The 72,089-nt window shown below is 39.3% G+C and overlaps 1 protein-coding gene across 1 annotated transcript; it reads right to left on the bottom strand.

Annotated features, from left to right (window-relative positions):
* Window positions 1–14,933: 14,933 nt before the first annotated feature.
* On the bottom strand, window positions 14,934–58,364 carry LOC126471094 (glutamic acid-rich protein-like). Its single transcript, XM_050099167.1, has 3 exons — window positions 58,256–58,364; window positions 15,523–15,974; window positions 14,934–15,005 (listed from the first exon to the last, which is right to left on the bottom strand). The coding sequence occupies exons 1-3, from the start codon at window positions 58,362–58,364 to the stop codon at window positions 14,934–14,936; spliced, it is 633 nt and encodes a 210-aa protein (XP_049955124.1).
* Window positions 58,365–72,089: the final 13,725 nt, after the last annotated feature.

The following is a 72,089-nucleotide window of genomic DNA, read 5'->3' as shown; positions in this document are numbered from 1 at the left end:
ACTAGCATTGTGAAGCCTAATGCAGGATTTGCTCAGGTGACTGTTAACATAGGGGGGTTATGTAGGGATTTTACTAAAGACGATCAGGTAGTGATTGTGGTTGGGGCTGGTAATAGCGTTGATAGGGATGGGGAGTATGACATAGATAATGACCTGGAAAAGATAGCCACTCAGACTGGCAACACGAATGTACATTTCGTGGGACTGTTTCAGCATCACGATCGGCCTCATCTTAATACAGCCGTCAGGCGTAATAACGTGAGACTTGGGGGTGCACTGATGACAGAAGGCAGAATAAGGCAAATGGTGTCGGTGGAATCTATCAGCAGGACGGGTTTCACTAGACATGGCCTGCACCTCAACAGGTATGGAAAGGGGAGGTTGGCAAAGCTTATAGGTGACAGCATAGGTGGGGGTGGTGGGATCACTCATGGGAAAATTCCTGTAGTTGTGAGTGTTAGAGCTGTACTTTTTTTAGACTGAAGTCAGCTGATAGGTATTCCTGCTTAAGGGAAGTCTCCCTAACAAAGAAACCACTTTCGACAAAGCTTAGGTATCCGATTAATGAGGGAATTAGTATATTTGATCAAAATATACAAGGCATTAGAGATAAAGTTAGTGAACTGCTTATAGATGTTGACTCTGAAATTATTGGTATATCTGAACAGTTCTTAAATAAGGATATAATTCAGAGGCTTCCTTTACCAGGATACAGGTTGGTTGGCAGCTTTTCTGGGAGCCCGTTGTGGTGTGGGGGAGTAGCCATGTATGTGAAAAACGGCATCCCATTTGAGTCAATTGATGTTTCAAAGTACTGCACTGAAAAGGTGTTTGAATGTTGTGCAGGTGTGATTAAATTTAGCGGAGCTCAACTTCTAACTGTTGTTATTTATAGATCCCCAGACTCCTATTTCACAACATTTTTGCTAAAGCTAGAGGAGGTTCTTGGTTCACTGTATAGGAAATACAAAAAGTTAGTTATATGTGGTGACTTCAATATTAATTGTATAAGTGATTGTGCAGGGGAAATGGTGCTGGTAGACCTCCTTAATTCATATGATCGTATGCAAACCGTATTCTTTCCAACGAGAGTGCAAGGGAACAGTAGAACAACCATAGACAATATTTTTGTACGTTCCTCATTACTAGAAGGGCATTCTGTTAGCAAAAAGGTGAATGGCCTTTCAGATCATGATGCACAAATTTTAACTCTAAAAGATTTTTGTGCTGCAACACATGTTAAATATAGTTTTCAACTTTTTAGGAAAGCTGATCCAGTTGCTGTAGAGACCTTTGTAAACCTTATCAAGGAACAAGAGTGGCAAGATGTTTATAGTGCTGATACAGTAGACGATGCAGATAGAATAGCTAAGCCTCAGGAGAAAATTAAAAAAACCATACGGTCAGTAGTAAAGGAAGTGGCTGGTCTGCAGAGACAGGTCGAGGATATAGAATCAGTGCGTAGTGGGAATGTCCGTGTTACTGGTAAGTCGCATATATGTACAGTATTTAATAATAACTTTCTGAATACAGCAGGTGAACTAAATAGAAACCTAGTCCCAACAGGGAATCATATAGCGCTCTTAGAAAAAAGTGTTCCGAGACTGTTACCTCAAATGCTCCTCCATGATACTGACAAGAGAGAGATTGAGTTAATAATTAAATCACTAAAGACCAAGAACTCTCATGGATATGACGAGGTATCTAGCAAAATACTGAAGTATTGTTCTATGTATGTTAGCCTAGTACTTAGCCATATCTGTAACTTTTCCTTTAGGAGTGGTCAGTTTCCTGACTGATTAAAGTACTCGGTAGTGAAGCCACTTTATAAAAATGGAGACAGGGATAATGTTGACAATTATAGACCTATTTCTATGCCATCGGTGTTTGCTAAAGTTATAGAGATGGTTGTATATACAAGGTTACTGGAGCATTTAAATTCACATAATTTGCTGTCAAATGTACAGTTTGGTTTTAGAAATGGTTATATAAATGATATGCCTTCTAGTATTACATGTGATTCAAAAATGTTTCTGTTTGCTGATGACACCAGTTTGGTAGTGAAGCTTCTTATGTGTAATATTGAAACAGTAACAAGTAATGTAGTTTATGAAATAAGTTCGTGGCTTGTGGAAAATAATTTGATGCTAAATCACAGTAAGACTCAGTTTTTACAGTTTCTAACTCACAATTCAACAAGAACCGATATTTTGATCAGACAGAATGGGTATATTATACGCGGGACGGAACAGTTCAAGTTCCTAGGCGTTTGGATAGATAGTAAGTTGTCGTGGAAAGCCCATGTTCATGATCTTGCTCAGAAACTAAATGCTGCTTTATTTACCATTACAACAGTATCTGAAATAAGTGATAGGTCAACACGAAAAGTAATCTACTTCGCATATTTTCATACGCTTATGTCGTACTGTATTATCTGTTGGGGTAATTTTTCTGATTCAAAAAGGGTATTTTTGGCTCAAAAACGGGCTGCTCGAGTTATGTGTGGTGTAAGTTCGAGGACCTCTTGTTGACCCCAATTCAATAGTCTGGGAATTCTGACATTGCCCTCAGAGTACATATTTCCTTTAATGTCGTTTGTTGTTAGCAATATTAGCTTATTCCCAAGAGTTAGCAGCTTTCACTCAGTTAATACTAGACAGAAATCAAATCTGCTTGTGGAATGCACTTCCTTGACCCTTGTGCAGAAAGGAGTGAAGTATTCTGCTGCATCCATTGTCAATAAGCTAGCACAAGAACTCAAAAATCTTGCAGTAGCCCAAACACTTTTAAGTCTAAACTGAAGAGTCTCCTCATGGCTCACTCCTTCTATTCTGTCGAGGAGCTCCTGGAAGAGCTGAAAAATAAAGCAAATTCCAGTGTTACATTGTTGATTTTCTTTATTTAAACTTGCGAATTGTCGCCTGAATATGTTTCTTATATTTCATTTTATCTGTTTCTGCTATAGTGTTATAATTTCATGTATTGACTCGTTTCATGACCATGGAGACTTCTCCTTAATTTGGTCCCACAGAACAATAAATAAATAAATAAATAAAAATAAATTGATATTGTAACAACCCACCCGTCACTTATCTGGTTTTGGTGTGTGTTCACCCCAGCTAATTGACAAACAGATCAACAGAGAGTGCAAAACTGCCGCAATATCGGATAACGCAAAAAAAGTAATAAGGCCATGTGACTCCTGATTTAACTGTGGTGGCACTGTTGACATTAATTGATTCAGAATTGATCACTTTTAATTAAAAATGGGTGCACATTGATGTTATATTAAGCTGTTGAACACCAGATGCAAATGTAGAACATAAAATTAATAAAGAAAGTGACTTGGGATTTCAACTACTTGACTGAAAAGAGATGCAGTCGATTAGCACAAATTTATTTTAACTCCCGACCTTCAATCATCACATTACAAGTCTCCTATCAGGCAGTGGTAATAAACTGCGTTTATGTGGAGTAAAGCGCGATAAATGAAAATTAATTCCTATCAACTGACCCAGGCGTAATGCAAAGTGCGAGAAGAATTCCCCAATACACGGCCCATGAAACCCTAGTGGAAACTTTGCCAACGTGATCCAACAAATTAATCAGTCGGAGCTGGTGCAATATCACCGAATTCAGCGTGGTGGGGCGGCGTTGTGGCGTCGTTGTGAGGAAGTCGGCCGGCCTCGTGGTGGTGTAAGGCTGCACTCGTATTCTCTCCTAGCTATGTTGCTCAGTACATAGCTGAACCAAAACTTTCTATCTCCAAGCTCAATCGTTCCATTTGCTAAGTCCTAAACTGCAGAGAAGCTCACTCTTTCTCAGGCAAGCTGAATAAAGAACGCCACGTCTGCAGTCTAGGCAAGCTGGGAACGGAAGACCTCTACAGGGACTTCTCCCAGTCCACTCTTCCCCTCGGTTTCCTCTCCAGCAAAATCATCTTACGCCAATTGCAGCGCAAGTCGCGTTAATTATGCATTGCTTCCCAGCGCTGACCTATGCCTGCTCTGGGAAGTGAACAAATTCCCACAAAATTTCCCTTCCTCTCAACTTTTGCTATTTAGCTCCTCCCAGGCCACCCATCCAGGTTAGCGTCAGCACAAAACACCAATTTTTCTGGAATTCTGACTCCCAGGAGAGTTCTTCAAATTCCTTGGTCCTATGTTCCCATCAGAGGCTGGCATATTTCATTCTGTCGTTCTTCACCTGATTTGCTTCAGACTCTGCGGACTGTGAATTCAGCGTGAAGTTGCTATAGTCATGAACACGCATATTTTGGCCTCTGTTGACCGCTCCACCGCAGCTTTCGCGGCTTACTCGCATGTTTCACTGAAAATGGGACGACGGACATTTATCAACAGGTGTACAAGTTCTCTGTCTGCTTCCTGGTGCACCAGCATGGGGTCAACCGCCCACTCGCTGTTATTCATCTTAAGGCAGCTGGAGGGTGCGCACTGTTACCGCTTCCTAGAGCTAGAGCCGCCTAAGCTGCCTGTTGTCACTCCCCTTCGCCGCTCCCCAGCCGGCCACGGTCAACTCTGTATACTTCCCTGGTGGGATAAACTAGCCTCCAGTAAATCGACGCGTTTCCACAGAGTTTTCATGTCGTGTGAATTACTTTAAAACCATCACCCGACATTGATTATTCCAATATGTCCATACTATACCTTCTACAAGATGCATTGTGCCTTGTCAGTCATTTTTGTTCAGCCCTACTGTTCGCTCAACGTGAGTTAGGTGATCTTTAATGACTTCATGTAAGGGGCACAGTTCTTGCCATCTTACATAGCCCCTCTCTTCAAATCAATTTTGTAGTACAGTTGGTGACTCCTATGGTGTGACCACCTGTGGTACAAAATTAATATCTACATAACTGGTATTTTAATCTGTTCGCGTGATTAGTTATGGGAGATTGATTACCACTGCCTCCTCTCTGATGCAAGCTCCCACTCATTCCTACGGTACCTGCCTTCAATTACTGGATTTAATGTTAAAGACGTGGTCATTATTTAGTCTAATTTTATTTTAATCTCTGCCGATTCCTGAGACAATTATTGGTCAGAGTACTCAAAAGAAGACTACAATTATATTACAAGGACACACGTCAGGTCCATTCACTCTCAGTTATCCATCACTATTCGACTTAAATTACTAAAAACATACATGAACAATATTCGTGTAACATTTTGTGAAGTTGATTGTGGTTGCTCTCATTCAGTTTTATGTGAACGCACGTTTGACATTTTATAATTAAAGGTTTTTTTTGTGCCTCACTGTCTCTGGACGTTTATATTGTGCATGGTGTAAGTGTCATCTTTACACAATTCAACAAGGTCTGTCCCAGTCCAGTGTCTGGGATTGTGTACACACATGTACCTTTTTTTTATATAAAGAATCGTTGCATATTGAGCAACCACTGTTGTGTATTTGTAACAACGTATAAGTTGAAATCTTATTCTAACACAAAGACACGTGGCATGACAAATATATGACGCTTTAACAAATGGCACATTTATAAAATCATAACCTTCTTATAACATAATTCATAAACAGAACAAATGCGTACTTTACGTTCGTTGAGGTGCATGTTATTCATTTGAATCCACACTGACACACTCACACACACGGCACAAGTTTCTTGCAGGAACGGAAGTGACATTAGTTCTGACTAGGAAATTGAGGGATGGCTAACGGCTGAGAAGAGAGCAACGTCGATTACCGAGATGACGCCACAGGCACCCGCATCTTCTTGAGGCAGGATGGCTCTCACCTAAGAGCTCGTTGTTGACATCTTGTCCGACAGGCACAAGACCCCATCGGTGAATCTATGATCGGCGACCTCTCGCGGCTCATCCACAGGTCATTGCTACCTGTATAGACTTTTTAGCTCAGGCCCTCAAAGTTGGTGTCATTAGGCACAAAAGGTCAGCTGGGCTGTCGCTCCACCTGACGTGGCGAGCAACAAATATAGCTTGGCTGCTGAGTTGACCACCGTTCCCGTCGATTCAAGGCGTGGTCTGCATGCCATCACCATCATCAGCTGTGTGCTCCCCTCACTGCTGTCGTCCTCGTTCCTTGTTAGCTCGTGTGTGGTGTGCCAGGTGTCGTAGCTTCAACTCCCTCTTGCTCAGTTACGCCACCTTAACACACTAAGACAACTAATTTTAGTACATGGCAAGTGCTCATGTTTAACCATAAGTATCATTCATTTTTTTTACATTTGATTGAAGACAATGTACTTATTTCATTACAAAAGGAATAATTTTACTTGTTTGTAAATCAACTTCAGGAAAATTAAAACATAAATGTAACAGAACTTTTTTTATACATAAACATAAAAATGTACAAGACAACTTGTTTCACAGTCGTTCACACACACACACAATCAAAGGATAGGGAATCAAGATTATCTGGACAGGATCCCATCACAATTTCTAACTACCAATTCTTACGACTAACACGGTGTTGGCCAACCCTACTACATATCTACTATTTACCACTTTTTATCTCTAATTTTGTTTTTTCTTCTGAATTCCCTATGTGGCAGACGTCCCTCTTTTTGTGGCTGCGAACATGTATAAAACACAACAAACTTAGACATGTGTCTGTCTTACCAAGATTTTTGTTGGAAGTTTGGATAGCGTTTTCTCTCCTCTGTTTTCTTCCCGTTTTCTCCTTTTGTCACGAATGGTTTTATAAGGCCTGTGAACATGTTTCGGATTAGCAATGTCACAATGGCACAACACAAATATTGCTCACAGCTCACACTCGTAGTTGTTACACTATCTTGGTATCGATAAGTATTTCTGGCGTATTAATTACATCCGGTTCATTTTAATATGCACTGGGTGAGCTAATTCACGCAACTGCGCATAGCTGTCCACCTCTTACGTATTCAGGGGCATACGAGATGCATCGATGCGTCCTTGTAACGACCTACGGGACTGGCCACCTTAAATATGTTCTCCAATGACGGAGATACAATTACGGTGAACCTTCCTGTAATTTACAGTGTTTCTAATCTATCTTTTTCTAGGGGTACGCCCAGAAATACTTGTTTTCCATTCTTTAATCATGTGTTTTTACAAAATAATCTGGTGCACTTCACTTTCTCAACATCGGGAGGCGAGATATCATTATTAATAATAAAAACACAAAATATAAGCACATATAAACGAGACATTCTACCACTAAGATCAGTACATACACAAAAAAACAAGATTTAAAAAAACCCTTATTCTAAGCCTATATTTACTACGTCCGCACTCTGGTCTAGTCATTCGTAATCCTGCCCGTTAAGGTGGGATGGACCAGGCTTCGGAGGGTCGACTTCGACCTCTTCCTGGTTGTTATTTTGGTAACCGTTATTCCTGTTCCTTCCCGATTGCTGATTACAGCCGCAAGTCCTTTGTGATTTATTATGTTGCACCGGACAGTTTTAAGAACTTTGTTTACCAGTTCTGCTGTTTCTGTATGTATATTTGGATTGATTACAGTACTCATGTCATCTGCAAAAAGAACTAATTCTGCATGTTGTATATTAGACGAAAGATGCTTACATACATGTGGAACAGTAGTGGACCTAAGACTGAACCTTGGGGCACCCCATACGTGATTTGTCCACAGTCAGAATTATGTTCCTGGACTATACTGCTTGAATTACTATGTACAGCTTTCTGCATTCTTTTCGATAGCTATGAAATTATCCATTGGTTGGCTATACTAGCAGTCCCATAAAGCATCAACTTATTAGGGAAAATACTTTGATTCACACAGTCAAATCCCTTAGAGAGGTTGCAGAAAATACCAACTGACACTATTTTATTATTTAATTCTTGTGAAATCTGCTGAGTGAACATGTAAATGGCATTCTCAGTAGAGAACCCCTTCTGAAACACAAACTGTGATTAGCTGATGATACTATTGTTGTTAAGATGAGATACTATTCTAATACACATCTACTCAAAAATTTAGTCGAATGTCACCAGCTAAACATATTGATAGTTACTGACATCACCCTTGTCACCTTTCTGAAAGAGGGGTTTATAAATTCCATATTTCAGTCTCTCTGAAAAAATGCCTTGAGTTAGTGATGCATTACATATTTCAGATAAAATGAGGTTTATTACATGGGAACAAATTCTTAGTACTCAATTGGAAACACCATCAAAACTAGATGAGCTTTTCTTTTTGAGAGAATGGTTAAGTTTCTTAATTTCAGAAGGAGATGTTGGTGATACATTCATATGACTGAATTTTATGAAAGTTACATTTTAAACATACCACTGTGATTTTACACTTGAAGAGTTTGTCCCTATGCTTTGTACTGTATTTAAGAAATGATTATTAAATGCATTTGCTACCTGCGATTCATCATTTATAGCCCTTCCATTCAGTTCAGCAGTGATTCTGTCATGTTCTGTGGCTCTCTCTCATTTCACTAAATTCCATATAGCCTAAGTCTGTTGTCAGAGGTACTGATTTCTGACAGTATGTTCATGTTCTTTGATTTTTTAAAGTAACCCTTTTTAGTAATTTTGAGTAGTTTTTGTAGTGTGTGACTACTGCAGGATCCCTACTTGTTTTTGACAAAAGATACATTTCCCTTTTCCTTTCACAAGGCAGTTGAATCCTCTAGTGATCCATGGCTTTGTACATGATTATTTAGTGTCACTGTTGATTAGCTTCTGTGGAAAGCTGTTTTCAAATAATGATATGAATTTATCTTGGAACAGATTAAATTATAAGTTAAATTTGGCTCATTATAAATTACATACCATATCATCTCCTGTAAACTATTCTTAAAAACGTTTGTCCTAGAGACATTAATTATTCTTATTGGTTGCCACTGAAGAGCATCCATACTGTAAGGTACAATGTTGTTTATCCTAATTGTACATCATAATTAGAGAGAGCATTTGTTACTGTGTAAAAAGTAATTTTCTTATTTTGAGCTTCATCAAAGAAAACACTATCAATTATGGTCCTACTGTCTTTATCCAGCTGTGTTGGAAAGTTAATTACTGAGACCAGTTGTAGGATCTAAATAAGGTTTCCAGATCATTTTTTCTATCAGAATCATTTAGAAAATCTACAATGAAGTCACCATAGACTATTAATTGCTCGCTTCTGTCTGACAGATAGCACAGTAAGGCACCCAGATTTCACATAAATAGTTCAAAATTTCCCAGTGGGGTTCTATATACAGAGTGTTCCACTGATTGTGACTGGGCCAAATATCTCACGAAATAAGGGTCAAACGAAAAAACTACAAAGAACGAAACTTGTCTAGCTTGAAGGGGGAAACCAGATGGCGCTATGGTTGGCCCACTAGATGGCGCTGCCATAGATCAAATGGATATCAACTGCGTTTTTTTAAATAGGAACCCCATTTCTTATTGCATATTCGTGTGGTACGTAAAGAAATATGAATGTTTTAGTTGGACCACTTTGTGATAGACGGCGCTGTAATAGTCACAAACCTGTGACTCACAATTTTAGATGAACAGTTGGTAACAGGTAGGTTTTTTAAATTAAAATACAGAACGTAGGTACGTTTGAACATTTTATTTCGGTTGTTCCAATGTGATACATGCCTTCGTGGACTCATCATTTTTGAGAACTCATGCCGTTACAGTGCGATTACCTGTAAATACCACATTAATACAACAAATGCTCAAAATGATGTCCGTCAACCTCAATGCATTTGGCAACACGGATAACGACATTCCTCTCAACAGCTAGTAGTTCACCTTCCGTAACGTTCGTACATGCATTGACAATGCGCTGACGCATGTTGTCAGGCGCTGTCGGTGGATCACGATAGCAAATATCTGGCGAACGTACGGGCCATAGTATGGTGCTTTGATGACCAATCCACCTGTCATGAAATATGCTATTCAATACCGCCTCAACCACATGCGAGCTATGTGCTGGACATCCAGCATGTTGGAAGTACACCGCCATTCTGTCATGCAGTGAAACATCGTGTAGTAACATCGGTAGAATATTACGTAGGAAATCAGCATATGTTGCACCATTTAGATTGCCATCGATAAAATGGAGGCCAATTATCCTTCCTCCCATAATGCTGCACCATACATTAAGCCGCTAAGGTCGCTGATGTTCCACTTGTCGCAGCCATCGTGGATTTTCCGTTTCCCAATAGTGCATATTATGCAGATTTACGTTATCGATGTTGGTGAATGACGCTTCGTCGCTAAACAAAATGCATGCAAAAAATCTGTCATCGTTCCGTAATTTCTCTTGTGCCCAGTGGTAGAACTGTACACGACGTTCAAAGTAATCGCCATGCAATCCGGGTTCACAGAAATATGGTACGGGTGCAATCGATGTTGATGTAGCATTCTCAACACCGACGTTTTTGAGATTCCCGATACTCGCGCAATTCACCTGCTACTGATGTGCCGATTAGCCGTGACAGCATCTAAAACACCTACTTGGGCATCATCATTTATTGCAGGTCGTGGTTGACTTTTCTCATGTGGCTAAACACTTCCTGTTTCCTTAAATAACGGAACTATCCGGCGAACACTCCGGACACTTGGATGATGTCGTCCAGGATACCGAGCAGCATACATAGCACACGCCCGTTGGGCATTTTGATCACAATAGCCATACATCAACACGATATCGACCTTTTCCGCAGTTGGTAAACGGTGCATTTTAACACGGGTAATGTATCACGAAGCAAATACCATCCGCACTGACAGAATGTTATGTGATACCACGTACTTATACGTTTGTGACTATTACAGCGCCATCTATCACAAAGCGAAAAAAGTGGTCCAACTAAAACATTCATATTTCTTTACGTACTACATGAATATTTAATAAAAAATGGGGGTTCCTATTTTTAAAAAACGCAGTTGATATCCGTTTGATCTATGACAGCGCCATTTAGTGGGCCAACTATAGCGGCATCTGGTTCCACCCTGCAAGCTAGACGAGTTTCGTTCTTCGTAGTTTTTTCGTTTGATGCTTATTTCGTGAGATATTTGGCCTGGTCACTATCAATGGACCACCCTGTAGAGTTACAATCGAAAGTGAACTACTTTTCAGCATTAACTCATACACATGCACTTCTATGTGATGATCAATGCAAAGCATACTTGCCTCAGGGCTTCTGAACTTTCGTTCTGTCTTAATGTATGTAACAACTCATCCCTTTCCTATGCTATTTCTGGATGAGTAAGCTACAATAGTGTACTTTCTTATATGTAACTTATCTAACCATGTGGTTATGTGGTGAACAGACTGGCACAGGATGTCTGTCTTCTCAAAGCTCTCTAAATTTATCAAACAGACGAAAAGCTCTTCTACCGAATTACTCAGTCCTCCAATATTTTGATTAAATAAGCTAAAGTTACCTTCCTGTGAATTATTAAGCATTTTGTGTGGCTTTTATGTTATTTTCATTTCTTGCAAAACAGGGTTCCTGAATCCTGATTCAACTTAGGAAAAGTCCCTCTGACATCAATAAGTACAGGCATCTTGCTATGTGTGATGATAGCCCAGTGTGTATTAAACCTATCTTTCCCTCTCCTACTCAGGCGTAGGCCTTATCTATACTACTGGCCATTAAAATTGCTACACCAAGAAGAAATGCAGATGAAATACGGGTATTCATTGGACAAATATATTATACCAGAACTGACATGTGAATACGTTTTTACTCAACTTGGGTGCATAGATCCTGAGAAACCAGTACCAAGAACAACCACCTCTGGCCATAATAACGGCCTTGATACCCCTGGGCATTGAGTCAAACAGAGCTTGGATGGCGGGTACAGGTTCAGCTGCCTATACAGCTTCAACACGATAGCACAGTTCATCAAGAGTAGTGACTGGCGTATTTTGATGAGCCAGTTGCTCGGCCACCATTGACCAGACGTTTTCAATAGGTGAGAGATCTGGAGAATGTGCTGGCCAGGGCAGCAGTCGAATATTTTCTGTATCCAGAAAGGCCCATACAGGACCTGCAATATGTGCTCGTGCATTATCCTGCTGAAATGTAGGGTTTCACATGGATTGAATGAATGGTAGAGCCATGGATCGTAACACATCCGAAATGTAACGTCCACTGTTCAAAGTGCTGTCAATGCGAACAAGAGGTGACTGAGACGTGTAACCAGTGGCACCCCGTACCATCACGCCAGGTTATACGCCAGTATAGCGATGACGAATACACGCTTCCATTGTGCGTTCACCATGATGTCACCAAACACGGATGCGACCATCATGATGCTGTAAACAGAACCTGGATTCATCTGAAAAAATGACGTTTTGCCATTCGTGCACCCAGGTTCGTCGTTGAGTACACCATCCCAGGCGCTCCTGTCTGTGATGCAGCGTCAAGGGTAACTGCAGCCATGGTCTCCGAGCTGATAGTCCATGCTGCTGCAAACGTCGTCGAACTGTTCGGGCAGATGGTTGTCGTCTTGCAAACATCCCCATCTGTTGACTCAGGGATCGAGACGTGGCTGCACGATCTGTTACAGCCATGCGGACAAGATGCCTGTCATCTCGACTGCTAGTGATACGAGGCCGTTGGGATCCAGCATGGCGTTCCGTATTACCCTCCTGAACCCACCGATTCCATATTCTGCTAACAGTCATTGGATCTCGACCAACGCGAACATCAATGTCGCGATACGATAAACTACAATCGCGATAGGCTACAATCCGACCTTTATCAAAGTCGGAAACGTGATGGTACGCATTTCTCCTCCTTACACGAGGCATCACAACAACGTTTCACCAGGCAACGCCGGTCAACTGCTGTTTGTGTATGAGAAATCGGTTGGAAACTTTCCTCATGTCAGTATGTTGTAGGTGTCGCCACTGGCGCCAGCCTTGTGTGAATGCTCTGAAAAGCTAATCATTTGCATATCAGAGCATCTTCCTCCTGTCGGTTAAATTTCACGTCTGTAGCATGTCATCTTCGTGGTGTAGCAAATTTAATGGCCAGTAGTGTAGTATATTCCCATCTTCTAATTGTAGCAACTGACACTGCACTCATACACAATGTGATGAAAAGTATCTGGAAACTCCCAAAAGATACATTTTTCATATTAGGTACATTGTACTGCCACCTACTGCCAGGTACTACATATCAGCGACCTCACTAGTTATTAGATATCGTGAGAGAGCAGAAGCGGGCGCTCCATAGAACTAACAGACTTCGAACGTGGTCAGGTGTCTGGGTGTCACTTGTGTCATACGTCTGTACGTGAGATTTTCACACTCCTAAACATCCCTAGGTCCACTGTTTCCATTGTGGTAGTGAAGTGGAAACATGAAGGGACATGTACAGAAGAAAAGCGTACAGACTGACTTCGTCTGTTGACTGACAGAGGCCGCCCGCAGCTGAAGAGGGTCGTAATTTGTAATAGGCAGACATCTATCCAGACAATCACACAGGAATTCCAAACTGCATCAGGATCCATGGCAAGAACTATGACAGTTAGGGGAGAGGTGAGAAAACTTGAATTTCATGGTCTCAAGGCTGCTCATAAGCCACACATCATGCCGGTAAATTGAAAACGATGCCTCGCTTGGTGTAAGGAGTGTAAACAATGGACGACTGAACAGTCGAAAAATGTTGTGTGGAGTGACAAATCACGGTACACAATGTGGCGATCCAATGGCAGGGCAAGGATAAAGCGAATGCCTGGTGAGGCTTCTGAGGCGGGGTGTTATGGTGTTCTTGTGTTTTTCATGAAGGGGCTTGCACCCCTTGTTGTTTTGCATGACACTGTCACAGCACAGGCCTACATCGGTGTTTTCAGCACCTTCTTGCTTCCCACTGTTGAAAAGCAGTTCAGGGATGGTGATTGCATCTTTCAACACAATCGAGCACCTGTTGTGGCGGAGTGGTTGCACAAAAATAACATCCGTGTAATGGACTGACCTGCACAGAGTGCTGACGTGAATTCTATAGGACACTTTTGGGATGTTTAAGAACACTAACTTCATGCCAGGCCTCACTGCCCAACATTGATACCTCTCCTCAGTGCAGCACTCTGTGAAGAGCGGATGGCCATTCTCCAAGAAACCTTCCAGCAGCTGATTGAACATATTCCTGCGAGAGTGAAAGCTGTCATCAAGGCTAAGGGTGGGCAACGCCACACTGAATTCCAGCACTACCGATGGAGGGTGGCCCAAACTTGTAAGTCATTATCAACCTGGTGTCTGGAGTTCACAACAGTGTTTCCCCAGGGCTGGTCAGGGCACTGTAGAACCTCTAAAAAACTCACATTTGTGTATGTGGTTGCTACTCCTATTTCATCCAGGTCACCCATTATTCTGTAATTCCTGTTCTTAGCCAGGCTGTTCTCTGCTCCACCAACTATAGTAACCTGATCCTCTTTGCACAAGTTTCCTATGTCCTCTATCACCCGGCTGAAGCTAGTGCTTGTCTTCACAAACTTGTGACCTAGTATTCTTCCACTAATTTGTCCCATACTATCTGGCCTCCACCTCTCTTATGACTACTACCTAGCAGCAAGTCTCTTTTGTTCCTACTCTCATTTGCTACTGACCTACATTGAGTTGCTTTGCTAGAAGTCTGCTGCACCCTACAGTTGGATCAGTAACGATCATAGAAAGACCAAATAACTGACATAAAACATAATTGTATTCATACGGATGTAGACAATGGTTCAGTTCTTCGCCTTACATCTGATAAGAATTCCAACCGGAAGATATATAAACAAAGTCACTATCAAAAAGAAAAGGAGTGGACAGATAGTAAATCATTATCAATTGCTTCTTTAAAGTCAGTCAGCAAAACTGATAACGTTGCTTAGCACAGATTCTTGTCCTGATTATCTTTAACTTTTCTTTTGCATGTATTATTTTTGATACATTAGGTTTTATGTCTTCAGTAATGCTTACAGCCTAGACATACTTTACCTCAATTCACTTCCATTCTGTTTTGTACCTGAATATGAAGTCTTGAAAGAAACTGTCTTCTCCTTCACCTAATCAATAAAATAGTGATTTATAAATCTGCTACAAATTACTACAATCCTGGCAATGAAAGCTCACACCTACGGAACTTTGTTATTGTATTAATATAGATCATTGGTCTATTAATTATGACTGAAATACACAATACAAGTGGCTTACCTTTTATATGCATCCCCAATTCTACACAGCATTTGTCATCATTGTAGGTTTTTCTGGGAGGCTGCAGTGCATATGTTAATCTGGTTTGTAGTTTTTGAAAAATTCACGTAGTGAAGGACGACGTCGTTCAACACATGGGTTCGCATATATCAGGTGGGAACCTATTGTATCACAATGTGGACAGTAATGTTTAAAATACTCGTGAAGTGTTATGTTGCTTCTCATAACCAAGTAACGCCTGAACGATTGATGCTCTACCTCCTCCTCCTTCTCCTCCTCCTCCTCCTTCTTCTCCTCGTCCTCTTTCTCCTCCTCCTCCTTCTCCTTCTCCTCCTCCTCCACCTCCTCCTCTATCTCCTCTTTCTTCACCTTGTTCTCCTGTATCTCAATGTCCACAATGAACTCATCCGATTCCTCCCTCTCTAGCTCCTCTCCCTCCGTCTGATCTTCCTCTGCTTCTGGCTCCTCTACCTTCACCTTGTTCTCCTTTATCTCAATGTCCACAATGAACTCATCCGATTCCTCCCTCTCTAGCTCCTCTCCCTCCGTCTGATCTTCCTCTGCTTCTGGCTCCTCTACCTTCACCTTGTTCTCCTTTATCTCAATGTCCAAAATGAACTCATCCAATTCCTCCTTCTCTAGCTCCTCTCCCTCCGTCTGATCTTCCTCCGCTTCTGGCTCCTCTACCTTCACCTCTGCCATCTTGTTTCCTGTCTCTGCATTCTTCAGCACTCTCTCTTCTTGCTCATTTTCTTTTCCCCTTCCCTGGCTTGTAAAAGACTCCAACGATGCATCTGCCTCACCTTCACATACCCCGCATTCTGCCAAAGGGAATAAATTATTAGTATCCAATTAGGCATCAGCATAATATGAGCAGTTAAAAACAGCAAAATTACATCTGGCATTAGAATGAAGTGTATGGATCTACATTCCACGTTAGCTTTTGAATTCCCAGAGGAATTTCAACAAAACTTGTTACATACATCTTTAATGCCAAGATACTATTAATGCAGGAGTAAGACACCCCTAGTACCACTGTGGGTGTGATGGGGGTCTCAATGTGGCTCTATGATAAAAATTGGTAATGGAATATTGTAGAGCTGAAGTCATTGGGATTGTTACATTGATTGGTTACAGTCATGATGATGTTTAATCCCTCGAGGTGGACACTGTGGTAGAAAGCAGTAACATGTAATTGCTGGTGGACCCAGCAATGCTTTGCAATAGCTGTATATGTTTTGGAACTGGATATACATCCTACACTCCTTCCCCCCTCCCCCCTGACCATCTCCACCTCCCCCTCTCTTTGTCTGTTACTCCCCCCTCTCTCTGTGCATCACCTCTTCCCCCTCTCTCTGTCCATTTCCAAATCCCCCCCTCCTCCCCTCTCTTGCCATTTTTCCCCCCTGTCTTTGATACAGTTCCCCACAGTCATTTAATGAACAAAGTAAGAGCATATGGATTATCAGACTATTTGTGTGATTGGATTGAAGAGTTCCTAGATAACAGAGTGCAGCATGTCATTCTCAATGGAGAGAAGTCTTCCAAAGTAAGAGTGATTTCATGTGTGCCTCAGGGGAGTGTCGTAGGACCATTACTATTCACAATATACATAAATGACCTTGTGGATAATATCAGGAGTTCACTGAGGCTTTCTGCGGATGATACTGTGGTATATCAAGAGGTTGTAACAATGGAAAATTGTACTGAAATGCAGAAGGATCTGCAACAAATTGACGCATGGTGCAAGGAATGGCAATTGAATCTCAATGTAGATAAGTGTAATGTGCTGTGAATACATAGAAAGAAAGATCCTTTATCGTTTAGCTACAATATAGCAGGTCAGCAACTGGAAGCAGTTATTTCTGTGAATTATCTAGGAGTAGACATTAGGAGTGATTTAAAATGGAATGATCATATAAAGTTGGTTGTCAGTAAAACGGATGCCAGACTGAGATTCATTGGAAGAATCCTAAGGAAATGCAGGATCATTTAGTAATTGCGAAAGCGTTATGGAGATGATAGATAAACTCCAGTGGAAGACTCTGGAGGAGAGACGCTCAGTAGCCTGGTACGGGCTTTTGTTGAAGTTTTGAGAACATACCTTCTCTGAGGAGTCAAGCAGTATATTGCTCCCTCCTATGTATATCTCACAAAGAGACCATGAGGATAAAATTAGAGAGATTAGAGCCCACACAGAGGCATACCGTCAATCTTTCTTTCCACGAACAATAAGAGACTGGAACAGAAGAGAGAACCGATAAAGGTACTCAAAGTACCCTCTACCACACACTGTCAGGTGGCTTGCGGAGTATGGATGTAGATGTAGATGTAGATGTCCCCCATCCTTCTGTCCTCCTACACCTGTATCTGATCTTGGACCTTGTTTATTGTTGCTGCAAATGAAATTTTCACTGGGAATTTAAGTCAATTAAATTGAACGTGTAAATCACTTAGAATAATTTGCATATGGGGTAAAAGAGATTCTTGTCCAGAATAGTAGCTTCAACAACAGTATTTTGCATAGTTTAATAAGATCACAAAGTTTTGGATGATTCAGATTCCCTAGTAGTACTCTAATCATAAACCAAAAAACCACAAGTACAACTTTCCTGTTTTCCGTAATACTGATGGCAGGGAAGAAAACAATACAGCACATTTTTTGTCTTAGTGTTTGAAAATATATATAAGGGAAAGAATAATATGAGTGGAACAATTTGTCTAATGGTTTACATGCCTTCCTGTCATAGTTGGAACTGAAGGTGACAAAGAAATTGAAGATGCACATTTTGAAACCACAGGACAAAAGTTTTTTTCCTATATGCAGCCCATGCCTATCAGAGTGTTCATTACTGCATCATGTTAAAAATATGAAGTGAGCCAGTCAAGAAGTTTTCAAGATTTTTGGTAACAACATTTCCCTTCAAGTATCGTGTGAAACTCTGAAGTAAATCAGCCAAGTGCTTTTTGAAATTTTGGTAACAAAGTTTCCAGTTTATGTATCACGTATACACTTATAAATTTTATTAAAAAAAGTGTAGCATATGTCCATCTCAATGTTATTAGCATATCATGGAAAAGTCTGAGTAAATCAGTGAAAAACTGTTTGAGAACACTGGTAACAATGTTTCCATCATAAAAGTTATATACATATTTGTATAAAAAAAAACACACACACACACACACACACACACACACATACACACATATGATAGTGTATCATGTAAAATATCAAGCACATCAATCAAGTTTGTTTTGAGATTTCCGGTATCAAAATTAGACAAAAACTGTATAGATTTATTTAACCTGATTTGATTAAAGCCGTCAGGACCTCTCTTACTTCAGACCAGCATTTCACTTGTGCAGCACATTTTTTTACATCATAATTGCCTAAGAAATAACAAGTTTGATGTGACCAATTGTTTTAAAATGATTTGAGTGGTTATAGTTACAAAGTGAGTAAATAATACTGTGAACTAATTAGGTTGACAATGGAAGTACTTCCACTGTGGTTGCCACTGCCACTAGTAATGATACTAGTAATAATAATAATAATAATAATAATAATAATAATAATAATGACAGTAACAATAAGATTATAACAATAATGATAGTGGTCAATGTAAAAAGAATTTATAGGTGTACAAAATAGGTGTCTTCCAATATAATGAGTCCTAGGGAAAGGAAATTTAAGGAGGCTGCACCAGCTAAGAGTACTGCAAAATGAGGAAGATCTGGCAGGAAAGAAGAATGTACAAGGGTAACAAGTGTGTACAGGGACAATGGCAATAGCTGTTGTTGCTTTATTAGTATGTCATTAACTGTCTTCTGAAGATGTTACTCAGTTCTCTAATATGACACAAGAGGTACTTCCACAGATCACTGCCTGCTACTGAGAAGAACTCATAGAATGCGACTAAATGATGGAGTGTGACAGAAAGGATTTACCTCTGATGTGAATGCCTGTTTCTGCCATGTTGTTCAGATAAGAGCATTAAGGTTGAGAAGATATATGAGGGATGGTGTACATTGATAAGACAGTAGAGAAGGCAGAATGTTCTGTGCTTGTCTGCACACAGCCAGAACAGCTGTGCATATGATGTTGAAATATGATTAAAGAGTCAAATATCACAGATATAGCAAACACAACCATTCATAACCAGCTCCAGGCTGCACGAGCTTTTCTGAGAAAGACCTTGCAGGATAACATAACAATTGGAACTATACACATTTCTACAAGTTCATTATTAGGTCAGTAGGGAAGAGCTTTTTATGTTATTGTAGGGTATGGGGAGAAGCTGATGTCTTCCTGTACACTGCAAATATGTGCTCAGTTTATATTTTCATATATTATTACTCCCAGATTCTTTACTGAGGGAGAGAAGTTGATATTAGTACTATTTAGGGTTAAAGATGATAGTGATTCTTGATATTTTGGGCAAATGAGCTCAGAATGACGAACCAGTACCACATGGGTTTTGAATGGGCTGAGCTTTAACTTTATATCCTGCACCCATTTTGATAGTGCTCACAGCTTTGCATTGAGATTCTTGATAGCTGTCTTCAGGTTTATTGGTTTTGCTCTTAAATACAGCTGACAGTCATCAGGGTACATGTGGTATTTGCAGTGGGACAAAACTGATGACACATCATTTACATAGTTTACATACAATGAGAGGAGTATAGGAGCTAATATCAAACCCTAGGAGCCACCTGATGCGTAGTGACTTAACTAGCCCTGTTTATGGGCCTCAGGAAAACATTTGTGTTTGAGGAGCAGTGGAAGACACTTGTTAAAATTGACAGCACTCAATAAATAATAAACTTCACGTTTGGACTATGATGCTACCATCACCAGTAGATGCTGATCTGATATGCATATGGCTTTATTTGAGGGTACTGCATGTAACATGCTTTAGATAGGATATTTCGTGGCTACAGCTGTTTACCCCCATGAAGTAATCAATGAGTCTCTGTTTCATTTGTACGTAGAAATGTGTGGTTCAGAATTAATCCTGAAAAATAGTTCACTTTTAATTGTAACTGTATACAGATCCCCGCAGGAATATTTGAACTTTTTATGGGGAATTTGGATTCCTTAGTGTGCTGTCTGTCAGATATTAGCAAGCAGTTAATAGGCTGTGGTGATTTCAGTGCAAATTTTCTACAGGATTATGATAGAAAAAATGATCAGGAAATCTTACTTGGATCCTACAATTTGATCTCAGTAATTAACTTCTCAACATGAGTGAATAAAGATGGCACACCCTAACTGGTAATGTTTCCTCTGATGAAGCTCAAATCAAGAAAAATAGCTGTTTACCTAGCAATAAACACGAAAATAACACAGTTAGTTAATGTTTTAGCTGGTGTTGCTGCAAATCCTCACATTATCTCTCAGCAAATTGCACAATGTTCAGGAATTTCGCAAAGAAGTGTTCTGCACATACTGCATTCACACAAATGGCATCCATTTCATTTATCGCCGCATCAAGAACTGCATGGCGATAATTTTCACAATCGCCTGACTTTCTGCTACTGAATACAGGAACAACTGACAGTCAATAATAATTTCATTTCATAGAAACTTTTCTCTGATGAATCAAATTTTATGAATCAAGGTCAAGTGAATTGCCATAATATGCATTAGTGGTCAGTGGGGAATCCCTATTTGGTAAGGCAAGCTCAACAACAATGCCTATCGAGTGTCAACATTTGGTGCAGTATTTTAGGTATGCAGGTAATTGGGTCATACTTTGTAGAAGGTAATCTGACTGTTCAAATCTACAACAACATTGTGGATAATGTTTTAACAATACAAATGGACGATGTTCCACTTTAAATGAGACTGGAAATGTGGTTTCAACAGCATAGATGCCCAGTGCATTATTCAAGACTAGCCTGAGAAGTTTTGAATAGAAACTATCCAGGTTGATAGATTGTACGAGGAGGTCCTCAAATGCGGCCCACATGTTCACCTAATTTCCTGTGAGGATGGGTAAAAGAGAGAGTTTACATGGATGTACCAACAACCCTCAAAGAGAGACAGCAGCAAATTCTCCATGAATGTGCAAACATTAGTGCAGATACACTAATACATGCTGTATTTTCATTCAGACACAGAGTTGCAATGTGCATTAGAAACAGCAGACAACCTTTCAAACATTTGCTGCACTGAAACACTTGTGAGAGGCGGGGGGCCTCACAGTAATCAAGCACCCCAAGATAGTGAGAGACAAGGGTGCTCACCAAAATCAAGCATCCCAAAGGGAACACATTACTACTATGTCCACATCATTATTTTTGAGCAACAGTAAATGTAATCTAAGAATGCATTGTGCAAGGGTAGATGGGCTTACATGATAGCTTTACCAAAAATATCAATAAAGGTATTTTGATTGCCTTAATTGGATGTGTATTTGTTTCAGTTAGTATTGTTTTGCAACAAATGTCACCATATTTATAGTCCCATCTATTATAAAACAAAAGAAAATATTTTTTCATGGAGAATCCAAATCTGCAACAAAAAATAAGTGTTCCTATTTAAGATTTCAAAGTCACCCCTGTCTCCCAGCCCCAGGGGTGGTGCAGGGGGTTCGAACGTTATGTTAATGAATGTACCTCTTTGAGGTGAACAATGTTTATTACCACTTTTTTTAATCTGACGTATATTTCCCAAAATATTCTGGCAACCAGTTTTGAACACCTCACCCTGTATATGAAAATACATTTTGTCTAATATACAAAAAGCAAAATTAATTGTTTTTGTAGATGAAACTAGTATTAGAATTAGTTCTTTTTGCAGGTGACACTAATATTGTAAGCAGTCCAAAATCATGTACAGCTACGCAACAAATGAAATGGTAAATAAGTTTCTTAGATAATAATTGACTGGTTCTCTGCAAATTGTCACACCCTCAATTTTCAAAAGACACAGCATGTTCAGTTCTAGAATTAAGTATCACACATGATGAGGAATTAATAAATAGGATGGAAACTTCCAAAATTCTTAGGGGCCCATACTGATGAGAATTTAAACTGGAAAAACTGTGTGTGTGTGAAACGTCTAAAACAACTTAGTTCGGCCACATTTGCAGTTAGAATCGTTGTAAATCTTGGCAAGAGACAGATCAAAAGGAAAGTGAATCATTTCACATCATTACAATTTATGATGCAAATCATCCATGGAACATGAAACTAACTTACTCACTGGATACTGACGAAACTTGTCCATCTGTGCACTAATAAATTACAAGGATATATAAATGTTATAACTTCAAGTGAACAGATATATTTCAAGGACGACGCAATACATGAAAGTCACAGATCAAGTAACAGAGTAAGACGTGTGTCACTTTAACAGTCAAATCATAACTGAGTCCAAGTCTAGCGGCCGCTGGCTGGCTGGCCGCTTAGGTGGCACTGCTGCTGCATGGCTGGCAGACAGTGCTGCATGTAGAGGACGCGCGTAACTGAGCGGCGGCACTTTGAAAGATTGGCAGGTCAACACAGTTTTCCCACCTTTGAATTTTTTGCACAGGTCTTGATGGAGGTGGCCTGTAGATTGCTAACATCCATAGGTGTTGTTTGACTGGCCGTAAAGTCTCGAGGGGGAGGCTTCCCTTACAGACGGAAGTGACCCCGATGATAACGGGTCGAGATGACAGGAGACGTGGGGGTCGAATCTGCTGGGGCCCCTTGCACCAGTCTGCCCATTGTGGGAAGTCCAGTTATAACAGGAGACATGGGCGATGTGTTCACATCCATAGGAGAGGGAGGCGAGTAGAGTTGCTCCGACAGATGATGGTCATCTGGTTCCTGCTTGGCCACATCTCCTGGTGGCGTCAGTTCTTGTGCTGGCACTGATATGATGGTGAGAGGACTGCGTTGTGAGTAATGAGAGATTCCAGTATCCCAAGCGTCAGGTAGAGCCAAAGGTGATGTAGCGGCATCCAGAACAGGTGTTGCCGGCACACGAGGCCAAAGCTGGTCTGAATGATGCACTGCAACACCCGTGTCTGTCTGGACTTCATACAGGCGTCGGCCACGGTGTCGTAAGATGTGGCCAGGACTCTATTTTCGCCGCCTGTCATATCCCCGTACACATAAAAGGTCACCGGTAGTGAACCAGCCAAGCGAAGGCACCCGCGGCTGTGAGGTGGAAGGCCGCAGAAGATGAAGTAGCGTGCGGGGCTGTCGGCCATGTAAGAGCTGTGGTCGTAAGAAGCCAGAAATTGGAGAAGCACATCATCAGCAGCAGAAGAAGTCAGGAGTTTTCTCATCTGAGCCTTAAATGTGCGGACCAGTCGTTCAGCCTCACCATTTGACTGTGGATGGAACGGAGGGGCCGTGACATGCATGACGCCGTGACGGGCCCAAAAGTCCGCAAAATCGGAAGAGGCAAATTGCAGACCATTATCAGTAACAAGAGTAGAGGGAAGGCCTTCCAAAGAGCAAATGCGAGCTAGAGCATTGGTGGTTGCCACGGTGGTAGGCGACGTGCAGCGGACAATGAAAGGGAAGTTAGAGTAGGTGTCAGTAACGAGAAGCCAATAAGTACCTAAAAAAGGTCCTGCAAAGTCAACATGAATACACTCCCAGGGCTTCTCATGTGAAGGCCACGGTGACAGAGATGACTTCGGAGTGGTGGCCTGTGACGCACAAGGGCCGCAGGCAGTGACCATGTGTGTGATTTCAGAGTCGATGCCAGGCCAGTACACATGACGGCGCGCCAGAGATTTTATGTGAGAGACACCCCAGTGCCCTTAGTGAAGGAGGCGCAAGACCAAAGCATGCAAAGACGCAGGTACCACAACACACGGCAAAGCATTTTCGGTGGAAAGGAGGATAATACCATACCTAGCCGTGGGGCGGTAACGCAAAGCATAGTAGTTCCGCATTGGATCAGAAGTCTTAGTGGATGGACGATCAGGCCAACCCTTCTGAATACAGCATAAAACTCAGGGGAGGGTAGCGTCAGAACCTGTAGTAGCCGCCAGCCGGTCCCTAGTGATGGGGAACCCGTCTACAACATGCTGCTCAGCAACATCCAGGTGGAAACACAAAAGTTCGTCCCTATCGAATGCCAGATGAGGACCCATGGGAAGGCAAGACAGTGCATCAGCATTCACCGGAAATGAATCTCATAATTGAAATGAGACAAGTAAAGAGCCCAGTGCTGGAGGCGGTGTGCAGCCTTGTCGGGAAGTGAAGTTGATGGATGAAACAAATAAACAAGTGGTTTGTGATCTGTAACAAGATGGAATTTGGATCCATAGAGAAAAACACCAAAGTTATGTAGGGCATAAATAATGGCCAAAGCTTCTATTTCAATTTGAGAATACTTTTGTTGGGCATCTGTGAGCGTTTTGGAGGCATAAGCAATGCGTTGTTCAGAACCGTCAGAAAAATAGTGCCCTAGGACTGCACCAACCCCGTATTGAGAGGCGACCGTGGCAAAAACAAGATGTTGGCCAGGTCGATAAGTAGCCAGGCATGGGGCCTGTTTCAGCATAGTATTCAATTTCTGGAAAGCCGCATCGCATGATGTGGACTAGTGAAAAGGCACGTTTTTATGCAACAGGCGCTGCAACGGCTGAGCCACCAAAGCAGCAGATGGTAAAAACCTGTGATAGTATGCTATTTTCCCCAAGAAGGCCTGCAGTTCCTTAACAGATGTAGGGTATTCAAAATTTAAAAGTAAATAACATATCAGCAGACAGCTTGTCTTTTAACAGGACACATACATGCTGACATTGTTATAACTTCAAGTGAACAAATATATTTCAAGGACGACACAATACATGAAAGTCACACAACAAGTAACAGAGTAAGACATGTGACACTTTAACAGTCAAATCATAATTGAGTCCAAGTCTAGCAGCCGCTGGCTGGCTGGCCGCTTAGGTGACACTGCTGCTGCATGGCTGGCAGACAGTGCCGCATGTAGAGGACGTGTGTAACTGCGCAGCGGCACTTTGAAAGATCGGCGACTCACAACAATAAAGTTGTCAGGTGAGTGCTTGGAAATTAAATTTGTGTTTATATGGATCCCATGTCAATGAGGAGGGAGATGTAAAATTCATAATAAGAATAGATCATGAAATGGAAGCAGGCCCTGCCAGATTAAACTTAGAAAATTTAACTCTTGTAGTTTTCATGATACAGTGGGATGTGAATGAATTTCATTAAAAATTTTGACACCTTACTCTGGTATCCTGCAGACAAAAATATTATTAAATTATATGAACTTGTGAAGTTTTTCACAAAAATCTGTATCTACAGCTAAACTATGGAAACAACTGTTACATGCACCTGTTCCATTCATGCATTGAGTGAGTGAATAATGTCCATTTAAAATCATCTGTGTGTGCAGTAATTAATTTAATATTGTGTTTATGTCACCTACAGCAGTGATACACATATGGGCTGTGGTCTGTTCCTACTTTCTTCATTTGATACTGGTTCTTGAAACTTAGTAAAGAGGATTTTATGTGACAGTTGATGCCCATCTTCAATGTCTGCCATATCAGTTTTATCAGGATTTCCATGATGCTATCTCATAAGTCAAATAAAATTGCTGTCATTTGTATATGTACAGCATTCCCTATTATTACCATTTGTTTTGGGTCCCCGTATTTGATCAATATTGTAGAACAGTTCACACAAGAAATTATAAGTTTTCTCTTTCTTGACTGCCTGTATTTCATATGAACACAAATTGTTTCCCAAAGGTTAGCTATCAGACCAAAAGTATCTGGTCACCCTTATGTAATACAGAATTGGCCACTAGGTACCATCAGAGATGGACCCACCAGTATAAAGGAGAAATTGTCCACTGGGTATAATCAGAAGTGGCCCCACCAGTATAAAGGAGGTGGAGAGCATTGTGTTGGTGGCAGAGAAGTATGAACAGTGGACTGAGTTGCTCAGGAGAGCTCAGTGATATTGAACATAGACTAGCCATTGGATGTCATGTGAGTAACAAAACCATCACAGACTATTCAGTCCTTCTAAAGCTGCCCAAGTTGACTGCTGGTGATGTGACTGAAATAAAAATGTGAAGTAAAAACCACAGCTAAACCAAGACCAGGCAGATCTTATGAACAGATAGACAGGGAGTGTCAAGCACTGTGGAGGGTGGTTGTAAAACATTGTATGAAATCAGTGTAAGCAATCACTCATGGGTTCTGAAGTACTACCACTAGTCCATCTGGCCCAATGACTGTATGTATGGAATTAAAAGGAATGGGATACAATGGTTGACCACCTTTTTGTGAACCACACATTTCTGTAGTCAATGCTAGGTGATGGTTAAAGTGGTGTAAGGAGCAATGCCATTGGACAATGGATTACTGGAAACAAGTGATTTGGAGTGATGAATTCCATTGTACCCTGTGGCAATCCGATGTATGTGTGTGAGTTGGTGAATAGTCTGGAGAACATTACTAGCATCATGTATAGTACCTATAGTGAAGTAAGAGGAGGTGATGTTACGGAGCAGGGGTGTTTTTTGTGGTTAGGTTGTAATCCCCTTATCAAGCATAAGAAAAAGTTAAATGTGGAAGGATCTGAACACATTTTACACCATTGTGTAACGCTTACAGTAGAGGAACACTTTGGAGACAATGACTGTTTTGTATCAGCATGACACTGCACCTTGTCATCAAGCAACATCTGTGAGGCAATTGTTCATTGACAGTAAAATTCCTGAAACAGACTAGACTCCCCAGAGGAACAACCAGAACCCAATAGAATGCTTTTGATATGAGTTAGAACTGTGACTTTGCTCCATATTCCAGTGTCCAACATCACTAACTTCTGTGGTTTCACCTCTTGAGGAAGAAAAGTCTGCTATTTAGAATCCTTGATACTTCAGTCATTGGATATTACATTTCAGAGTTTTGTGACCCCACAATTTAAATTTCAGAATATTTCAATCAAGTATCCAGCTTTACACTAATTTCAATCAGGGTGTGACTGAATATTTATAAAGCTTTTTGTATATAGTACGTCACTATAGACAACTGTATCATCCACTAAAAGCCTGAGAATGTTAACATTGTCTGCCTGGTTCTTAATATACAACATAAACTTGAAGAGTCATAACACACTTCCTTGTGGTCTGGCTAAAGTCTCTTCTACATTGAACCGAGCAAGGTGGCACAGTGGTTAGACACTGGACTCGCATTCGGGAGGATGATGGTTCAATCCCGCATCCGGCCATCCTGATTTAGGTTTTCCATGATTTCCCTAAATCACTCCAGGCAAATGCCGGAATGGTTCCTCTGAAAGGGCACAGCCAACTTCCTTCCCCATCCTTCCCTAATCCGATGAGACCAATGACGTCACTGTCTGGTCTCCTTCCCAAAACAGCCCAACCAAACCACTCTTCTACATCTGTTGCTATCTCCCCATCTTAGCCAACATACTGTCTCTTCCCTACCAAAAAACTGATGTGATAATGTGCCAACATGCACTTCATAAATTAAGGAATATGTCATTCATCCAGTTTCCTTAATCCATGGGATTCAGAATGCCATGTGAGAAAAGCATGAGCTGGATTGCACATGGCTACAGTTTTTGAAACCATTTCTGTTTTGAAAAGTGTAGCTCATTCAGTTTGAGATACTACGTTAGACTGGAACACAGAATACATTCTACGATTCTACAACAGGTTGATATCAATCATACTGAATAGCAGTTTCTGTACATAGCTTCTGTTATCTGTTTTGTAGATTAGTGTCACCTGTCCTTTCTTCCAATTAATGGCCACAATTTTTTTAGTTTGCAGGATCTACAGTACATTAGGGTTAAGAGAGGGAGCAGGGATTCCATTTGACTTAGGAGACATTGTTCAGTTCTGATGATTTTAGCTGTTTGTCACATCACTGACAGTAATATCTGCATCACTCACCTTGGCATTGGTAACAGAATTAAAATGGAGAAATAATCCTAGATCCTCCTCTCTTCAATGGAGTGCTGCACTATGGTGTCTGGCCCACATCTTCACTTCCAAGCACCTGCCTAGTTAACATAAATACCACACAGCCAGAATAGGAAAGCCAGCAGCCTACAACAGGATGCTGCCTACTGCCATCCAGGCTGTACTGTCTCTTCAGAGCTCCTGGCAAGTTGTGTGAACACCTTGTAATCATAAAGGTAGCACCCTCAGTTGTCTCAAATATGTATCATAGCTGGATAGTTCCTTTTCTACTTTCATTAAAAGATCTTACTCCAGTTTAAATACTATTCAGTCACATTGTTGTTACCACCTGTCAAAAGCCTGACTAACCACCTTTTACAGTGTTGGCCACTGTAACACGTGCAGGAGCAAAGTATGTGAGGTTCTGGAAGGTACTGACAGGGAATCCATGGTGCGAACAGCCCCATCAAGGTGTTCCAACAGATTCTCAATTGGGTCTAAATCTGGGGAGTTTGGGAGGCAGTGAGGTATAGTAAACACATCCTGGTGCTGTTCAAACACACATAAACACTGTGAGCTATGTGACAGATTGCTTATTTAGCAATGTTTGTAAATTTTCCTTTAGGATTGATTGGTTTCCTGTATCTCAGTAGTAAAGCCACTTTATAAAAAGGGGGAAAGGGATAATGTAGATAATTTTAGACCTATGTCTATGCCATCATTGTTTGCTACAGTTACTGAAAAGGCTCTGTAGATAAGGATAATTGATCATTTTATATCACACGATTTGCTATCAGATGTACAGTTCGCCTTTAGAAGTCATTTAACAACTGAAAACGCTATATTCTATTTTCTCTGTGAGGTACTGGATGGGTTAAACAAAAGGTTTCAAATGCTAGGCATATTTTTTTTTATTTAACTAAGGCATTTGATTGTGTTGATCGCAAAATATTGCTCCAGAAGTTGGACCATTACAGAATACGGGAAGCAGCTCACAATTGGTTCACCTCTTACTTTAGCAACAGACAGCAAAAGGTCATTATTCACAATGTTGAGAATGGCTGTGATGTGGGGTCTGAGTGGGGGGCGTCCCAGGGATCAGTGTGGGGCCACATTTGTTCCTTACTTATTTAAATGAGGTGTCCTCTGTTGTTATGGGTAGATCTACAATACTTATGTTTGCTGATGACTCTAGCTTGGCAGCAAAGGATGTTGTGTGCAACACTAGCCTGGTTTAAAATAGTGCAGTTCATGACCTAAGTTTATGGCTTGTAGAAAATAAACATGCTAAATCACAGTAAGATTCAGTTTTTACAGTTTCTAACACACAATTCAACAAAACCTGACATTTTATTTTCACAGAATGGACATATGATTAGTGAAACCAAACAGTTCAAATTTCTAGGTGTTCAGATAGATAATAAACTGTCATGGAAAGCCCATGTTCAGGATCTTGTTCAAAGACTTAATGCTGCCATTTTTACTGTTCGAACAGTATATGAGGTAATGATCGTTTGATGGGAAAATTAGTCTACTTTGCTTATTTTCATTCACTTAAATTGTGTGGTATTATATTTTGGGGTAATTCTTCCCATTATAAAAGGATATTTTTGGCTCAGAAGTGGACAGTTCAGGCAATAAGTGGCATAAGTTCACAAACCTCTTGTCAACCCCTGTTCACGAGTCTGGCTATTTTGACATTGGCCTCTCAATATATATATTTCTTATTGTCATTATTTGTTAACAATATTAACTTATTCCTAGTAATAAGCAGCTGTTACTCAGTTAATACTCGGCATAACTCAAACCTGCATTCGGATTGAACTTCCTTAACTCTTGTGCAGAAAAGTGTGCAGTATACTGCTGCATCCATTTTCAATAAGCTATTCAAAAATTTTAGCAGTAATCCATGTGCTTTCAGGTAGAAACTGAAGAATTTCCTCATGGGTCACTCCTTCTATTCTGTCAAGGTGTTACTTGAAAAATTAAGCAGATTCTTGTTGTGTTGCTGCTTGCATTTACTTGAACTTATAGATTGACTTTTTTCAGGTTCACAAAAACTTTATTTTTATCTATTATTACTTTTATGTTGTAATTTCATCTACCGATATGTTCCATGACCTTGGAGATTCTTGGTCCTTCAGAACTTGATGTGTAAATAAAAAAAATCAAATTGCATTGTTCTACTGGCAGATGCCATTGTGCCAAGGATAAACAAACTGCATGTAGGGATGGACACACGCTTGTGTTGATCCACTGTGTCTTCCAGAGTGACAAGATCATCCAGAGAATGCCATGAAAACATTCCCAGACTTTAATGCTCACTTCTCTGGCCTGGACCATTACAGGATGTTTGCTTTTAGATGTTTCACCCATACATACCAGTATCCATCTATCCAATGAAGCTTAAAACATGATTCATCTGAAAAGAAAACCTGTCATGACTCAGTGGACGTCCAGTTACAGTATTGGCACGAAAATTCCAGCCTTTGCTGGCAACAGACAGCAGTCACCAGATGTGCTCGAATCAGGCGCAAACTGTGGAGGCCCATACAGAGCAATGTTCACTGAATCGTGATTGAGCAGACACTGTTGTTAAGCCCTTGGTTCATGTGAGTAGTCAGTAGGTCAACAGTTGCAAATGTATTTGCCAGTACACATCTCTGCAGCTGTTGTTCACCCCTGTCATCTATGGCCTGTGGGGCACCACAGTTGTCTTGGTACCAAACTCGGATAGTGCCGTTTTGACATGCACAGTATACTTCAACCACAGTTGTGTCTGAGCAGTTAACAAACTTAGCCATTTTGGAAATGCTTCCACCCTTGGCCCAAAAGCCAATGATCATGTTCTTTTAGACTTCAGATAAATGGCTCCATTTCTGCATTATGACAATGACTCCACTGTTTTTCACATCCACCTGACATGCTTTATATACAATGAAGTTGGGTGACTCCTAGATAAACTCAAAAAAATAACAGAGGAAAAAGTAGTAATTGTTGCTAGTTTTAACATAGATAAAGCATGCAAAGGAATCGTGTCAGCTAAGTTCATTGACTTTAAGTTCATTGACTTAATTCAAGAATCTGGCTTTGTATTAAATTTAACTGATTCTACTGTGGTAAATAAGTGAACATTGACTTACAGATGATATTTTAACAAATTATACATTTACTGACACTGCTAGATTCCCTTTCAACTTAGGACTCTCGAATTGCTCTGCATTCCTTATCAAATTTCTGGACATAAATAAGGAAAATGGAAGTAAATATTTAATGAAAAAACGGTTCCCTTAAAACAACATACACTTACTATTCTAGATTAAATGGGGCAGATTGGTCATTAAATCACACCTCATGTTCAAAACATTCTGATAAATTTTAAAAACTTTTTTACACATTTGCAATTAAACATTTTCACCCATTTCCACCCATAGTCTGCCAAAGAAAGGTAACAAGTCACCAATAAAAAGAAACAGATGTATGCTTAGGTGAAATTCAGTAAAAGTCCTGGGTTTATGAACTATGTTAAATCACATAAAAACTGTAGGGAGGCTGTCAAAGCAGCCAAGGAAATAGTAAACAAAGTCATTAAAAAGCAGAGAAATAAATCAAAGCTAGTAAGTACAGTTGCCATATATGAACTGGGAATCAAATGTACCAACAAAGAAATTTCTAAAATAAAGATATGAGAATAAGTAATTGAAAATCCTACTTGGATTTCAGACAATTTTAATCACTTCTTCATGTCTGTACTAAAATCTGATGCTGATATATACTCTTATTGAAATAAATTAGGAAGAGTGCTGTACTGTTGAACACTTTTCGGAGAGTCACCTCTAACCAGTTCTGCAATAGGAGTTCCATATATTTTCTTCTTCCATGTCCCAATGCATTCACTTTTTGTATACTGCTGTTTTTTTTTTCAGAAATTACAAAAATTACTCCAGAAAAGTCAGTTTCTTCCAAATGTGAAAAAAATTTTCTCCATACAACATGGTTATATAGCTAGAAACAAATATTCTACTGAAAGTTAAAAGCACTCTAGTCAAAATTGTCTTGTGAGTACTGTATTCACTAGTCTGCCTGTTACATTACTACTCTATGTGAGAATTATAACCAATGTTGGTAGGTCACTAATAACAGTAAACAGATGTTACTGCAATCTATTTTTTACATTATGTGTTTTGGCCATAGCCCACCATCAATGATTTGTAATTATTATATATATATATATATATATATATATATATATATATATATATATATATATATATAAAAACAAAGATGAGGTGACTTACCGAACGAAAGCACTGGCAGGTCGATAGACACACAAACATACACACAAAATTCTAGCTTTCGCAACCAACGGTTGCCTCATCAGGAAAGAGGGAAGGAGAGGGAAAGACGAAAGGATGTGGGTTTTAAGGGAGAGGGTAAGGAGTCATTCCAATCCCGGGAGCGGAAAGACTTACCTTAGGGGGAAAAAAGGACAGGTATACACTCGCACGCACAGACATATCCATCCACACATACAAACACAAGCAGACATATTTAAATATGTCTGCTTGTGTCTGTATGTGTGGATGGATATGTGTGTGTGTGCGAGTGTATACCTGTCCTTTCTTCCCCCTAAGGTAAGTCTTTCCGCTCCCGGGATTGGAATGACTCCTTACCCTCTCCCTTAAAACCCACATCCTTTCGTCTTTCCCTCTCCTTCCCTCTTTCCTGATGAGGCAACCGTTGGTTGCGAAAGCTGGAATTTTGTGTGTATGTTTGTGTTTGTTTGTGTGTCTATCGACCTGCCAGCGCTTTCGTTCGGTAAGTCACCTCATCTTTGTTTTTATATATATTTTTTCCCACGTGGAATGTTTCCCTCTATATATATAACCTAACCTAATATATATATATATATATATATATATATATATATATATATATATATATATATATATATATATATATATATATATATATATATATATAAAAAGCAGTTGTAAGCAAATGGTAATCAAAAACAAGATATCATACAGAAACATATGTCACACATTACACTGTAGGTAGTACAAACAATGCATACCACGTAACAAAGTTGATAGAATAATTTTAAACACAGTTGGTGTGACAAGTACAAAATCACAATTATAATCTGCTAGTGCCAAGTAAACAAGAATAATGTTGACACATATTTCAAGGAAATATTTCCTGCAGCTGTAAATGCACACTGATATCAGAGAATCATTTTGTGTATGTAGCTTAATTAGGAAATGACTACTACTGAAGAGACATAAGTTGGTAACATGGCTTATATGACAAAAGTGTGATTAGTTCACGCAGCTGCAACCTACACAGCTCCTTCATTTACAACAGTGGAGTTGTTGGTGCTACTTCACTACAATACCGTAGGACCTCACATATGTCAGTGAGTGGGTGCTGGATGGAATATGCTGTTTGACTGAATGCTTCAGATTTTTGCTGGTTTCTGTTAATTGAGGACTTGAGTGAGAGCTGATGCTGGAGTAAGCAAGCAAAAAATGTAGCATGGAGAGTTTCAGTAAGTTCAATTTACTATGTATATAAACACAAAAATATCCAGAATAAGTCTTCTGTGACAGATTAACTATAGTACAGGAGTTATAAGTCATTGTGCCTACAGACAGCTACATCCTGTTCATCTAAGATGAATGCACATGTAAACAATCGATTTTCTTGCCACTTGACATTGGCTGCATTGCTCAAGCATCAGATGTCTTAAGAGCACTGGAAGTAGAGCTTACTTGTGTATTATGTACTTTGTGGTTATTCTAACCCAAAGAAAATTGTGATAGCCTCAATTGTTTTAAGTTTCTAAGTTAATCACTGGCTCATCTTTTAACTCATGTAGTTCTTGTATGAAATCTCAATGGACAGGAGTCAGTTTCACTGTACATACTATGGGCACAGAATCAGCTCAGTATGACTGTGTTAATGCTTGCCACTCATTCACTGAGCACTGCAAAGAAATCATGACTACAGCACCAGATTACTGCAGTTTTACTGAAATTATAATAAATAACTATAAAATGTTAGCAGCAATTGACACTCCCCCAAACTTATACAGAACTATTTATGAATACAACACTGTATACCAATACAATGTTTAGCACTACAAATGAAATTTCTCTGTTGATTACAACCTATAGAATTCATCTTCCAGTTAACAATACTGACTGATTACTCCACATATCAGATGAGTGCAATGAGTGAGTTATGAAGTATTTTGGTATTCTCTCCTTGTATACTAACTGTAATTTCTCATTAAATTTGACTGCATTATTTATGACATATTGATTGGGTTACAGGTTCAGCCTTCCTAAATAAATTTTACTGATAAGAGTCATGTGTTTCCCACTCTGCTGCAAGACTTGATTTGATTCCAATTCAGCAGTTTGTGTGCTAATTTCAATATAAATGCACCATATTTCAGAAAAATGTGGATACTGTTTACTTGAACTTTATAGATCATAATTCTCAATATTGGGTATCTATGTTAGAAACTAGCTGTGTTGTTACCACAGCACAGCGAAAACCAGTTACCAAGAAAATTGAATAAAAATAGGAATTCTTCTGTGTCAATATTAGTTCCAGGGTACCCCTCGGTAGAAACTGCACTATCTGATCAAAAGTGTCTGGAGGAAAGGCAGCCCATTCTTTCTCAAGAGATGAAGCCAAAGAAGATAGGGATGTTAAGACACTGGGGTTTGGCGTAAAGTCAATGGTCTAACAAAGCCAAACTTGTTCCATTGGGTCAGGTTGGGACTCCTAACATGCCAGTCCATTTCAAGGATTCTGTTGTCCACAAACCATTGCCTCACAAATGCTGCTAAATGACAGGATGCATTGTTATGCTGATACAAATGATCATTTTCTCCAAACTGTTCCTCTACTGTATGTGGTACACAGTGCTGTAAAATGTGTTTATATTCTTCACATTTAGTGTTTCCATAAGTACAATAAGAGGACCACACTCTAACCATGAGAAACATCCCCATACCGTAACACCACTGTCTCTGTACTTCCTTGCTGGCAGGTAATGTTCTCCGTGCATTTATCAAACCAAAACAAATCCAAGAGGTTGCCACAGCACTATAAAACAGTCATTTCCAGCCAGTCATCTTCTGTCCAGCTGCTTCACTCTTTACACCATGTCAAGCATTGCTTAGCATTAACTACAGAAATGTGTGACTTACGAGGAGCTGCTTGACCACTGTACTTCATTCATTTTAACTCTGTATGACAATCACACTAGCTGTACTGTTGGTAGCTCTTTGGAACTCATGACAGATTCCTTTTCCTGATTTCACATGACTGTTTTACAGTCACTCTCCACAATGCTAAATGGCCCCTGCCCATCAGTACATAGGTCTGTCTAGTCTTGGTTTAGCCGTGGTTGTTCCTTCACATTTCCACTTCAGAGTCACATCTCCAACAATCACTTTTGGCAGTTTTACAAAGGCTGAAATGTCCCTGATTGCTTTGTTACTCACGTGACATCCAATGGCTAGTCCATGCTTGAAATCAGTGAGCTCTCCCTACCATCCCAATCTTCCATTTCTGCCTTTCTACTAACAACAGATTAGTTGCCGCACTCCCTTCATACTGACAGGTCTGGCTCTCATAACATCTAGTAGTCAATTCTGCATCACATTGAGTGTTCATATTTTTTTTAATCTTGTAGTCTATGTTTCTGATCCTTACAATTGCATAAATGAGATATGGTACTGGTATCCATACAATTGCCAAGCATGACAAATTCTTGCTTCGAGTATATCAATTTTTTTGACAATACATATGACCTGTTCATCTCACTACCACTGTATTAATTTTTCTGTGTTATACTCTAAGCAGTAATTTCAAGTGCTATTTGTGATTCTAGGGACATTTGGGAATTCAACAAGTTCCAGCTACTCATTTTGTCTAGTCAACTAAGAAACATATGCAGGTAACTGTACCATTTGTCCCATGTTTTATTGGTCAGAGGCCTCATATTTCCCTTTCAATTTAATGCATTACATTTCATTCACACATAAGTAGCAAGTTATTCATTCATTCATACATTCATTTGTACATGAAGTTCCATAAATTGTATCATGCAGGACAACAACCAGCAGTGAAAACAGGACAAGTTAACTTTTAAAAGCCACATGCAGACACTGTAGGCAATCTTCTTTGGAGTACAGTTAATTATGGTTAATGCTAAACTTCTTTTTCTGGCAGTCATATGACTTACTTCTACACTACTTTATAAATGTGCAGGTAATTTAGGAAGAAAGTTGCTTCTTTAAACACACGAGTGCTCATCTTCTTCTACTATTCAGCTACTGTTTGTATCTAATATTCCACAATTTTGGAGACCAATATGGCTGTCTACATTTGGAAAAGTTAAAATTCTTTCATGTAGACTGGAAGTTACATCTAAAGCTTCTGATAAATTATGGAAAGAATGGCTAGTAATGTACTCATTTACTTTGTTTTCCAAAACTGGATATTTCCTAATTTCTGTCTGGTCTCTACTAATGACTTTGGCATCCATACTGATTCCTAGACAGGGACTGATTAGTGAATCAATCAACATCACCATCATCATCTCCCTTTCAAGTACTTTGTTATTGCCTATTCTGAACTAACAAACAAAATCAATCTCATCTTTTTCAAGGTCTTCCATTATCTCTTTTCCCATTCAGTTTGTGGTTCATTATCTTCCAAGGAATTCTGTGATATGGTATTCTCATGAGGTGTTGTGTCCAGTTTTCATGACATGTTTGATTTTTTACACTCCTACTTAAAATACTTAATTATGTTCTAATAGCTTCATTTCTAATCATGTCTCTTCTTGTGCAGCCCATGCTCCCCCTTGGAAACCTCTTCTGTACTGTGTGTGTGTGTGTGTGTGTGTGTGTGTGTGTGTGTGCATGCAGAGAGAGCTTGGAAACTTACATCAGAGCCCAAATAAAAGATTTAGGAGACTTGTTCTAAAACTGAATGTTTAAGCATTTTTGAGATGACTGTATATTTTCCTTGGAATGCCTTTATTTTTATTTTATTACTATAAGCCTTAAAGTTTTAGTTTGTGAATTTGTAGTTTGGATGGTATACTGATCTTTGAAGGTCATCTTCATTCTTTGGAACAATAACGATATCATCTGCAAATAGAAGCACACCCAGGTATTCCACATTTGCTATCTTAATTCCTTTGTTTACTTTTCCTTTCTATTTAGAAAGAATGAAGTCAATGTAAATATTAAAAATCATAATTCATCGCCCACACTTCATCTTACACATTCATTCTCAGTAGCTTTTGAGCACTAGCACTTTTTCTGGCAATAATACACACACTCACACACATAACCACACAGACACTATGTCTTTATGGTTGTGTTTGTACTATTGCTAGAAAAAGAGCTACATCTTGAGAACTAATGTGAATGCTGCTTCTTGCTATGTGTTTCCACACTCCATGCATTGATTAGCCATAGCTGAGCAGTTGTCTTCCCTTTATTTTACGTATGGCTCCATCCAGGAATTTCCACTATTGTTATACATTTGTTAATTGATTCATACCTGTGCTTAATAGGGAATCCACAATAAGACATAATATTGCATTGGCTATCATTGGTCACATGGTAAAAAGCCTTCTCAAGGTGAGTAAATGTCATAATTAAGATTATCACGTGAACTTTTTTCAAAGTTTATATATATATAGTATAACCACATAACCTGGTTTCACAATGAGATATAACAAAAATATTAGAGAAATCCTCAGCTTGCCAGTATGTATGTTCCCCTATTATACTATCATTAATGGAGGAAATTTCAATCATCTAACAATTAGTTGGGATAATTAGAGTATTGCGTGTAGTGGGCATGACAGGACATCCAAGACTTCTTAGAACAGACAGTTCAGAAACCCAATCATGGCAATAAATTGACCTGACCCTCTGAAGATTTCCATACACTTATATCATTTTGCACCAATGATTACCAAACAATGAGTAAAAAGGGAAACTTATATGCATAGAAGATTCACATGTCCAGTGAAATGCAATAATGTATGCACCTCAAGGAGGAACTCAGGACATTTGTCTTTGAGCAGAAGCATTTAGGGGAAATATGATTCAAGTTTAGAAAAATAATCAACAAAGTAGTGGACTGATATGTACCTGGCAAAACAGCTCAACATGTTAGGGACATCCGTGGTATACAAACTCTGCAAAGAAACTTTTAAAGAAACAGTTAATGCCACAGAATAGTTGTCAAATGAAGCATAGTTTCATAGAAAAGAAATGCTGAAAGAAACATGTCTGGCTGTCAAAAGGACAATATATGTGAAATCGTCAGTGAGTATTGTAGTGGAAACTTAGTGAAAGACCTCTTACAAGGCCCCAAGAAATTCTCATCATATGTTGAGACTCTCAATGATACAGGAATGATATTTGAAGGTAGAAAAACAAATGCAAATCGTGATACAGGAATGTTTCCCCAGTTTAATTCTCATAGCTCTGCAAAGATGGTGACACTGAGAAACAGCTGAAAGTGCTGAAATCAGACAATTACCCAGCGTTGGATGGAATTCCAGTAAGTTTCTCTACAAAATTTGCTCCTGAGTTAGCACTTCTTTTAACATAATATACTTTACCTCCATCACACAAAAATCTGTGGGTAGTGGTTGGAAAGAAGTACAGATCACACCCATCTAAATGAAAGGTAGGACTGGACCACAAAACTATCAACCAATATCACTGACAAACATCAGCTGTGGAGCCTTAGAACATAATCTGAGCTCAAATTTAATGAGGTGTTTTGAATAGAATGAGCTCCTCCACACAAACTACCAAAGTTTCCAAGAATGTTGATGATGATGAAAATGAAGATTAGTGTTTTAGAGCACAAAATGGTGAGGTCAACTGTCCTCTTGTATGAAATAAATAGTTGTAAGTGGCAAATATCTATTAAAAAACAATAAATGTTAAATCCAAGTTGTATTAGCAAACAAAAATCTTCAATACGACACATATTTTGGGATTTATAAAAGACCAACCATAAAATGTAGACAAAATGCAACAGAATAACTAGCTAAAATCAAGGATAAAATACTAATAAAGGTACAGTGAAAAGGGCCCATATTATTGTGTCTGGATGACTATGTACAAATAATGGGTGACCAAGCCACTCTGCAACACATTAAAATCTCACACCCAATGTTTTGGAAAGGAGTCCTCATGTCATACAAAATCTTAAACCATGATCCACACCTGTCTCTTTATCAGTTAAAATGGAACGAAGTCATGTGGGAGACATAGGTCTGCCCTCAGGTCTTCATATAAAACATATTCATTTTCCATGTCTTTCTGTGAGAAAAAAAAGTATCCTAGGGGACTGTTTCCACATATTTAAGATGTTTGCGTAACTGTTAAGTGAAGAATTTAGATTGCTTTCATTACACATATATTTAGTAGTGCCGTAGCTACTTGGGGAATTATAGGTTTTAAATTCTATCTTTTATTTCTTTGCAAAACATGTAAATTCCATATCAAGCATATGTAAATTTTGGCCTAATTGTGTGGGCATAAAAGTATCGAGTTTTATCAATATTTTAAGTGCATTACATTACTATACTAATAGTATACACATGTATTAGTGTTCCACAAAACTTTAGTGACTGTTGTTAACAGTTAATAGAGTATTACTATTATTGTCTACACAAATTTTGTAAAATTCTTGTAAACAGTCATGGATGAGAAGTGTTTGAGCTGCTGTAGGAAAGTTAGGTCTGGTGTTCTATGCAGCTGTTGTGACAGATGCTCACATTGGGGGGAATGTACAGGAATGTGAACTGGGGAACTAAATTGGTCTTCTCCATGATACTGGAAAGTATGTTCAAGGGATAGGTGAATGTGATTGAAGTTTGTATGCAACAGACTTACACCAGAAAAACAACTGTTGCATAAAAAGTAGAAAGTAGGAGGAAAATTTTGTTGTTAGGTAGTAGCCATGGAAGATGTGTAGACTAGATCTTGCAGGAAAACTTAGATGACAGGTACCAGGGTACAAGATTTTTTCAAGCCAAGTGCATGTCCTAGCCAAGTGACAGAGGATGTAGCATCATTGTGCAAGGGTCTTATGGCACAGAATCATGTTGTGATACTGATTGGAGCTTGAAATGGTATTGATAGGGATCATGGCTACAATAATGAGTGCAACCTGGTACAAATAGCATGTGCAATGAACCCTACAAACGTTGGCTTGGTTCCAGCTTTCATGCAGTATGACTGGTCACATTTGAACAGCACTGTCAGAAATGTCTATATGGAGTTAGGTTAGCTGCTTCAGGTGGCTACTATGTTGGGCATAGGTTTGGTTCCTGTTGATGCTATTGGTAGGTGGGACTTTATTTATTTGTGTCAGAAGCATTTACGATGTATAAAACAATGTAAAATATTTACATGCCATGTGTATGTATACAGGGTGTTTATAAATGAACATTGGGGTTTTAATGCTATATAATATTTATTACATTAAACTTACAGTTATAAATTATATGTCAAATAAAAGAGCAACTCAAACAGTTTTACCAGAACCTTATAAATGTTCAATATGAGCGCCATTTGTCACACAGCACACATCAAGTCTATAGCAGAGTTCTTCCCAAACATTGAGAATTGAGTCTTCAGTGATTGTAGCAACAGTTTCTTCAATCTGATTTCTTAATTCAGGGAGGACTGCTGGTAGTGGAGGCATGTACACATGAGCCTTGATGAAGCACCAAAGTAAAAAATTGCATGGCATTAGGTCGGGTGAACATGGAGGCCATGCAAAGCAAGCCAATGACAGGGCATGCTTTGCATGGCCTCCACCTGCACCCAGCCTAACACCATATGATTTTTTACTTTGGGGCTTCATCAAGGATCATGTGTACATGCCTCTGCTACCAGCAGACCTCCCTGAATTAAGAAACTGGATTGAAGAAGCTGTTGCTAAAATCACTGAAGACACACTTATCAACATTTGGGAAGAACTCGGCTATAGACTTGATGTGTGCTGTGTGACAAATAGTGCTCACATTGAACATTTATAAGGTTCTTGGTAGAACTGTTTGAGTTGCTCTTTCATTTGACATATCATTTATAATTGTAAGTTTAATATAATAAATATTATAAAGCATTAAAACCCCAGCACTCATTTATAAACACCCTGTATTTCCTAGACAATTATTTACACTTTTGCCAGCCAGAAGTTAGCAAACTCTATTGCACTTGGCATTGCATGTAGCAGGTCTTCTGTTGTGCATCTGCATGTGAAGCTGATTCCTGCACATGGTGCCCATGCATAGGTATCTGAAACAGGTACTAAACTAAACATCAGCATTCCACAAGCACTTATGAGGTGGGACTTAACAAGGCATGTCCTGCATCTCAATAGGAAAGGGAAGAGTGAACTGGCCAGGGTGATAGCAAAATCTTTAAGGGGGGAGGGGGGTGGGACACTGAAACTCATGGTGATACCTCTTTTTTAGACTAAGATCATTGTCCAATGATTCACCATTGAATGAAATTAAGCTTAATGAGAAGCTCAGACAGGGAGGTACTAGAAATGTTAAAATACCACAAGGTTCTCATGAAAGTACAGTGAAAAGTGATGTTAGTATATCACATGAATCTCATAAAAGTACAGGAAAAATAATGTTAGTATATTGCATCAGAATATAAGGTGACTAAAAAACAAAGTAGGTGAGCTTCTAGTTTGTTTAGAAGTTTTAGAAACTTTGAGTGGAATAAGTGTACTATGCCTGTCTGAACATCATATAGTAACAAAAATGGAAAAGGTAAATGTAGGTGGGTATAAGTTTTCAGCACATGTAGATAGAGGCACTATGGAGAGAGAAGGAATTGCCATACATGTTAAAATTTAACATAGTGTGAAAAATTTAGAAACAAAAAAAATTGTGATGAGCAACATATAGAAGCATGTGCCTGTGAGCTTAAACTAAATAATAGTACTTTTAGAATTGTAGCTGTGAACAGGTCCCCATTGGGAAATTTTTTGATATTTGTGAAAAACTTGGATTCTTTGCTGTGATATCTGTTACAAAGAGAGACACAAATTATTGTTTGTGGGGATTTCAATATAGATTTTCTGAAAGAGTCAGATAGAAAGCATGACCTTGAAGTGTTACTTGGTTCTTTAATTTTGACATCAGTTACTGATTTTCCTACTTTGGTAGTACAGGAAGGCAGCACATTGATAGGTAATGTTTTTATATAGACCAAGATAAGTTTAATCAAATAAAAACATTTCCTGGTATGAATGGTCTTTCTGATCATGATGCACAGCTAGTTACATACAGTATATGACATAGCTCCATACAGTAATGCAAATCAGTCATCCAAAATAGTGCATATAATTAAAGTTTAAGCAATTACAAATCTTAAAGAGAAAGCTTTCGACAGTTAGTATGGGATGAGGTGTACAGGGAACCCAATACTAATTTAAAATTTAACCTATTTCATGATAAGCTTGCAAGTATATTAAAAAATGAGTTTCCTAAGGAAATAGTGAAACATAATTGTGAGAAACCATATAAAAAGCCATGGCTTACTAAAGGGATAAAAATATCTTGAAAACAGAAAATGGAAATATATCCTGTAGCTAGAAGGAGAAGTATTCATTGCACAAAAGCATGTAATACACACACAACACAACACAACACAACACACACACACACACACACACACACACACACACTCACACACACACACACACACACAGAAGAACCAATGAAACTGGTATAGGCATGCGTATTCAAATACAGAGATATGTAAACAGTCAGAATACAGCACTGTGCTCGGCAATGCCTATATAAGACAACAAGTGCCTTGTGCAGTTGTTAGATAGGTTACTACTGCTACAATGCCAGGTTATCAAGATTTAAGTCAGTTTGAATGTCGTGTTATAGTTGGCGCACAAGTGATGGGACACAGCATCTTCAAGGTAGTAGGGAAGTGGGGATTTTCCCATACGGCCATTTCATGAGTGGACGATGGATATCAGGAACCCAGTAAAACATCAAATCTCTGACATCCCTGCAGCCAGGAAAAGATCCTATAAGAATGGGACCAAAGAACAACCAAAGAGAATTGTTCAATGGGACAGAAGTGCAACCCTTCCGCACATTGCTGCAGATTTCAATGCTGGGCCATCAACAAGTGTCAGTGTGCAAACCATTCACTGAAACATCATTCATATGGGCTTTCAAAGCCAAAGGTCCACTTGTATACCCTTGATGACTGCATGAAACAAAGCTTTACACCTTGCCTGGGCCTGTAGGCGCCGATTTTGGACTGTTGATGGCTGGAAACATATTACCTGGCTGAACGAGTCTTGTTTCAAATTGTATCAAGCAGATGGACGTGTACAGGTATGGAAACAACTTCACGAATCCATGGACCCTGCATGTCATAAGGGGCTGTTAAAGCTGGTGGAGGCGCAATAGTGATTTGGGGCATGTGCAGTTGGAGTGATATGGGACCCCTGATACAGCTAGATACGACTCTGACAGGTGACAAGTATGTAAGCATCATGAGCGCCTGCATTCATTCATGTCCATTGTGCATTCCGATACACTTGGGCAGTTCCAGCAGGACACAGGACAATGAAACACCCCTTGCATCCAGAATTGCTACATACTGGCTCCAGGAACACTCTTCTGTGTTTAACCACTGCCACTGGGCACCAAGTTCCCCAGACATGAACATAATTGAGCATATCTGGGGTGCCTTGCAACATTCTGTTCAAAAGTGATCTCCACCACCTTGTCATCTTACAGATTTATTGCAGCCCTACTAGATTCATGGTGTCAGATCTCTCCAGCACTACTTCAGACATTAGTCAAGTCCTTGCCGTATTGTGATGTTGCAGCACTTCTTCGTGTTCATGGGGGCGCTACACAATATTAGGCAGGTGTACCAGTTTCTTTGGCTCTTCAGTGTGTGTGTGTGTGTGTGTGTGTGTGTGTGTGTGTGTGTGTGTGTGTGTGTGTGTGTGTGTGTATGCGCGCGTGTGTGCGTGTGTGTGTGTGTCTGTTCCACATCATTTCGAAATCTTGTAGTCATGATTTATGGCACAAGTATTAATGTAATATAATGTTGAAGTATACTGTACTGACACCAATGTTCCACATCTTTGACACACTGCCGGCTGAAGTGGCCGTGCGGTTAAAGGCGCTGCAGTCCCGGAACCACAAGACCGCTACGGTCGCAGGTTCGAATCCTGCCTCGGGCATGGCTGTTTGTGATGTCCTTAGGTTAGTTAGGTGTAACTAGTTCTAAGTTCTAGGGGACTAATGACCTCAGCAGTTGAATCCCATAGTGCTCAGAGCCATTTGAACCATTTTTTTTTACACACTGGTGGTTCCTTGCAATGTAAGAGATGCTCATGTGTCAATGGGGGGATGTCTCCCTGTGAGGCTTGTAATAGCTACTTTGCTCATCACGGTGAGAAGGAAGTAACCATGGTCAAACTGAAAGTTTCACTGACCACAGATTATTCCTCCTCATTTCCAGCCACTGAGCCTTTCACCAACACATGGTATTCTGGGTCAAGAATGTGATTACAGACTGCAAGTGGACTGAACACTGAGCAGGAGGTAGAAGGGAACAAGGCTCCACAGCAGCCACATTAGTGAGTTCATATCCCCAGAGCCTTACAAACCCTTGAACAAACTACTACTTTTTCCTTTCTTATCAACAAAAGGAGAGTGCCCTGGTCTTCTTGCACCATCATATCCATTGAGTACATCTGACCAACTGACCAATAAGAAGAAGAGCAATTTGGGGATGACAGCAGATGAGGAATTTCTTGTCATGATGCTGTCTCAGCTACTGCAGAGCCCTCGGGATAGTAAACAATTCTGTATAATAAACTGGAAAATGCTTCAGGAGCCCTATCCTAAGAATAACTTGCAGAATGTGACCAAGCAGCTGATAAACCATAGTACTTAGACTCATTCAAGTAGACACTAACAATATCCAGGTGTCAATTTAAAACTCCCTAACATCTATTATTATAAATATAATCTGGGGTACAATGTTTCCTGTGCCCATTCACTTCTAAAAGTAACATGGACCACTCAGTAGCTAGGAGGATCTACTACTCCCCCCCCCCCCCCCCCTAGCTTTGGACCTTAATGCCCTCCAGCTGCAGTGCCCAAAGGCTCTCCCTCACATGGATTTCAAATTGCCTCATTACTCATAGGTGATCATGGAACTGACATCCAGTAATGGCTGGGTAATGGAGGCAAATGCTGAAAGTTTTGGAGCACAAGAAGATGTGGATGCTTGGCACAACACAGGAGAAGACATTAAACAGAGAGTGGAGGTTAGCAGCCTCTCCACACAAGCTAAAAACTGGGTCTGTTTGATAAGCCATTGTTGAAAGCCTTACACCATGATGGTGAAACACACCCAGTACTTTGAGGTATGAAGACCTCGCTAATCCACAAATCTGACATCCATATTCTAGCCAGGATCACACAAAGGCTTTATAAAATTGGATCAGACATGCCCTGTCTGCTCCATAAGACCTATGAGTGATGCATTTGAGAAACATTAAAGCCTTGAGGCACCACAATTTAAGTTTCTTAACATGTGGAAATCACATTAGGCTCTCATGAAACATGAGGCCCAGATACTTCACCTTTTTCTTAAAAGTGAGAATTGAACCCCCAGTTTTAAAGCAGGTATATTAAAAAGAGTGGAAGCAATTAAAATTGACACACACAGATTTCTCCAAAGAGAATTTGAAACATCTGGTGTTTGCCCATTCCTCCAACTGCCTGACTGGAAAATCCAACTGTTGAGTAATTGTTGCAAGGTTGAAGGATGCTCAGAAGATGGAGAAGCCCACCCTGAAGAAAGAAAACTGTATGGGACTTCTTACAATGGACATGATACTGTTTATCATGAAGGTGAACACTGGAACACTCTTACATTTAAAACACTCCCCTGAGGAATGCCATTCTCCTGCTTAAAAATGTCTAACAGGACAGTGCCAACCCTATATCGAAAAAATCTTTCTTAGAGGAAGAATGGCATCATAATATTAAGGAGACATCTGTGGAAACCCCAGACGTATAGTTCCAACACAATATTTAGCCTTCAGGAAGTTGCATAGGCCTTTTCCAAATTGAAGAATACACCATCAAGGTATTGCTTACGTAGGAAAGCTTGCAAAACTGCTGCTTCCAGCAATACCTCCTAAACCCACACTAGGAGCGACTTATTAGTGACTTGGTTTTGAGAATCCACACAAGGCACTGGCTGACCATTTGCTCCACTGTCTTTCCTAACCATTTGGGAGACTGATACTATGAAATGAAATGAGCATTTGGTGTCATTGTCCGGGAGGCCTCTTTCGGGGCAGGTCCAGCTAACTTGGTGCAGGTCTTATTATTACATTTCATGATACACTGGGTGACCTGTGTGCTGGTTGTGGATGAAATGATGATGAAGACAACACAACACGCAGTCCATGAGTGGAGAAAATCTCTGACCCAGCCGGGAGTCGAACCCAGGCCCAACGAATGGCAATCTGTCACACTTACTCAGCTATCGGGGCAGACACTGATACTACGAGTATGATAATGACTGGAGTGAGTATGATCCTTCCCTGATTTTAAAATGGGGATTACAATAGATTCTTTCCACGAGTTTGAAAATACTCTTGCAATTAATTTTCATTAAAGAGGTGAAGGAGGATCTCCTTATACAGGACATTCAACTGTTTCAACCTGCTGTATGTTTCACACGGTGACTGGGGTCAGTATCACGAGCTACTGACAATGCAGAATCCAGCTCCCACAATGAGAAAGGCCAGTCATATTCCTCCATGTTTGTGGAATGGAAATCCCAGGCAGCCCTCTCCTGTGTCACCCAGTAACAATGGAACACTAGAATTAGCCATAATGTTCTTATATATTTCACCCATTGTCCAAGCGATGTCTCCTGGCAATGTTCAGAGGCATCCCTGCTCTCGTACAGTTCTGTAGGGCACTGACTGAAACACTGCAGAACCACCCTTCTGTCTGAGATTGCATGATGGCAGAATGACATCATTCCATGAAAGGACATGATGCCTCTTAAGTGCTGCATCAGAATATTGGTGAATCACAGCTGTAATGTAATACTCTCAGTCCTGGGCACATTCACAGTGCTCGAAAACAGCTAGGTGGCTGTAAAGCATTGAGTCAGCCATTCTGAACAGCCATCTCATCAGCTTCCTTTCAGGATCTGCTTCAGATGAGATAGTGGTCATTTCCATGACAGTCATCATCCACCTCTGGCTGAGGAGCACCTGCGAGGACAGATGAGCAGGAAGAAATCAATCTGTAGCAGTTTGGAATAAGTAAAATGCTTTATATTTGCATGACATCCTTAAGCAGTTACCAATGGGGTAAGTGGTATATGCATTAAAGTCTCCTAAGAGAATAAAGGAATGGGACAGTTCAGCAATGAGCTTGTTTGAACAGCTCACTGTTAATGGGCTCATGGAGTGGCAGGTAAGCCTAAATGCCATGAATTAAGAAAATCAAGATGCTGTTTGAAGATCTCACTGTTAATGGGCTCTTGGAGTGACAGGTAAGCCTAAAGGCCATGAATGAAGAAAATCAAGGGATGCACTATTTCTTGGTTACCAAACAGCATTTGACTCAGTACCATACCAACAGCCACTGGTTGTAGCATTGCGGTTAAGATCACAGATGAGGAGTGGAATGTGTCCCTGATGAACACCGCTAAACTTCATTTTGTCCTGTCACCAGTAAGCTTGCCTTTTGTGTAGAAACAATAGCCCCTAAGTACAGGTGCCTCAGTATGTTAAAAATGAGTCTCTTGGAGACGGGCACAAAGATCTGTTCTGTATGAGGAGTCTCAGTTCCTCCAAATGGATGCTGTGGCCATACATATTCCACTGAAGTATAGAAGCCATTCTAGCATAATGGTTTTAATTTATCCATATCTTTGTGTTGGCAAGGTGAGAAACTGGTAGAGTGAGGGAGAGTGGAGCAGCTGTCTGGGTCTACATGACATTCACCTCATCACTCACATATGCCAGTGTGTCACCTGATGGCACCTGGAGCAGATTTTGACCCAGCTGTCATGCTCCTTTCACAGCCCCTTTTCCTTCCAAGTTTGGTGTGGAAAGGGGGGGATGAGGGGCACTCTGTTTTTAGGGTGCCCTCCCTGTACTGAGTGTTAGAGATTTGCTCTTCTCTTGTGTTACAGCTGTCCGTGTTGCTGTATTTTCATTCTGTTTGCTTTTTCAGATACAAGTGCTGGTACAGATGTTAGTGGTGGCTTCTGTTTCACTGGATGTTGTTTGCATTGAAATATTTAACTTCACTGATGTAACATAGAAGGTTGCAAAGATTTTTGTAGCCTTATATTCTTCCTTGGCTTCAGCATAAGGGATCTGTTTTGTAACTTTTATTTCTTGAATCTGAGGAATAATTGTGACTGTGTTGTTACAAGCTGCCACTGATTTCAGTTGACTCCACATTCAGCTGTCATCACATTTCACCAATGAAATACAATGCTTAAGAGCATCAAATGTTACAGTTTACTATACACATGTACTTTTAAAGTGTCATCCTCATATTTGAATGCAGTACTGCATTCATATCTGTGGTGACTTACAAATTCTTCTAAACACATCCAGGTCATCTTGTAAAGCTATACAACTCACTGCTCCTATTCTTCCACTGAATCAATAGAGGTGTTTATTTCACTTTCAAGATAAGTCCATTCAGAAAACTTCACAGGGTGAGGTAAGGTGATCTTGGAAGCCCATGTACAGGCATTGCTTGATCTCTGCATCTCGAACCATACTGGTGCACTAGATGTAGCTGTACAACAGCAGCAACATGTGCCAATGTCACATCATGCATGTTATGTATTTTCCAATGTTGCACAAGAGGTATGAGTGACATTTGAGCCTGCTTCCATGGGGACTTAATGGAAAAGTTTACATTTCATATAAATTTGTACTAACATGTACAATATTTCATACAGGAGTCAGTAGCAGCTGGTAACCACACATTTTCAGTTGTCTTGCAAGAAACTCATTTACAGATCCATGTTTACTGCACCTTTTTAGCTTTCATTATCATGTAATTTCACCACTATCAGTTTTTGCCATTCATTATAATACATCCTATATACTAACAACACGCTGCAACCATGTGACTTCCACATAATAACACATGCAGGTATCATCTCAATCGTTATCTGGGACAGACAGTATAAGGAGCTGGAATATTTTGTGACTAATGGTGCACCATAGCAGAAATAGCTAAACATTTCAATAACAGGGGGCTGCAAGTGAGCATCGACTAATGTTTAAAGCTATTTTTTTTTTGTCCATAAATCATATTTCACAATGATATTAGACATGTCTTGCTGCTAGTTTTATATAGAATAAACAAATTTCTAAGAAATTCATCATTTACACAAAATAATTTCCTTGTATAATAATATAACTGGTAATCAATAGTAATACACAGTGATGATATATGCTAATAGCCTGCAATAATTTACACAACAGTCTTTCATACATAAGGAAAGCCTACAAAGTTATATGTTTTTGCCACATAGCTGAAAATACTAAAAATACATTTATACAAACTGAAAATTGGTGATGTAGATCATATATGTGTAGCCATAATGTAGAAAGTATTTAGACATTTATACATAGTATTTTCAGCACTACACTGTGGTATCAATTTTTCTTCTTGCAGTACATTTCGTTTCCTCCTATAAATGAAGTGTTTTACTCCATTTCCCACTTTATATTTGTTGTATGAATTTACCTGCAAGTACTGCTTCAACTTATATCAAGCCCAGGGGTGAGAAATTCTGTCACTTTTTATTTCAAGGCACTAAGTCTCTTTTTTTCACTGGGATGTGCTAATATAGCCATGACAAGAGTGGAATGTCAATTAGTATGAACTGAGCATATGGACAACACAACATCCAGTCCCCAAGTGGAGAAAACCACCAACCCAGCCAGGAATCGAACCCAAGCCCTTTCCATCAGTCATCAATTCATCACGCTAACAACTCAGCAACAAAGGTGGACACTCATTTCCTTCATGAACTTTATGATAAGTGACACCCTGTTATAAGGTAAGCTTCCTGCATCTGTCGGGTCCCTGTCTGCCATTTTCAATCTGTTGCTGCAGAAATGGTAAGTTTCTCTAGTTCTAGTGTTGTGGTCATGAAAATTTCTGCTTGGGGATACTTTACAATTCACCATTAAAAGAAGTATTATCTCATATATGTTCAAACTTGGTGCAGATAGAATTTTAAATTCTTTGAATTTGTTTTTGCAGCAATAGCAGGAGCAGCAGCAGACATGGAAACAACCATCCATGGGGCAGCAAGTAGATGGAAAAGGACGCCTCCTTCCTATCTGAAGGATTTTTTAATTGCAGATATGACGAAAAAGAATCCACCAAGATAAGTAACATTAAATGTCTTACAGTACTCCACCAAAATATTCAGTGTGTAAAAAACAGAGTGCAACAGCTGGAAGTCGAGTTACAAATCTCAGACAGCACTGTTATCTGTATTACAGAGCACTGGTGTAAAGAAAGTGGAATCTTATATATTAATTTACCCTCATATGTCCAAGCATGTTCTTATTGCAGAAACACAATGAGAGGTGGAGGATAATGTATTTATGTTAAGAATGGCATTAAATTTAAAGTCAGAAATGATATTATCATGTTAAGTGTAGACAAAGATTTTGAAGTGTCAGCAATGCAGATAGTTGCTATAAATATGCCCAAGAAAGTAACTATATTATGTGTATATCATTCTCCCAGTGGTAATTTGGAGATATTCTTCTCAAAACTTATACAAAGCCTAGAACTAGCATTGACTCTGAAACATAATATCCTTTTGTGTGGGGACTTTAACATAAATACAAATAAAACAGATGACACCAGTAACACATTTATGAATATCCTACATAGTTTTGGTCTATCATCACTAGTCAACTGTGCAACAAGAATAACCACACGTTCATCATCTACCATTGACCATGTAGCTACAGATGTAGGCAGAGAAAACTATGATGTACTTGTCAAAAATCTGAGACTGTCTGACCATCTATGTCAGATTATAAAAGTAAAAGCTTGTGTAAAAAAATAATCAAAACTGCATGTATATAAAAGAGTTTACTCTCCATCAGCTTTGCAAGAGTTTTCCTTTAAGTTAGCACATGAAAGTTGGGAAGGAATATACATAGAAACTAAAGTGAATAGCAAGTTCTCCAATTTTATGTCTGAGTTTAAATTAAAATTTGAAGAAACATTCCCCAAAGCATTAATTCCCATTGGAACAACAACCGACAATAAATGGATTACTAGAGCAATTAGAAAAAGTGCTCAAACTTGTAAATACCTAAACTCCATTAAAAAGGACAATAGTGATTCAGTTTTTTTTTTTTTTTTTTTTTTTTTTTTTTTTGCAGTACAAAAGCATCTACAGGAAGGTACTCAACACTGAAAAAAATCAGCCAATGATAGGTTCATAAATTTAGCCAATAATAAAAGTAAAGCTACATGGGCTGTAGTGAAACAAGAAACAGGAACTGTGAAGCAGAGAGGTATAAACAAACAACTCAGGAACAAGGAAAACTTAGAAAGTACCTGAAAGAATTAGCAAATTTTGTGAATACCTACTTTAGCAGCATTGCAATGAACTTACAGAAAATTTTTTCGAAAGGTGCTAATCAACCAATACAGAAGCATATAGCAAACTCAATGGTATTGCTTCCAACTACTGAAGAGGAGGTATGCGATGTTGTAAGGCAATTAAAGAACAAAAACTCGGCAGGTTTAGATGAAATCCCAATGTGTGTGCTGAAAAAATGCATGAACAGTATCAAAGCTCTACTAACAGAAATCATAAATTAATCCTTCAAAACTGGTTGCTTCCCTGGCTATCTGAAGCATGCCAAAATTTTACCAGCTCACAAGAAAGGTGATGTAGAAAACATTGAGAACTACAGACCAATAGCCCTATTGTCATGCTTTTCCAAAGTGATAGAAACAATAATGAAAAACAGGCTTTTGAGCTACCTAAGTAAATTCAACCTCCACTGCAATGACCAGCATGGTTTCAGGCCTGGTAGTGGTACAAAAAAATGGTTCAAATGGCTCTGAGCACTATGGGACTTAACATCTTAGGTCATCAGTCCCCTAGAACTTAGAACTACTTAAACCTAACTAACCTAAGGACATCACACACATCCATGCCCGAGGCAGGATTCGAACCTGCGACCGTAGCAGTCCCGCGGTTCCGGACTGCAGCGCCTAGAACCACACGGCCACCGCGGCCGGCTAGGGGTACAGAATCTGCAATAGCACAATTTACAAAAACAGTTTTAGAAGCACTAGATGAGAACAGTTATGTAACTGGCCTTTTCCTAGACCTGCCTAAGGCATTTTATACAGGTAAATTAGAGGCACTAAGAGTAAGGGGATTGGTTCTCAAATGGTCTTGTTCATATCTAGAAAACAGAGTAAAGTCTGTAGAGATCACACATGTCTCCAGTGGATCAAAGTACATTGAGAAACATATATCTGATCCACAATATATCAATACTGGGGTCCCTCAAGGAAGTGTACTAGGCCCTTTATTATTTCAGGTGTATATAAATGATTTTCTGCAACATATCAGCCATGGAGAGAAGATATTGTTTGCGGATGACAGCAACATAGTAATCACCAGTAAGATACCAGCACAAATTCTACTGAAGTGTTGAGGGATGTTCACAAATGGTCTCATGAAAACAAAGTAACTCTCAATGTAAAGAAAATAAATACAATATGCTTTAGAATGAACAGAAAACAGAGTCCCTTAAATTTAAGACTAGATAACATCTTCATAGATGATGTACCTACAACAAAATTCTTAGGGTTGCACATTGGCAGCCAAATGAAGTGGAATGAACATGCTATGAAACTTTAAAAAAAGATATCCACAACATGTTATGCACTTAAGAGTCCTTGTATATGCATGCAGTAGTGAATGTTTGAGAACTGTATACTTTAGTTACGTTCATTCAGTAATCAGTTATGGTATATTTTCTTGGGAAATAGTGCTCAGAATTTACAAACAGTATTGAAAATGCAAAAGAGAGCAGTAAGAATTATAACAAAAAGCAGTAAGTGGGCCCACTGCAGAGAACTTTTCAAAATGTTAGAAATTCTAACTGTTCCTTGTGAATTTATATTCCAAACCATAGTGTACATCAAGAAAAATATAGAAAATTATAGCACAAATAGCAGTTTTCATAACTATAGTACAAGAACAAGTCACTGTCTTCACCTAGACAGGGGGAATATACATAGGACTCAAAGTGTAAAATTGTATAATAAACTGCAGCAGAAAATAAAAGAAGCAGATAACATGTACCACTTTAGAAAAAGTCTTAAATTGTTTTTGCAGGAACACTGCTTTTACACTATAAGTGAATTCCTTAGTACAAAATGATTGTAAATAGCTTTTGTTTCACAATATTTTGATAAGGAGCAAAAATGATTGTAAATAACTTATATATAATGTTTAACTACATATAACAACAAACTGTATAAATATATGAATGTACACAACTGACATCATCCATACATTTTAAAATGTCCATAGGTGGCTAAATAAATAAATAAATAAAAATGATTCACATGGTGTTAGTTTTTCTGTGCATCTGATGGCTTTCTTTTGAATTTTTAAAATTCTCTGGATATATTTGTCCGCTGCTTCTCCCCATATTGGTACACAGTACAATACATGTGGGAAGATAAGTCTGTAGTACATTTTTAGCAAGGTTTCTGTGCCCACCATACAGCACATTTTTTCATCAAGAATTTATTTGTGATTATTTTTTGACAGATCTTATCAATGTTGTTCTTCAATTTTGGAAATTTGTCCACCTCTATTCCCAGAAACCTATTACAGCACACTTCTTTTAAGTCTGCATCCTCAATGCTCAGAATAAATTCCTCTGAGCTATTCGTTCAGTTAAAATCAGAATAGATAATTTTCTCTGTATTTCCAGCTTTATGTTTCATTTAAACACATTATTGTCTGTTTCCAACAAATGTTTTTTTATAATATCCACAGCTTTTTCTCTTATGCCATAGCAGTCTGGTATTTATAGAAGAATTTTATGACAGACACAATCACAAGTTTATGAACACACTAGTTAGCTTCCTTTAATAATCCAGGGCCTCAGTTATGTGTGTTGTGAAATCTGCCACCAGTCTTAGTGAATCTCTCCTTTCTACTAAACTCATTTTGCATTTCATTTAAGATGCTTTGCTTTTCTATGAAATTTATCATACTGTCTTTAATCACTGCTTCTACTGCTTTAGACTGAACAGCTGTGGTTGTTATAGGTCTATAGTTGCCTGGATCCCGTTTATATCCTCCTTTTGATACTGACACCGCCTTCTTCTTTCTTTTAAAATTTTGGAAATACACCTTCCTTCACTACTAAATTTATCAGGAGAGTCAGAGGCTTGTATTTTTGTTTTTTTAGTACTCTAGTTTTTCCCAAAACTTCCATTTCACTGTAGGCCACCCATCTGGGGCTTTCCATTCTCATTGTTATTGTTATGTTATGTATGAGAAGTTTATTGATTGCAGCTATCTAGTGCTGTTTGAAAATGTTTTACACTTGTTGTTGATAAGTCACATCTTTCCCTTCCCTTGTCAATAATATATTTGTATCTTTTAAGGTTGGGACTCTTTTTTGTTCTTATTTATACAATTATAGACTATTTTGAGATGCTAGAAGATGTTTATGTTTCTAATTTTTTGTGCCTAGAATTTCTAATTTCCTTCTGTTATCATGCTTGTGTATGTTTTCTTCTTGCATCTGTACACCTCATGATGGTCCTGTCCACCTTTCTGGTAATTTTCATCTCTTCCTTTGTTAATTTATATGGTGTCCCAGTTTTCATTTGGTTTACCCCTAATAGTTCTGCATATTTTAGGACAAGGTATGCCTATGTGGTGTCATAATACATCACAGAAATGTTCTCAGCTCTTTTCTACACTGGCCTCTATGTATACATTATCCCACTTTTCTGTTTTTAACAAAATTTGTAGCCTACTCAAATTTCCAAATTTAGTTTGTCTAAAACCAGCCACTATGTTGTCCTTATTTCTCTGTTAACTCACAGTTCAATTGTTTGTCCAAAATGGTCTGCAGTAACAGTATTCACAACGTAAACTTTTTGTCTGTCTGTAAGTATATTTGACAGAATATGGTCTACTAATGTGCTTCATGTTTCTGTATGTTGTATTTTTCACATGAAACTGAAGATTGTATGTCTTCAAAATGCTATGCAAACTTATTGCCAACCACTGCCTTTCAGCATGTCTGTGTTTAAGTCACCTGCTGTTACTGCAAAAATATATTTCTTCATAATTTTATGCAGAAGCACATCAATTCAGAATAAAAAGCTTTCAGTGCTTGACCTAGATGATTGATATATTCTGACTGAAATGCATTTTCCCCACATGAACTTTATTTCAATTGCTGCTGCTTCAAATCAAAAGTCTGTGAAATTGGAGATCTTATGTGGAGAGCAGTAGCCTACTTTGCTCTCAACATATACAGCTATACCCCAACTTTTATGTAAATAATATCCTATATTTTTGTATTCCATTCAATGGAAAATCTTTCATTTACTTTCCTTTCAACCACACCACTATTACTATTCCATTCAAACAGGCCGCGGGAGGCCCAGTGTTACTGACTGACCACAGTATCATCCTAAGCCTACATGCATCACTGGATGCAGATTTAGAGGGGCATGGTGTCAGCAGACTACTCTCCTGTCCGTTGTCAGTTTACGAGACCAGAACCGCTACTTCTCAATCAAGTAGCTCCTCAATTTGCCTCACAAGGGCTGAGTGCACCCCACTTGTCAGTGGTGCTCAGTAGACCGGACGGTCACCCGCCCAAGTGTCAGCCAAGCTCGACAATGCTTAACTTCAGTGATCTGACGGGAACTCATGTTACCACTGAGGCAAGGCGTTGGCCTCCATTCAACCGTTTTCTGCCACTATGAAAATGTTGGTTACAGCAGCAGCTAATAACACTTCTAATTCTTCTCATTTGTTACTGGCCATTTTGATGCATTATTTTTCAGTTGATTTTTTAAAAATCTGTTGTATTTGTTTTGTTGCTTTCTTCCTTGGGTGCTACAAATTTTGGTCATTTTGTGTGGGCTTGCTGTTCCTGGCACTTCTTCAGATGGGTACAAGTGCTGCCCCAGCGGCTTTGTTATTGAGAATTCTTTTTAAGTCATCATTTTCTGCTATAATTTTTTTTGTCATATAAAAGTTTATTGCCTTCAAAATTTAGGTGCATCTCAGTTTTGGTGTTGAAGAATTTGTCCAATTTATCTATATCCACTATCTCATTTATTGAAATTTAAAACAGGCAGTTCTCACACTACCAAAAATATGTTATTTGTGTTGTGACAACAAATACTATTATCTGGATGAAGATCTTCAGTGAATAAACAAGAATAATTTTGTATTCGGAAAGTCAGTAGTAACTTCTATTTCTCTAGCTAGCTTTTATAGATAGTCCATAGCGAAACATTTATATATTATGGAACAGTCAATCATTTTCTTACTTACAGAACTGAGTTATGGGCAGTAAAACAACATACACAGAACACCTCTGCTACAGAATAGGCCAATAAGACTTACACAAGGAGTTAACCATAGAGAAGTGTGCCATGGAATGATAGTGTAGGAAAACTACTTGACAAAGTACCGTATATACTTGAATAATCCGCCCCCACAAATAATCCGCACGCAGCCTGGACTCTACGCGTACCTACAATAGCAGAAAAAGAAATGTGAATTATCTTGTTTAAGAATTTGTTAATACGGTATGTGCAATAAAATATTTTAGTCAATACTGGTATGTTTCCTCTCTTACCACTCTATTCATCACTTTCATCATCATCACTAGTGGGAGAATCACTGTCGTCTTCACCTTCATCCCATAGAGCGTTGTCCTCTGTACCATGCAGTGAATTTGTGATTCCCTATTTTTTGAAGGATTTTTCCACCAGTGGTTGTGGAATGGAGTCCCATGCACTTTTCACCCATTCACAAATCTGGGACAAATCCAGCTGTTTGATTTTTCCACTAGGTGCGAACTTATGATTTTCATCAGCCATCCATTGTGTATATCGCTGTTTAAGAGCAGCTTTGAATGGCCAGTTTATACACACATCTAGGGGTTGTAGGACGGATGTTAGGCCTCCAGGGATAATGACCAAGTCAGTTTTCCATTTTTGTAATTTGTCTCACACTTCCTTAGTTGTATGTTCACGGAAGCTTTCCAGGACCAACATGTTGTGTAAATTCAGTAACACAACAGGACGACGTTGCCTACCATGTGTCACCCAGTCAATTATAAGTTTGTTATCCATCCACCCTTTTGGATTTGCTCTCACTAATACCGTTATGACTTTTACTGATATTTTTGGAATAGATTTCCTTTTAAATATCACGTAAGGTGGTAGCTTTCGTCCATCGCCAGTTACACACAACATCACTGTGCATCTTTGTTTCTACACTGCCACCAGTTCGTATCATGATGCTGGATTCTCTTTTCCTGTTCACTGTGTTGTCAAGCGGCATCTCAAAATAGACTGGTGTTTGATCCACATTACCAATTTGCGATAATATATAGGACTGTTTACAGCACAGATTTATCACATAATGATAAAAATTCACTATTTTTTCCTCATATTCGCCTGGAGGCCGCTGAGCGATAGTAGTTCTCCTCTAGAATCCTAAACCATTTCGGCTGAAAAATCTTGATAGCCAGCCCCGGCTAGCTTTGAAGCTGGTAATGCCTAGTTCTTTGGCTAAAGACAATGCCTTAAGTTGGCACATTTCACTTGTCACTGCACATCTGTATTGTTGCTTCTCAGTCTTTTCTCGAGGTCCGGATGCTTCGCTTTTTGGCCGCAAAATGCCCAGTGATTACTATTAATTCCTTGAAGCTGCGTTTTATTTTTTCGCCAAACCCGAATACGACTCTCACTCACATTGTACTTTCTTCCTGCTGCACGGTTTCCCATATTCTCAGCTTCTTCAATAATTTTCACTTTTTCTTTAGCAGTGTACGAGTGATAACGAGAACTTGTAGCCATAATTAACAAGCTTGCTGACGTTAATACTTCACTCCTAACATGCTACTGATGCATCACAGACTGAGGCCGCAACAATGCAATAGTATAATGGGATGTATTGTTGGAGGTGGAGCAGTACCAACAATGTCTCAAATAATCCGTGCACCCCAGTTTTTCGTTCTAACATTCAGGAAAAAACATGTGCGGATTATGCGAGTATATACAGTAATATTTACACTCTTCTAAATTATATATTTTGTGACATAATAAAATGAAGTAACTAAGTCTAATGATGTACATGATAATAACATGAGGATAAAATATATCTATCTTCAACAAACGATAAAATGAAAAAAATAAGTTGAATAATTTCAATACAAAGTTAAAATACAAGGTCCGGCAGAAAAACCTCCCCTTTAAGGAAAGCTAATAAAAACAAAACCAAATAAGGTAGAACAATTTTATTTATACTAAATAAAAGTACATATTATGCCATTTTAGAAAATACTCTTATGGTCTTACTTTTTAAATAAAACATCCCTTAAATGGCTTCCTGCACTGTCGACACACTGTTTGAGTCTTTCCCTGAAGTTATTCATTACTCTTTGAGTCATTTCAGGTGGAATAGCTTCAACCTCTTGTGTAATTGCTTCTTTCAGGGCTCGTAAAGATTGTGGACGTTGTTCATAAACTTTTGCTTTTAAATAGCCCCAAAGAAAGAAATCACAGGGCGTTAAGTCCGGCGATCGTGGGGGCCAGCCAACGTCTCCACGCAACGAGATCACATGTCCAGGAAACATTTCCTTCACCAATGCCAGTGACTGCCGCGCTGTGTGGGCAGTAGCACCATCTTGCTGGAACCACACGTTCTCTATTTCACCAAAAAGCTCCCTTAGTTGCGGTTGGAGAAAGTCGCGGAGCATGGCACAATAGCGTTCACTGTTGACAGTTAAGTTCCTGTCATTTTCTTCGAAAAAGTAAGGACCGATCACTCTGGAATTGTAAACAGCACACCATACTGTTACTTTAGGGCTATGAAGTGGTCGTTGATGAAGTTCTTGGGGATTGTGTTCACACCAGTACCTGCAATTTTGGCTGCAAGGTGAAAGTGTGCTTCATCAGAAAAAATCACAATATCGTTGGGACGAATGTTCCGAAGAAGGTCTTGGCACAAACTTACACGGACACCACAGTCTCGTTCACTCAGTTCCTGCGTAGTTACAATTTTGTAAGGATGCATTTTAAGATCTCGATGCAAGATTCTTCTCACACTTTGATCAGATATCCGAAATGCTGCCGCATGCTTTTTAGCGGATTGTCGAGGAGATTGTTGAACTGAAGCTCTAACTGCATCAACATTTCCGGGGCCTGTTGCAGTCCGTGGTCGTCCAGGTGGTTTCCTTTTTAATGCGGAACCTGTCTCATGAAAGTTTGCAACCCAAGAATAAATTGTTTTCTTATTGGGAGCAGGGTCCCGTCGTCCGAGCGCAAAGCGAACGCGAAAAGCACGTTGAGTATTAATAGGCGATTTGCCATTTTGAATAAAATCTTCCACTACGAAGGCACGATGTTCACCAGACCACGCCATGGGGTACACTGAAAACGGCACGTAGGCAGCTACTTAACAACGCGCCCCCCACCACTCTGCTCCTTCTATTGTCCGCTGCACGTTACTTTGTAATCGGGGAGTTTTTTATGCCGGACCCTGTATTTACTGACACAAGAACTTTTATATGGCTTTGAAGAATTTTAAGTGGGATTTCTGATGTATTATATGATATTGCTTGACTTACAAATCAGTCTGAGGTAGTAGCATATGATCTGTATTAAAATATATAAAGTATGTGTAATAGGCATGAATTATGTCACATAACCCCATTATTCATGTTCCATAGATCCCATCAGAAAGGAAAACCTCCAGGGATGTTGAAGGAGTCAAATCACACATTAAATAAAGAAAAGGATATTGTGAAAACTTAATCTGTATGCTCTGTTAACAATAAACTATCACTATACTGCTTAATACAATTCACATTTATGCCAATTAAATAAAGTCATGTAAATTAGACATAAAGTTACTATTTTAAAACAAAACTGCAGCCTCCTCAGTTGCACTAAGTAGCTGCTGTTTGTAGCTTAATATTGATTTTATTACACTGACGTATCTCAAAGAAAATAGCTGTGTACATCTGTATTTGCTGAGTCCTGATTAAAGAACATTACCTTTTTGTCTTACTGGTTTACAACAAACACTGCTAGTTTCCAGGTAGCTATCAGAACCTTTCACTTCTCAAATATAAATATTCAAATAATCTGTAGAAGGTGGCACTGAAGCATGTTCCTAATATTTGAAATTTATCTCAGGTTTCCAATATATTGCTTTATGTTTGGCAGTTTGTTGAATACCTTCAGACCAGGTACATAACTCCAGTCTGAATGTTAAGTTGGGAGCCAAAGTCGACATGAAAATTATTTTTATTTCTTGTATTGTTATTCCATACATCATAGTTCAGCAGAAAATGATTTTTATTGTTATCAACAAAAAAATTAATTTACTTATTAATTGGAAAATGAGAATAAAAAATCTATAATCCTTGCAAAGTCTTGCAGAGTGCTACATTTGGTTATCACATCAATTTTTTGCTTGCTGTGAATTCAGCCATGATGAAAATAAGCTAACAGCCTTCATATTGAGATCCATCAATAAGAATTCATTGATAATTTGTGCATTTGTGTATGGAGTAAATAAGCGAAAGCCATTGCCTGAATTCCTGAAGTTAGAGTCAGCTGGAACTATGCGAAATGAACACATATTCAGAATTAGAGAACTTTTTATCATAAACTGTCATAATTCTTGCCTCAAGTGTTGCAGCCACAAGTTAGTTTGTAATATGAAATGGAATGTCTTGTTCTCAGACATACCAGATATCATTTCTCAAGAACACTGAGATGACATTTGAGTCAAAACTTTCCACTTCTTTGAGTGCACAACAACAGCATCATCTAAAGGGCAAATTTTTGTAGTTGACCCAAGACTTTCTAGTATGATATTAAGTGAGCCTAAGCAATTCCTGCCATTTATTAAAATGAGTTTTTCAGAAGAAAAGTGTCCAACTTATAACAACAGGACTTAATAATCTGAGTAATATTATTGTCAACTGTGATATACTCTGCCTAATTAAAAAAAAGAACATCCTGAAGGAAAGGAGAGAATGAAATAAAACTTCATGGGCTGAGAGGATATGTGACATTATTTCATAGATTACAAATCTGAGTCAAATCGACAGAGGACTAGAGGCAGTATCAGCCCAGTTATCTGTTTAGACATTGTACAATCTCTGGCCTAGATGCATACACACTGATTAAGGGGGAGGGGGGAGGGGGTGGGAGGTTGTCATAAAGCCATTGTATTCACTCTCCTAAGGCAAGCTGGATCACAACTCTTGTAACTGATCCTCAGTATCCTGGATACAGGCACTGGGACAAAGTTGACATCTGATCTGGTCCCACACATGTTGTAATGGAAACAGATATGCAGCTATTAACAGGCACAGGAATAGCCCATCAAAACACAGACAGTCATAAGAGACATGTACCATGTGTGGATGAGCAGTGACCTGTTGAATAATGGCAACAACTGCCACATGAGAGGCAACACAAGATGACTAACAGCTGTGAGGTAAAGCTATACCAGCATTAACCAGAACATACACATGGGTCAATAATTTCCTACTCCAGTTGCTGCTAGTCTCTGACAAGTAATGTGGGATGACACAAAACTGTAAGGGATAAAACTGTAGGAGAACTTGGAGCAGACATTGGAGCCCAGAACTGCAACAAGACCACAGTGAAGCAGCAGGTGCTGGTGACTGAAATGCATGATAAGCTCCTGTGCCGTCAGACCATGAAAACATAAATCAGGCCACAAATCATGGACATCAGCCACAGCTGGCTGCTGTCCATGCATGATAAACAACTGTTAGGAGCAGGAACATTTCCATGACACCGTTCTGGGTGTCAGTACCCTGTGACCAGCCTTCATGAAGCCATTCTGTCATCAACATGTTCTGCCAATTATGCCAGAGCCCAGCCATTGGCCTATTCCAGATGGTTTCGAATAACATTAAGATGTCACACCCGCAAAAACTGCAGCTCGTGGAAGCAGTAGTTAACCATTATGAGATTTTCACTCTGCAGCAGAGTGTGCGCTGATATGAAACTTCCTGGCAGATTAAAACCGTGTGCCGGACCAAGACTCGAACTCAGGACCTTTGCCTTTTGCAGGTAATTGCTCTACCAACTGAGCTACGGAAGCACAACTAATGCCCCATCCTCACAGCTTTACTTCTGCCAGTACCTCATCTCCTACCTTCCAAACTTTACAGAAGCTCTCCTGCGAACCTTGCAGAACTTGCTACTTTACTTGGGTAGCTCTGTTGGTAGAGCAATTGCCTGCGAAAGGCAAAGGTCCCGAGTTCGAGTCTCAGTCTGGTACACAGTTTTAATCTGCCAGGAAGTTTCATATCAGCGCACACTCCGCTGCAGAGTGAAAATCTCATTCTGGAAACATACCCCAGGCTGTGGCTAAGCCATGTCTCCACAATATCCTTTCTTTCAGGAGTGCTAGTTCTGCAACGTTCGCAGGAGAGCTTCTGTAAAGTTTGGAAGGTAGGAGACGAGGTACTGGCAGAAGTAAAGCTGTGAGGACGGGACGTGAGTTGTGCTTGGGTAGCTTAGTTGGTAGAGCAATTGCCCGCGAAAGGCAAAGGTCCCAAGTTCGAGTCTCGGTCCGGCATACAGTTTTAATCTACCAGGAAGTTTCAGTAGTTAACCATGCTTGTACCAGCCCATCAGTGTGTTTGGCCAGCTGGCCAGTAATTGACACTCACCAGACTGTGAAGGAGGTACTCTGCCTGCCTGCCCAGCCCAGGCAGCAAACTCTGTTCCAGCCACCACCACCTTGGGGTTGCTTGCTATCACCAGAGTCCAACCAGGAGTTGGGAGTCAGATTCTGGGCAGCACCATGAACTTCCATCACACCAGCTAATGTTACCCACTGCCTGCTTCAGTGCGCAGCCAAGCCATGAGCGTTCTCCATACCGTCACCATGTTAGCATAAGCATACCATATCAACACTCCACTGTGCAAGCAGCTTACCTGTCTGTGTCTCTGGCCATCACCTCACTGGCTGCTAAAGCACCGAATACTTAATGAGGAAGAAAATGCACTTGACCAACTGCACTAGCAAGGTGGACTCATTGAAGAGTTGTGTTCTCTCTCATGCTTGACCACAGCCAGTTCTGATCAGTTTCATGATGGAATCCAAGATTTATAAATTAGTAAAGAAGCAATAAAGAAGTATTCTACCCTCATAGGGACCCACCTCTGCCACTATCCACATTGCCAATTTTCACCAGAGAATCCAGCCCATGATCAACCACGCGTCTTTCATATTACAACTGATTTCAAGTATACTGCTGAAGATAAAGATCATGGAACCCAGAAGACTGTAGCCAGAGCCATAATTCTGTAGCAGCACCTTTATGAAGAGGGAAGGGATGTAAGTGGATGGATGATAAGAGTGCTGAAGATTCAACAGGAATAATAACAGATATGAGTAGCTGCACAGAGTTTTTTCACTCATGGAAATCATACATGCTTTATAGCTTTGTATCCTTGGTGTTCAATATGTCAGGTGAGGATTTAGATGTACTATTTGGCAAAGGTCTGAGTGCCAAACCCCTAATGCCAGTAACTTGTGCATAATGTAACTTGCAGGGGCCTTCAACCCTGTATTCATGTAATTTGTCAGAATTGCCATCAAAAGGTCATTACACAAGCCAGTGCCAGGAGGGTGCCTGGATTAGATGTAGAAAACAGTGGGTGCTGGGAGGACTTAAGAACAGGTTGAATTAATTGTAAGTTTTGCTTTTGTAAAATTGAATGGGAGCTGTAACTAGTTAAAGTTTAAGTGAGAGGTTAGAGTAGCTTCTAGATCACACTCAGATTACATGGATTATCTGTATATTTGGAACCTAGCATGTTTAGTAATATGGTAGATGTAACCAGTGACAGCTCAGTACTGACTAAGTATAGAATAGTTTAAGCATCTGAATGGAATCAAATGGTTAAGATCTTCCATCTTTACATTATGGGTGACTGACCCATAGTAGCACTATACTCAGATACCACATAGATGCAAGATGTTTGTCAGACATGATGACACCAATTGAACCACTCCAGGTTTGTCAGAATACAGTGAACAGTAACTCCACCACCAATGTCTTTAGAAATTTGTTATTAGAGGAGAACATGGTGCAAAAGTTTTATGAAGCTTCTCAGAGGTGAAAGATGGGCACAGGGGAGTATCTAAAAAGTGACCATGGTCTAAGAAGCAAGTCTGTTGTAATGGGGAGCTCACTAGGAATCCCTAGCATTTGAAACCTCGCATTGTCACCACGCAACCACAATACTGTCTGCTAACTGCAAGAGGGGACAGGACTGGAGGTATCCAGTTGAGAACACAGCATGAGACTATGGAGTGTAGTTGAACTGCTTAGTCAGTGAGTAACTCACAACAGTGCTAGAGGGCTAGTGGTTTTAATGCAAAGCAGAGTAATGGCAATGATAAACAAAGCAAACATTGCATTATAACTAAAACAACAGTTGCTGATATGGACACTTTGTCAAAGAGGAACCCAAGGAATTTCACAGAGTGACAAAGAAGTAGCAGATGAAATATTACTGTAAGACAGGTCAGTGGACTGTGTAGTCCCATATACACTCAACTGTGTGGACAATGTACATCAGGAGTGCAATGATGATGACACATGCTTCACAAGTGAAGTGATATTGAAACAGTTGTTGCGCCATGTAGTTCATGGACAGGAAGCCATAAATCCAGTCCCCAGTCAAATATAGTGAAGGGCAATTGTCCAAGAGCAGGTACCAAATATAACTATGTACATGGAAGATCATCCACAGCTTAGTAAAAAACCAGTTAGGAACAGATTTCAAATAAGTCTGCAGCAATATGACTGTGTAGTGCATAAGAGAAACTACACATATTCTAGGGAGGACAAGGCACAATCGTTACAGAAACTGGTGTTTCTGCTTTTTCAAGATGCTTGATATAATATACAGGATGTGCATGATATTGACCTACTCCATTATGCACATAAAATTGCACACAACATAGATTATGATGATTTCCAAGAAAGCAGTGGATGGTTGTGCAACTTCAAACAGTGCTACAGAATTGGACGATGAAAGATAATGGAATTTCAAACAAATCATCAACTTGACAATGCACAGCAGAATCAGCCCGAAAATTTTTTAAATGAGGTCAACAAACTTATCCTATCTTTCACCAAGGAATTTGTTTCCAACTCCAACTAATGAGGATTTGAGGAGGAAATGTGTACAAAACAAAAAAACAAAAAACAAAAAAAGACCCTGAAAATAAGAGGTGCCAAGAGAGCTGTATCAAGATCATTAATCTGGATGGTAAATTGGCTGGAAAGTTATTTATTGTGCTGCAAGAAGTTAAAAGTGCTCTGCCCCCTGTGATTGTTTCTTGTGTGCATGATCTTGCAAAGTCAGCCGGGAATATGTAAAAAGCATTGCTTTTGGCCAATAGCTAATCAAAATAACTCACTTTTGCTTGATTCCTGGTTTGTGTATAAAAATCATACTTGTTTACAGAAGCTATCACTCCTGAAAAGTATGTGACCTTGAAATTCATACCACCTGGAACCACTGGACACATTCAATCTCTGCTTGTTTGTTTTTCCATATAGAACATATTATTGCCCTATTTGCAGTTGCACCTTAAAAGATAACCATTTTCATGACAGACTGTTTCACATTCAACCACATGCAATCACATTCCATCAGTTCTCATCACCCTATTACACCAATATGATTCTGCATGCAGTCTTTAAGAGTGGAACCTAGCTGAACATAATGCACATTTTGTAGCTCCCAAGGAGTTTGCCCTCTTCCTTGGTGGTTTGAACTTTTGTGATCACTGTAGTGAGCCATTTTAAACCTAGTATTCATGGTCCAAGTTTATGGTTTGTATTGAACATACCTTGAATGTCAACGATGTAAATTTTTGAACTGTAATGTCACCCTGCTGATGCACATGGTGAGTCATTAACAGCTAATATTTTATCTGTTGTAATTATTAACACAATGCCTTTAAATGAGCCTTGCTGAAGACTGAACTTGCGACTTCGCTCTCAAGGGGTTCCCTGGCAGTGAAGCAGGGCCACAGGGTTACTTGTTTTCTCTTGGAATGAGAGGTTTATCATGAAGTACTGGAGATTTATTGTGAAAATGAGAAATAAGAAATATGAGTATGAAGAAGTATTATGCACATTTATTGATGTGTTATGAGGATGAATTTCGTAAATTGTGTTTTATAGCATTCTTGCTGCTCAATGCAATTAGTTGTAGTAATAGTACTAATAGCAGTGGTAGTAGTAGCTTTATTCGTCTGTAGATCTCTTTTTACAAGGATACAGGACACGTCAAAGTATTTAAAAGCTTAGACCAATTGAAGATATGCTAATTCATATACACATACATTTACAGACTTCTTGTTAGAGACAATCACTAGATTTACTCCTGGTATACAATACTTCTTTCACAAATAACTTATTATATAATGTAATGCCACACTGTTCACTCATATCTCACTATCAGACACTGCACATGCTATACACACATTGTTTCATAACACTTCACTCACCACACACACAAGCACGCGCGCACACACACACACACACACACACACACACACACACACACACACACACACACACTGGTGATCTCTGGGCAATTTTCTGTACTGCAACTTCCCATTTGCTATCCTGAAAAACTGAGTCAGCATCCCTCTATAATGAGTGACATGTTGAGCTCAGAAAGAGGAAGAGGTCTTAGTCTTGTGCTATGCATAGCTTGGAATTAAGTTTTTCTCGAAAAGGAAAAAAAGAAAGAAAAAACCCTGTTTTATCTAAGTAATCCTTCAGTGTATGAAATGTATTGCATAACAGGCACCTTTTAGCTGCCTTTTCAAATAACGGTATTTTTGAAATTTCTTTAATCTCTTTTGGTAATTTATTGTACAGTTTTATTCCTTGGTAGAAAATGCTGTTTTGAGTTTTATGTTTATTTTTTCTTGGTAAATGTAAGTTGAGTCCAGCTCTTGTCCCATGGTCATCGACAAAGCTGTTTGTGCAGTAGTTACCAAAGTTATTTTTGATGTGTACTACTAACTTGTAAATGTACTCACACAGAGCAGTTAAAACCCACCATGTTAGGAACAGATCTTTAAAATGAGCTCAACTACTATTTCTGATTATTATTCTTATGGCTCTTTTCCAGAGTTTGAAAATTATGTTCATATTTTGTGCATTTGTTCCCCAAAAGAGAATGCCATAGCCAAGAATTGAGTGTACATATGAGAAGTATGTAACTAAAAGACACTGCATGTTACACACTGATGACAGGACTCTAAGGCCATAACATGCCGATGACATTCTGTTTGGAAGTACCTTTGTGTGTTCACACCACTTCAACTGAGAATCAATATTCATTCCTAGAAATTTTGCATTTGTTACACAGCGTATACAGGTGCCATCTACATTTAAATTAACACTGCAATTTTCTCTCTTCAAACTGAAATTCATGGTATTAGTTTTCTTTGTATTCTATGTCACTTTATTGCTTTTTGCCCAATCATAAACTTCCTTGAGAGCTTCATTAGCTTTCTCTGCAAGAAGTTCTCTTGTTTTCTCAGTGACTATAATATTGCTGTCATCAGGGAAGAGAATTTTTACACCATGAGTAACATAACTGGCAAAGACATTGACAGATATCAGGAATAGTATTGGTCCTCATACGCTACATTGCATAACCCCCATATTAATGTATTTTGGTTCTGATAAGTGTTTTAGTAAATGTTTAGATCTATTTGAAGTATGTGTTATCTCTGCTCTTTGTACCCTGTCTGCTAGGTATGATTAAAACCAGTCATTAGCTACCCCTCTTATTCCCAATGCTTCTAATTTATTTAATAGAATCTTGTGGTCGACTGTATCAAAGGCCTTAGAAAGATCCAAAAATACACCTGTGACACACACATCTTTGCCAAAACCATCAAGTTCAGCTTTTGTGAATTCTACTATGGCTGACTCAAAATTTTTGCCACTTCGGAAACCAAACTGTGGTTCACTTAAAAGATTGTATTTCTTCAGTTAATTCATTAATATGTACTTCATAATTGCTTCTATTATTTTTGAGAATGGTGACAGTAGGGAAATGAGCTGGTAATTTTGTACATTTCCTGCATTACCTTTCTTAAGCAAAGGTACAACTCTTGCCTGTTTTAACTGCTCTGGAAATGTCCCTGATGTGAAGGACTCATTTATTATATTTGTTAAGAGGCCTGTATAATCTATATGCTTTGTTTCAGTACACACATTGGTACTTGGTCCAAGCCAACTAGCTTTTTACTTATAGTCCTTGAAAAGTTTAAATGACTTCATTCTCTGTGGCATCATTGTATTTAGTGCAACATTATTTACAGGGGTTATATTTGTTTTGGGGAACTTTCGCTGTAACTTCTCTGCAATACCTGAAAAATGCTCATTTACATGGTTTGCTACCTTAATTAAAATTATATATTAATACCTTCAGCTGCTGACCGGCATTGATATATATCAACGGGGACAGGTGAAAATGTGTGGTGGGTCACATCATCCGTAAACAACCCTTTTCAATCTATACCAGGTACGTTTGATAGGGTTCATGTCTGGAGAACATCCCACTCTAGTTGAACAATGTCATTAGCCTGAAGGGAGTCATTCACAAGATGTGCATGATGAGGGCGTGAAATGTCGTACATGAAGATAAATGCCTCGCCAATATGCTGCTGATATGGTTGCACTATTGGTCAGAGGTTGGCATTCACATATCGTACAGCCATTATGGCACCTTCCATGACCACATAATGCCACCCCGAAACAGCAGGGAACCACCACCTTGTTGCACTCACTGGACAGTGTGTCTAAGGCGTTCAGCCTGACCAGGTTGCCTACAAACATGTCTCCGACGATTTTCTGGTTGAAGGCATGTGTAACACTCGTCAGTGAAGAGAACGAGATGCCAAACTTTAGTGGTCCATTCAGCATGTTGTTGAGCCAATCAGTACCACACTACATGGTGTTGTGGTTGCAAAGATGGACCTCACCATGGACGTTGGGAGTGAAATTGCACATCATATAGCCTATTGCGCACAGTTTGAGCCGTAACACGATGTCCTGTGGCTGCACGAAAAGCATTATTCAACATGGTGGCATTGCTGTCTGGGTTGCTATGAGCCATAATCTGTAGGTAGCGGTCATCCACTGCAGTAGTAGCCATTGGGCAGCTTGAGTGAGGCATGCCATCAACAGTTCCTGTCTCTCTGTATATTCTCCATGTCCAAACAACATCGCTTTGGTTCACTCAGAGATACCTGGACACTTCGCTTGTTAAGAGCCCTTCCCGGCACAAAGTAACAATGCAGACATGATTGAATCATGGTACTGACAGTCTTGGCTTGGTTGAAGTACAGACTACAGGCGCCGTGTACCTCCTTCCTGGTGGAATGACTGGAACTGGTCAGCTGTTGGACCCCTCCGTCTAACAGGCGCTGCTCATGATAAGTGCTTATGATAAGTGAAGTAATAATAGATGATCTCATAAAGGTGCTCAGACACATTTACTTTCATGAAATCCTCTTGCAAAATTTTCTTTGTCTGGTTGTCATAGCCTTATATGGGGCACATGCACTGAAGAGTTGTCATGAAGTAGACATTTTTTCGGAGTGATTCAACTTCTTTACAACCTGTCTGTAGCATTCCATCTGTTCTGAAACAGTATTGGAAATACTTTATGTGCCATATCTGATTCCCATTGGAAAGCTTGGGTTGATTCTGCAATACGAATTGCAGCTCATTTGTGTAAGATTGCCATCTCTGTTGAACTCTCAATAAGTTAAATTTGTCAGCTGAAACACATTGTGTGGTACGGGGTGTTTTGTATTATGTGATATCATTCAAGTGTTTAATCATGGCATAATTCAGGTAAAGTTGTTAGGGCCCATTGACTACAGGAGCATATTACTAAAAGCTCAAAATACTACCATTAATGTTGAGGTAAGACACATTGAGAGATTATTAAATGATTTAAAATACCTTCTCAAAATTAGGACACCATTCTCCCTGATCCAAGGTTGGTGCCATTGCAATTAATATCAGTCCCGAATTTCCAGAGGTGCCCACTAAGAAGAGGAACTCATTTCATACTGAAGCCAGAAATGAAGTGAAACACTGAAGATTTTAGATTGAACATTTGGGTTTTATGAAAATACTTGAAGATGACTGACAATCAGGTTGCTGAGGAATGCAAGTTATTTATCAATGAAGGCCATTATGATGTCACAAGAGATTTAGAAGAAGAAATTAAATATTTGAAAACAACTCTTACTTACTTCAAACTTTGAATACATTACTTAGGAACCATTAGAACTCTTGAATAAGAGGCACAAACTTAAAATTTTAAGCTTGTTTCTGAATGTATGTATATATAAGTCTATTTTTACACTTTTCTGGTGATGACTGTATGTGAAGCAGAAAAGTCTTTTGGTACTTTGACACATGTTAAAAGTGGTCTCAGATCAACTCTGCATCAACAACATCTCACAGATTTGGGAACCTTAAAAACTTGATGCTATGATTCAGACGTTTCCTGAGAGAAAGGCTCACAAAGTGGCAGTGGTATAGGCAAGTAGGTTATAATATGCTCCCAGCTGCATGACCTGTGGTGGTTTATATGCAAGTGCACTCATGTCTATTTATTGAAATGTGTGGGCACACCTTGGAACGAGTGGGTATGGAACACTTTACATTGCAGCATTACTGTGCAACAGGCATCTTGTCAATGTACAATTCAGTGTAATACTAAGCCTTTCATTTTAAAGTGAAGGGAAAGTAAATAAAACTGATTTAAAAATTAAAATTAAATGGATCATACGTACAGTTTACAATAGTTCATTACTGAGTAGCACCTGAAGCCAAACTTGTAAGTTTGTAAGTAATATCAGTTTTCTGGCATACTACTGCCACTGTCTCCACTCTTACCTAAGCTGTCTCTTTTTCTCTTTCTTTGACACTGCCACTGTTTCCAGCATACCTTGCCAGCACAAAAATTCAGAAGCAGCCGAGGGGGGGGGGGGGGGGGGGGGTTTACTCCTATGCCCATGTGCTTAAAAAAATTTTGGTCCAGAATACACCCTCCTATACCTACATGTTAAAATTCGTTGGTATTGGAGAGTCAAGGCCACCATCCCCACCCCTCCCAAGCCTATGTATGGTGTCCATTAATCACTATTTTTCGTTTTCACTCTCTCCTGTCTCTTTTGCTCCCACTCTTATCTCAATGCATCTCTCTTTATCTTGTACTGCCTCTGTCTGTCACTGATCATCAATGTCACCTCTCTCTTTAGTTGCCACTACTACAATCTTCATCCATCTCTCTTCCTCTTTTACTGACACTTTCACTCTGTACCACCATCACTGCCTCCTCTCTCTTTCTCTCCCACTGGCACCATCTTCTCTCTCTTCCATTGCCACTATCTCTCTCCTATTCTCTTTCAGCACAAAAAGCTCGAATAAGTTCGCATACCAAATTTTTGGT

This window comes from Schistocerca serialis, chromosome 3 (genome assembly GCF_023864345.2).
Source record: "Schistocerca serialis cubense isolate TAMUIC-IGC-003099 chromosome 3, iqSchSeri2.2, whole genome shotgun sequence".
Classification (NCBI taxonomy): domain Eukaryota; kingdom Metazoa; phylum Arthropoda; class Insecta; order Orthoptera; family Acrididae; genus Schistocerca; species Schistocerca serialis.
The sequence above is the reverse complement of the archived record's forward strand: the minus strand, read 5'-3'. Positions and strand labels throughout refer to the sequence as shown.

What these genes read in the sequence shown, in the direction of transcription:
- LOC126471094 (XM_050099167.1), bottom strand. Translation starts at nt 58,364, where the DNA reads ATGGCTACAAGTTCTCGTTATCACTCGTACACTGCTAAAGAAAAAGTG. An exon ending in AGGAAGAAAGTACAATGTGA is followed by an intron (nt 15,975 to 58,255) that starts GTGAGAGTCGTA and finishes TCCCTTTGGCAG; the next exon opens with AATGCGGGGTATGTGAAGGT. An exon ending in TTGAGATACAGGAGAACAAG is followed by an intron (nt 15,006 to 15,522) that starts GTGAAGAAAGAG and finishes TTTATTGATTAG; the next exon opens with GTGAAGGAGAAGACAGTTTC.